At 39.2% G+C, this 72089-nt stretch overlaps 1 protein-coding gene across 2 annotated transcripts; it reads right to left on the reverse strand.

Annotated features, from left to right (window-relative positions):
• Positions 1-9883: 9883 nt before the first annotated feature.
• LMO4 (LIM domain only 4) lies at positions 9884-28259 on the reverse strand. 2 transcript variants are annotated; one of them, XM_031969382.1, is made up of 5 exons: positions 27381-28259; positions 23902-24140; positions 15793-15889; positions 15252-15407; positions 9884-10677 (listed from the first exon to the last, which is right to left on the reverse strand). In XM_031969382.1, exons 2-5 carry the CDS (start codon positions 24135-24137, stop codon positions 10669-10671), a joined length of 498 nt encoding a protein of 165 aa, XP_031825242.1. In that variant the 5' UTR covers positions 24138-24140; positions 27381-28259; the 3' UTR covers positions 9884-10668. The 2 variants fall into 2 exon arrangements, with proteins under 2 accessions (XP_031825242.1, XP_003767372.1); XM_003767324.4 differs by lacking the exon at positions 27381-28259 and adding an exon at positions 24395-24521.
• Between the last annotated feature and the right edge of the window lie 43830 nt (positions 28260-72089).

A 72089-nucleotide genomic window follows, 5' to 3' on the forward strand; every position in this document is an offset into this window, starting at 1 on the left:
AGGGGGAGGTGGCGGGAGGGCAGAATATATCTCCAACAGCTCCACCTTTATTTGGCCCTCAGCAAAGGCTCTGTCTGGCTTTCAAGTCCTCCAAAGCCAGTCAGAATCTCTTTTTTCCCCCTTCTTTTTTAATTTTAAAACATGTTTTACTACCTTGAGAAGGGTGAAAAACAATTGCCTACAGCAAGAGGTGGCTGATGGAATTTTGTGAATTACACCAATCCCCAGGAAGAAAGAGCCATCTAAATTTTTCAGTGTCAGAAATCCATTTAGAATTTCCAGTGCTTTGAAAACCAAGCCTGTTTATCTATCTGATTCACTCTGTAATGAACTGGGGGAAAGTCAGAAGGCCCCATCCCCTTCACCACTTCCCACAGCCCTGCTCAGTCCCAAAGCAATACCTGGCTGGCCCTTCCAGGCATTATGTCAGGCTAACACGGGACTTTTACCTGGCTTCTCCCTTGCTTTCCTATTGCCCCCAGCCTCAGCAGTAAAGATGACTTTTCACTTCTCTTACCCAGAGTCTCCCTGATAAGCCCTGAAGTGCTAATGCACCAAGTCTTCCAAATGGCCAAAGCCTAGTGAAGTTGAAAACCTACTGGTGTTATGGCCTTGCATAAGCTCTGAGTATTTAATTGTGCGGTACGATCCTCTAGGTACTAGATCAGCACAATGAATGGGCGCTACCTATTTAGCGCTATTGAATTTAATGAAATAATCCACAAAACCATTAAATATAAGAAAGTCTCTGCTTGGGTCAGCTCCCATTGAAGCCATGGCACAAGCCTTCCCTTCCCCTCATCCTTTTCCACTGCAGTAATAAGGAAAGTGCTTGGGCAATTTTGTGGGGGAGGCAAAAAAGATAATGTGGGGGGTTCACTTTTATCAAACCAGATATTTCTCTGTAGTTGAGGGTTTTAAAAGTACCCAAATTTATTTGGAACCTAATTTTAAAAAACTGAAAGAAAAAAAATAATCCTTCATTTTTTATGGAAGGAGAACTGGATTTGGAACCAGAGGAGCTGGATGCAAATCTTACCTTCATGACCTTAGCATGTCAAATATGTTCCTTTGGACATAGGTTCCCTCATTTGTAAAATGAAAGGTTTGTTCTAGATGGCCTCGGAGACCCCTTTCAGCTCCGGAGCTAGGATCTTATGATGTATGCTTCTGACGGCATTTACTTAACAGCAATAGCTTACCTGCATTAATATAGGACATTTTAGTTTGCAAAGCATTTCCATAAATATCCCCTCTTTAATTTGATCTTCACAACAGATCCGAGAGGTTAGTGCTGAGAGGCAGCTCAGACAAAATGGCAGAGATGCTAATAGGTTAGCCATGCAATCGGGAATATTTGGGCTCAAAAGTGGCCTCTCCCATTTACTGTGTTCTACCACATAAGCCCCTCCAAATTTCAGTTTCTTCACCTACAAAACAAGGAAAATAAGACCTAACTGATAGGATCATTGTTCAATTCTATTGAAAAAATAAACATAAAGAATTTTTCAAATGTCAAGTGTTCATGGATGTCTCTCATTTTTCACCGCAGTCATTATGATGTCTGTTTTACAGGTAAGGAAACAGAGGCTCAAGGACTTGCTCTGACTTCAGGTATAGTCCCTTTTTCCCCCCCTTACATGTTTCAGGAGCACCACTGCTGCCTGATAAAATACTCCAAATTTCCATATAGGCAATCAGTCATACAGCTAAACCTTTCTTACCAACCAATCTCATGAGCCCAGGATAGAGCCTAAAAATAACATCCTTGGAAGCATGAAGGAGAGGCTGGATGACCACCCATTTCGGCTGCTATAGGAGGGAAGGATTTCTGGATGGGACGGGAGGTTGAAATAAATGACCTATAGGGTCGTGTGCTAGCCCGAGATCCTGGGAGTCTGTGAAGTTGACAGAATTCTCTCCTTGGCTGCAATGTATGCGAATCTTTGCATATCTATTCATCTGTGCCTATATATGTATAATGTTCAGACACTTATAGCATGCAATATGATTATATACATTTATACACCATGGGAAATATATTTAGTCTGAAAAACTGACAAAATGTGTTGGCTTACATTATTTTCATTTTGAACATAGCTGAATAGGAGATTAAAGTATATCCTGTAAAGGGCTGTTGGGCTGTGATATGCTCCGTGAAATAACACACAAAAAGATTATGGGCTTTGAGAGCTGGTACTTCCTCTGCACCCAATGCCATCACAGTCAAGGACTCATGCAGGAAAAAAAAAAAAAAAAAGTTCTTGCTTAATCTCTATAACACAACCAAATGATGCTTTGTTCAAATACTCATTTTAAGCAAGAGTGGAAATTTTTCTTTAACCCCTCACCAATTTATAATAAAGGCAGTTCCTGGCCCTAAGGTGTGTAAAAGTAATTTATCTACAAAGTTTTGATATCTTTCTAGACTGTAGCAATTAATAGGAAAAATAGGAAGTGCAGTCAACTACATTAAAGAAATCAGCTCAATATCATGTTTGGATGTAATTAAAGGTATAATCTGTTCCATTTGACTACCCCAGTGCTTACCCTTCTTAAAACAACAAATATGGATATTAGATCATTCATCTGTCATACATCTGGTTTCTTATTAGTCTATAAAGACTGTACAGACCAGAACAAAAAAAAAATTTTTTTGAGAAAAATAGACACACACTGCACTTCCATCTTTAAAATAGCTGTCAGACAACTCATTGGCCTTTTGTTTTCTACAAACATTATCTGAGGACTCAAGACACAGCTCATTAAGATATTTTAACACATCATTTACTACTCTGGACTGGCCATATTTTTCTATCTTGCCTCTACTGGACTAGGATGATTTCCAAAGGCCTGTTTTTTTGTCCTGTGTGAAAATAAAGTTGTGGATGGAGTTTTTATCTCTTGTACTCACTTAGTCTTCTTGGAAGAGGTAGCTACAGTTTTGAAAAACTCAGAGCAATCTCTCTGTCACTCTGAGAATGAAACCTGCTGGCAGTCTAAATTTAGTTGTACCAACCAAGTTCAATTATGGCAGTATCCCCGCCGGAGTCGTTAAAGGTGAATAGCAATGTTTTAATAAAAGAAAAAGATGAAATAAAAACAAACTAGTTGTAATAGCATAATAGAAGAAAATTATAACAGTCGTTGCTATAGTCTAATAACACGGGAGATAATAATTATCTACCTTGGTTCCTAAGGAATATGAGCTCACCACTTTTTCATCTTCCAGAGGCAACTTCATTCAAAAATTACCATTTTTAAACCACCATTTTCAGTCTCAAAAATGACTCTTTTTGAGCATAACAATACTCAAAGTCATCCTGATGACAAGATTTTGTGGGTGACTTCGACCAAACATTAGGAGGCAGGAAGAAGGAATGATTCATTTTGAATGTTTGTAAGAGGATGGATAAATGCACTGTGTCATCTTTGGGGAGAGGCTACATGATATATTGGAAAGTCATTGGCTCTATTAATCAGAAATTAAATATTTGTAAACCACCTATTATGTGTCAGGCAGTGAGCTAAATGATGAAGATATAAAAAAGGCAAAAGGAAGTCCTTCCCTTGAGGAGTTTACTACCTAATAAGGGGAATGATATGAGAGAGAGAATATAGTCAAAGGACTCGGGTTCAAATTCAACATCTGCCTTTTAGTGTGATTTTAGTTATTCATCTGAATACAAGAGGTTTGGACAATTTGAACACTAAGGTACCTTTCAGCTCTAAATGACTGGAAAGGAACTTAGGAGTTATCAAGTTCAAGGCCTTTATTTTATAGACACATAAATTGAGGCTGTAAGTAAGAGAGTCAAGTGACTTGCCCAGAGTCACACAGTTAGTTGATTTCTGAGGCTGTCATGAATCATGAAACTAGCTTGACTGCTTCTGTTCAATGAGGTGCTGTGCTTAAAGAAAGATGGTTTACAAAAAATAAAGGAAAGTATTGTGAGTCACTATTAACATAGATGTTGAATGGGAGGACTTGGAGAGATAATGGGGAATTAAAAGTGCCCTATCTCTAAAGACAGACAAAAAAAAAAAAAAGAAAGAAAGAAAGAAAAACTCTAGTGGAAAAACTTTCCCCATATAACCCTGATCCCTGATGTTCAATTTAATTTCCAATCCTCATAGATTACTTTCATTTGTGAAGTTGGGTTTTTTTTTTCTTTGCAGGGTGACTAAGATCCTTATCCCCTACCCATCACAATTTATGTCAACATTGAATATCAAAACCTTATCTAGGCTTGGAGGGGAAAACAGGGTGGTGTTTTTTTTGTTTGTTTGTTTGTTTTTGTTTTGTTTTTTGGATTTTCCCATCACTCCAATAACTTGAACGAGGCCGATAAAACTTTTCAAACAGATGTATTTTCCCACATGTTTAAATAATGATGAGCAAAATTAATTCTGGTAATCCTAAAAATAACTTCCATTTATAGAGAAGTTGCTATGTGCTAGGCACTGTGCTAAACACTTTATAATTATTATCTTATTTGACCCTCACTGTAGCCTTGGAAGGTAGGTGCTATTGTTATCCCCATTTTACAGATAAGGAAACTGAAGCAGACAGAGATTAAGCCCCTTGCCTAGAGTCACATGGTTAATAAATATCTAAAGGTACATTTAAATTTGGGTCTTCCAGACTCCAGGTCCTATACTTTATCTACTGAGTCACCTAGATAATAAGGATTATTACATAGTAATTAATAACCATAATGACATATATCTAGAGCTTTTTTTGCAAAATTCTACATAAGATAATAACAATCTTACAAAGAAGATAATTTTGGGCAATGTTATATCACCTTTTGCCTCAGTTTCCTCAATACTAAAATGAGATGGTCAGATTTGATAATCCCAAAATGAAAATCCCTTTAAGGGTTTTCTGTGTATTATAGATATTATTATTCCCATTTTATAGATAAGGAAACTGAGGCTGAGAGACTGGTTTGATCTGCAACATGATTCAAATCCAGGCCTTTCTTTCTGATTCCAAATCCAGAAAGCTAGGAACCTTTTGAAAGCTTACTTTAGTTTGAAAGTCAGGGAAAAGGAAATCAGACAGAAGGTCAGGTGCCTCCGGTTCCCGAGATACCCACCAATTGTCTCAGATTGGGTTAGAATATAGGCTTAATTGCATTTTCCAACTCAACCTCTGAAATCCTCTCCTCTCTCAGGATCTCACTTCAGTTTCTCGGGGTTTCATTAAAATTTCTTTATCCCTCTCTAACTGCCCAGTCCTATAAATATATCCGTGGGTATATGTCCACAGGAAGAATTCAGCTTAGTTCCTTTACTCGGCAGGGCTTGACTTGGTAGCTGGGAGCCTCTATCCCAGGAATACAACCATGTGGTATTACAGAAAGGAGAGACCCAATTAAAAGAAGTCCTTTTGGTGGCTACCAGTCAGCCGTGCCTATTCTAAATGGACCTCTGCCAAACATCTTTTCCCAGTGTCATTAAAAGAACATATAACAGAATCAATGGATTTTTGTCCTATGCTTTATTAGGAGCGATTTAAGAGATACAGTGGCCCTGTTTACACAGCTGTAACATGTCAGGACCTGTAGTACATTATTGGCTTGAGGTCTCCAACTTACAGTCCATTCTCCACAGAATCAATCTGACTTGAAAACATCCCCTCTAGGAAAACGCAATACTTTTCCAACTATCAGAAAAAGGCCCTTCTGATACAACAGAAAACTGGAGCAAGGTAGGTGACTTGTAAGAGCGGCTTGAAACGAGCCCCCCTGACTTATCCCCTTCCCACTTTAGCGATGAGAGGACCTCACAGAAGACTAAACTGGACTTCCGGCCATAGGTGGATGGGCTCTGCTTTGCTCAGCAGCTCTGGACTCTGGCTCCAGAGCCGGCAAGAAGTAGCTTTCTTTTTAACATTCACCCAGAGTCCTGCCAATCTAAAATGGCTGCTCAGTAATACTTTAATTGCAGTTTCATGGAAACAAATTGCTATTTAACTACAATGAACATTTCTGTGACTTGGCTGAACTAACAATATGGGCAGAGTATGAGGAATAAAGTGACAAGAGACTTCCACTGGTAGCCTTGAGGGCCCAGGAGCCTCTGCTGAGACCTCAGTCTAGGCACCTGGAACAACTTCAGAGTAGATGAGGCTTCAAATAACTCAGATCTCTATCACTTCCCCAATCTCACAGGAACATGCTAGAATACAGGAAGAGCTCCTTGGCTAGACACGGGGAGACGTCAGTTGAATAACGGACATCCTAGATGTTTGAGAAGCCATCTCTGAAATAGTTTCCTCAGCTCTATAAAATGAGAGGGTTAGGCTAGGTGATCTCAAAGATCTACTCCAACTTTAAAATCGTGATCTTATGGCTCCTCCTTTTATTAAGTAAATAATCCATAGTTTTTAAAAGGGATAATGGGGAGGATTCAGGCTCTACTGAAAACAGTGATGGAATGAAGAGCAGGTAGGACCTCAGTTTAATTCCAGGCTTAGTTATTTACCATTCAGCAAATCATCCAACATGTCCCAATCTCAGATTCTTCATCTGGAAAACATGCCAGTTGGACTATATGGACTTAAAAATCCTTTCCATCTCTCAAAATATGATCTTATTTAAGACTTTTGTAGCTAAGTGCCAGCCATTTATAAAAATAGCTAATATAAATAGTTGTTGATGGTGGGTCAATTGTATCCAACTCTTTGTGACCCTATTTGGGGTTTTCTTGGCAGAGTGGTTTGCCATTTCCTTCTCCAGATCATTTTATAGCTGAAGAAACTGAGGCAAACAGGGTTAAGTGACTTGCCATGGGTCACACAGATTATCTGAGGCCAGATTTGAACTTGGGAAGTTGAGCCTTCCTGAATCCAGGTTTGGGCACTGCCCCATCTAGAGGAACACATTAAAATTCTGTGATAGCAGCACCTGGAGCCATCTCATGGAAGGATTTCATTTTGTAAATATCATTCCTAGTTATGATTTTTTAAAACCTTATCTGTGATATTTGCATGTCGGGAGACTTCCCAGGCTAAGGCCTCTGTCCACTGATACAAATTGGCATCCACTCTGTAACTCAGTCTTAGAGAATGACCTGGGTTACAGGATGCAAAGTGACTTAACCTTGATCACACAGCTAGGTTGGGCTGGAGAAAGGACCTGAAATTGGGCCTGTCCTACTCTGAGCCTTCCTCCAGCCATTATGACGTGCTGCCTGAAATCAGCACTAATAGGGAGATAGGCTCTAAACACAGTTAATATCCTGAAAACGACCTAATTTCATGGGGCTTCATTCTGGTACGACAGTTTTCTCATTTTATGTTTCACAAGACACTAACAGAACAGGTTCCGATAGTTTGTGATAAATCACCATGGCCTGCAAATACAGTATCTCATGGCAAACAACTTGATTCAGAAAGCCTTAACATCCCAATGCCTTCCGGGATGCGTAAATCTCATAACTAGACAGCTGGATAGGTAAAAACATTAAACCCTTTTTAGAGGGCAATCTCTTTACAAAATGGTTTCATTAATAGGAGTGACAATTTGCATGATTGAGACATTCATATGTATCATAAACATAATTTAAAAAAAAAAATCCAGAGTTCAGTGGGGTGCTGTCACATAGGAAGGACCGCCCTTGATTCTTAACGGCACTTGCTGTTAGGGGCTTGGGAGCCATCTTTCCATGGCACGATGAATATGAAATCAGGCTTTTTTAAAAGAACAGCATATATTCCACAGACTAATAACATAACAAACGCAGTGGACAAAAGGTGAATATGTCCATGTACTTCTTTTTTCTTCTTTCAAGCAATGTTTTAAGTGGGGGAGGGATAGATGAGGGGAAGAAAAAGCTGTCTACCCCATCCCTGTTCATATAAAAATAAACCTAAGTGTTTTCAGTAGCTTTCTATCCACCCAGAGCATCCCCATTAGAGCCCATTTTATTGTTTGAAATGCCTCTGGTTTCAAGGAAGTGTTTTACCTAAAGCAAGACTACTACTTAAATATTCTCTATTGTATATTCATAGCTCCATTAGGCCTTCTCCAATTTAGCACATCAAAGCCAAGGCTTCATCACTTGCTATGTGGATTATACGAACATGAGTGACATTTGTAATCTTAGAGGTCTGCAACTTAAGAAATGCTTTTAAAAGCTTGTTATTAAATAGGTAGCAGGGCTTCAGGAGCCCGCCGTATATAATAGTTCATTTAAAGTCTTTAATGAACTTAGACCTCTAAATCACTAAATGCCCGACTACATTACTTACTCAAAGTTATTAACCATCTTCTTAGTATTTCTAGGTTAGATCGGACAACTGAAAAGCTGTGGGAAATGCAGGGGAAAGGAGGGGTGATGTTCGGGAAGAAGGGAGGACAGAAGGTACTTGTAATTCAACTAACACTATGTTCCTACGGCATCCTCGAGAGTCAAAGGACCTTTAACTAAGAACCTAAAGAATCAATTTTTGAAATCACTCATCAAAGAGACTATTCCTTCACCGACAGGATCTTGATCAGAAACTGCCAAACACTTGAAATTCAAATATCTGTGGTGTTCCTGCTTCTACTGCTTCCTAGAAATAAAAAGCTCACCAGACTGCAATTGGGTAGCAGGAAACTTCTTTGTCCTATTTATAGAATGCTTATAATTTTAGAATGCCCCCGCCCCATGACCACTACCACCATACCTCCACTCTCAATATACAATTCGAAAAGTGGGGCCTTGGTGAGGAGCAAAGCAGGAGACCTTGAAGGAAAACCTGTGGTTCGTTTTAGATACGCAGAGCTCAACTTCTGTGATTATGTAGTCTATTTGTATTACCACAGACAGTATTTGTATCAGGAGCTTTCCGAATCGCAGATAAAAGAAAATAAATACTATTTTTAAAAGCAAAAAGGAAATCAAAAGTCTGAGTATCAACACACATCATTTTATTGGCCTGCGATAAAGTCGTGAGATTTGCTAACCATTAATTCATCCAGCTCTCACAGCAGCTGCGGCAGTGCTGAGTTGCCGGGCTTTCTCCCCATTTCTCTCCAGGCACTAGGCATGTGCCCACTGGGTCATTCAGAATGTTCTTTCCCCAGGGTATCTATAAGGGGTTGAGGGAGCTATGGTGGATACCGGACTGTCTTAAAACTAGTAAATAAACATCTCAAGGATGTGACCAAATGAAACCCAAATCTTCTGCAAACATATGGGAAGGCAGAGAGAGGAAAGGGAGGAAGGGGGGGGGGGCAGAAGAAAGGGATAGAGGGGCAATAATAGGAAAAAGAACAAAATAAACAGATCATACTATAGACCATGTCAGTACTTAAAACTCACTGGGAAATGGCTTTTCCCCCCATTGAAGATGGCCATAAAATGAGCTCTAGGCTCTTGTCATCTAATGGAACCTGCACACAGGTAGCTGCAAGGTTTAGAGATGCTATTTCCTTTATAAACCATAAACTGGGTAAAAGAAAAAAAAAATAAGACATCGGTCATTAGGCTTTTTGCTTTAATATGCTTTTCATCAGTAGCCAGTATTCCCCAAGTGGAAGTGAGCTAAAGAGCCGAAACAGTCAGATGATAAATACTTGATAAATATGTATCATATATATGTATGTATATATGCACACACCACACATACCCCTTCGTTGCTACGTGGGAGAATGTAGTGAGATGTTCATATTATAAAAATTAATATTCTGAAAGGAGGAAAACCACTGTTTGAAACTTTACCCCTGTACCTCTAGAGGCCAGAAATGACACGGTGAAATAGTTTGAAGAAAGCCTCACTGACAAAGAGTAGGGTGATCCAGATGCCGCCTCCCCTCCCAAAAGAAATAAAATGAACTTGCAGTCCAAACAACAGAACAAAAAAAGAGGTGTTTAAAACCAAAAACGGTTTGGTATTTTCCTTTTAAGTTTTTATTATTTAAATACACCATACTAGAGCAAATGTCTCTGAAAATATCACAAATAAAAGATTTGTCTTCATTCAGCAAATTAGAAGGGGGGGCAGAATTTCTACACAGTAGCTGCTAGGAGCCTTACTTTTTTTTTTTTTTTCCAATTTTTCCTTTTTTTTTTTTTTTTTTTGCCATGGGAAGTAGCAACATTAGGACAAAAACACTTACATGCATACATACATTGTATTTTACAGAGATACAATAAAAGTGTTTGTGTGATTGAGTATCACAAAAGCCACATCTCTTTCCTTTATCTCATGTTCAGTTTGGATTGAAACACATTTCCTTACGACACCTAAATATACATAGAGCAAAGAGAATGTTGTTAAGGAAAAACACAGGGTACAAACTCCGGCCAGTGCCCTGCTAATTGTTAATGAGGGTAGAAAGCAGATTTGAACGCTTCTTTTAATTAGCTTCATTAGTCATTTCCCTCCCCCCCAGCCCCCTCCCCCCCAAAGATGTCCTCCGGTGGATCTTTTTTCATATTCTCTACAGTCTCCCATTAGCCCAGGTTCATAGAGTCCTTAATGCTCATATTCAGTCATTTTAATACACCAATAAATGTGGGAAGGGCAATCAGGAATAAAGAAGGTGCAGTGGCATGAAGCTGGCACTGGGGCTAGCTACAAAGGTGACTTGTCTACTGGAGACACATGGGATCCATCTGGGATGAACAAAATTTGAGATGAAGGCACGCATTCTGCATTACTCTGACCTTTTAGCAGACCTGGAAGAAATAAAAAATGGGCATCTTAGCCAAAATGCTAAATGTGAGAGAGAGCAAACTCAAACATGACTGCTTTTGTCTTCTCTACATTCACTAATCCCCTTTTATTAGACTACTTTCCAACTGTGACTTGATTGAAGATTTCTACGCTACTTACTCCAGCACTGGAGAGCGAAGGCATAACATTTTATACTGATTTTACTAGCGGGGAAAATGAGACAATAAATGGACTTTGAGAAAGTTTCAGAGAGTGAAGTCCTTTTTCGGGAATGGCTTAAATTGGATTAAGGGTGGGCTTCCCTTCTTGAAAAATCATGACAGAATATGCCTTGACTTCCACTACAATGGCTTCAGATATTAAGGCTATCGGCAAAGCAAAGGAAGCCCCATCTCTGGTGACCTACGGATATGATTCTTCGCTTCGAATTCCTCATCTGTTATGTTACTTAATGTTACATAAACATGGCAATACATGAAGTCAAACCCATGTGCTTCCACACTTGATGTGTTAATGAATTGTGATAATTAAAAGTGCCTAGCTCAAGAGAAATTTGACTTTCATGGGCAAGTTGAAAATGATCATCCACACAGTCTTCAAATACAATCTGTTTGCAATTACCAAAATGAAATAATATATATTAGGTTTTTATGGTTTTTTAAATGACATTTTGAGCTTCCCAGGAAGTTTTCTTTTCACCCTTTCCCTAAGTTACTAAAAGCCTGAGGTCTATTAGTAACGGCAACCCCCCACTTTCCAGCTAATTAAAGTGGTGGAGGCTGAATTCCCCAGAGTTGAAGCTCAGTGTGAGAAAGGTAATTTGTCTGTCCAGAACAAAGATTAGGGAGCAGCCAGCAAGCATATTTAATAAATGAGCATCCAATGTCCTCCACGATGGACACACACCCGCACACCACCAATTATATAACTACAAGAGAATTGCTGAGTGATATGGAAACTAGAAGACTCTACATTTTCCTCTAAGTGAATGGAAGGATGAAATCAAACTCCCATTTTATTGAAAAAGTAGAGATAAGTTGATGCTCAGTATAATGGTCTGGTAGCTCACTTTTAAGTGGGAGGGGGAATCGGTAACAGGCAGCGATTTACCGAACACCATGGAAGGTATCTGAGTGGGTTTATTCGGCCCTATAGACAGGCTATAAATGTTCTCCTGAGGATAACTAAGCTTCTTTTAAATGACACAGCCTACGGGGTTTCCCCCTCCTTCCCCCCCCCCCTTTTTTTTGGTCCTGATACACTAGTACTCTGATATTTCACTCAAGAGGCATCCAATTAAAAGGCTTGAAATTATTTTTCGTAGAATACACAATCAATGATGCAGAACTACATTGGAACTAAAAAAAAAAAAAAAAAAAACCCAACCCTGTGGATAGATCTCATACATGATAGTGAAACTTTAAAGGAACTACATTAAGTTGGTATTTTCTACAGTAATTCTTTTAAAAAGACAATGTTAAAGTAATCAGCTTATTTCTACATATATTTATGATGTGTATGTATATATAGAATATATATATATATATATGTATATACACACACACATCCATGCCCATACACAACTAGCTATATAGAACATAGTTTAGCTATAGCTAAAGAAGTCCGATTTACAAAAAGGAAGAATTTTTAAGAATTTCTGAAAACTCTTCTCATTTTCTTATACATTTGAAGTGCTTTGTAAACCTTAAAGTCTGATATAAACACTAGTCCGTTAGTAGTAGTAGAATTAACAATGGTGATGATGAGAATGATGTGTATTTGTGATATACTGTACTTGTCCCAAATCATCACCAATGGAACTATACTACCTAGTAAGCTAATTATGCTCACAAAATACTAATGGGGAAAAAAAATGTAAAAGAATTCTATTAACAGGGAAATGGCTTTAATTAATTCTAAAACAGACAGCTTTTCAGAAAATGTCTAATAAACACATACCCTAAAATTATCTTTCCTTAGGCTTTTTAAGTGCTATTATTACCTTTTGGGAACCCTGTCTGGCCTTTTCTGTTTCTCAGGCTTAAACAGATGCATTGCTAGGATTAGTAGGTTCTGTTGTCCAAAAGAAGCATTTTCCCCCTCTGCACCCCCAAATCTCCTTTCCTTTCAAGTGTGGAGAACAGGAAGGATGCTATACAGAAATATATTTGTGTGTGTATGTTTTGTGTGTGTGTGTGTGTGTGTGTGTGTGTGTGTGCATGCGCACATCTATGTATTTGTATGGGTGTATGTATCTACGTGTATGTGTTTCTATATATGTATCTATATCCTATTTTACTAGAAATATGCTATCCTGAAATATATAACAGAAAGCCATATTTCTCTGTCGCCGTCTCTCCTTCTTCCCAAACTCTTCATATACCTCACCGAGTGTGCCCCAAATGTAGATTAAGCCAGGAGAACGACACTGAGGCCTGCTCTTTTTTTCTCATAAGTATTATCTTACTCAGTACTTGGTTGTCAATGGGACTGCCTTACTTTGAATCGCTTCACAGGCCTGGACCAATTTTTCCATTTCTTTTCTACCTTCCATATTCTTCACCATGCATGATGGTGAAGCTATAATAATCATTTTTATGCTTTGCTAAAGTCAGGGAAAGAAATGGGATAAAACTAGTGACAAACTTAAGATCCCATTCAAAGAAGAAACTAAGCTTCTACATTATGGTAGAAGAGGAAGAAAAAAGAAATCAACCTCTTGATTCCTGGAGCACATTTCACCTTTTTCTCTACCCTGTATAAATAGGAATGACTTTACCTCTCTTTTGAAATGACTATCTACAAGTATTCATTTAACAGATTCATTGCTCTCTTAAGTCTGTACTCTGAATTTGTTTCATTAAAATTCACAAACATAAATCTAGGAAATGCTGCTTTTCTATGTACATCCTTGAAGGGATGGTTTTGATATCTTTCTGCCAATATTAAGTAGTTACAGTAACTAGAAATTAGGACTTTTATACTTAGCTAAAATTCCATCGAGTTTCCTTGATTAATTGACAGTGTAATATAAATACTTTTATTTACTTAGTTTGTTAATGTTTGCTTTCCAAGGCAGAGATTAGAGCTTTAATTCAATTTAGTTCATAACTTAGGGAGGTTGGGGAGAATACAAAGTCATTATGCCATAATGGCACCCTTTTTAAAAAATGGTTAGAATTTACATTTTAAAAAATAGCATTTCCTCCCTGAACTACGTAGAAAAAAAGTCTTATGCATTTGCCTTTGTAAGTTACAACAGACAAAGAAATCTACTATTTTCCCCTGGACTTCTGAAGCCTGCTGAATTCCTCTTTTCAGATAAATGTTATTTTTCGTGATCCTTGCAACAGACATTAATGAAGTTCCTATTGTAAATCTATAAAGAATTACCAAGTGAAGTGTGCGCTTTTTGTTTCAATGCAATAACTCAGTCCTATGCGATTGCCTGGGTTAATGATGAAAAAGTCAAATAGACTATCAGAGCTGATGGAAAAATCTATCACCAATCTGAAATTAAAATTCATCTGTGGTCAATAAGATTTAATATCCATGCAAGTGGCGCTGTAAAGAGTAAATGAATCAATGTCATCAATACATAATCAGTATGAAATATGATGTGAATAAAATTATGTGTGAGACTCATGCATTTCACTCTTTTCTCGACCAGTGTGGAATGAACAGTCTCTTAACTGAAGGTTGACAGTAATTGTTACAAATTAAGCACAGCGGTTATCAAAATGCACTCGCTTGCATAGCTGTAAGACTTATTAAGGAGATTAAAATAGATCTCAAACTATCCAGTTCTAAGGGTGCTGGACAACTGTTGATCAGAACATTTTCCTCTGAAATGCCTTCTAACGTGCCATGATTTGTACCCGTCTATAATTTACTCGTCTATAAGTACGGTCCAAAGGCTTTCAAGTTATGGATCAGAAAGAGAGATGCATAATCTTTAATGGTGCTATTAGTGGTGCAGAGAGCTTGGAGAGACTAAGAACTTTGTTTTAAATGTCATAACTTATTCAAATTTATGGGCCTACCAATCAACAGAAATGCTCTCCTCCGGTATTACAGTATGTTTTGTAAAACTGCTATTCTAAAAATAAATCCAAAGCAAATTGGGGAAGGATGGCAGGTGTCTAGATTTCAACCATCAAACACAGGACTCTTTTCTTCATGACAAAGACATGTAGTCCCGTTAACAACCATAAAGGTTCTAATTTCCCTCCCAAGACTTCTGATGGCATTCTATTTCTGCATCTCAGAAGGATCCAAAGAGATCTAGTGATGAGTAAAATCACATGATGGGCTTGGTTTTGCACACCCCGGGGCTGCAAGGCAGCTGGGGCTAAAACCAAATCAGGATAAACAGATTTCACTAATCGGTCTCCCTCCACCTGAGAGTATTTGCATCTGGCCACCCTGCTTCGGAACAGCAGACTTGGACTCCCATCTGCATCTCTTACAAGGGTGTTGCAAAAGAAAAAGCATAACCTACAAAACTCAAGGTTGGAAGAGGCAAGCTGTCCCACCTTGCTCTAAGAAAGCTCATTAGTAATTGTTGGGTATTCACCTTCTGGTCTGACAGTAGTGGATTGCTTTGAAGTGAATTCAAATGACCATTGATGAGAGCTGTAGGTCTATCATGTTCACAAAATAAACTGCCGTTGATGTAGTGAAACCGGTCTCCCGGGACCAGGCGATTCCGGCAGGTAGAGCACGTAAAACACTGGAAAGAAAAGATAAAATCCATTGGAAACAGGTGTAAAAATTAAGTCTTTTGGTGTCGAATCCGGAGCAACCATTCAAGATGGGGGCATCTATCAAGTACAGAAAACACTTACGTTTGAAATTTGTTTTTTTTTTCCCCTAATACGCGATTCCCTGGGATATCGGCCCCAATACATGTGTATGTTGCGTGCCCACACATGTAATAATTACATGGGAACCACCTCCTATGGAAAACACCTTTATGTGGTCTACTCTTCTGAAAGGTTCTTTTGGTAGTCACAGTATATAGACACGAGCAGAATTTATACTAGGTGAGTACCCCCAGTTAGAAAGCAATGAAATAGAATAGTCAGAGGGAGGATGAGAGGGGAGCCAAGTGCTACCTTCAGATGATAAACGTTGCCTTGCGCCCGCATGACAAGCTCACTGGCAGGGATGGACTGTCCACAAGCGCTGCATGCCCCACTGTTCCCAAATAACCTGAAACAAAGGTGATGGTAACCATGAGTGTGTCTGCTCCGTCAAAGAACTCCCCCCCACCCCATCCTTCCCTACTCTCCAGCCCCACCCTGCAGTTCTTTCTGAGGTTCAAGCCTCCCGAGTTCTGCAACTGATTTACATCAAACAGGAAACCCATTTTGGGGGAGGGGACTAACTTCTGCCCACCACACAGGAAGAGGAAGCACCGGATTTAATCAAAAATATTGACTTACACCTCTAGCAAATACAAAAGAATTCTGTACTACACACATTTTTATCAGATTACTGAGTTCATCATAAAAAAAAAAAAAAAAAAAAAGATACAATTCATGACTGGAGTTTAAATGCATTGTGTCCTTGAAATTATATGAAGAACTCTTTTGTACTTTAATCATATCTTGAGATATGAGTCATCAAAAGGGTTAAGAGGATTTGATTGTATATCTAAGAAGACATCATGCTCAGTGTATTGAAACTCCAGTAAACCTCCATCAGGGAAGAGTTTCCATTAGAAACTCTCTGCTATCCAGGTTGATATATAATGTGTATGGGTTAACCTTTTCAATCATGGTGTCAACACTTAAGATTTGCCTCTGCTCATCTCTTTCATCCTAACCTTCTCTCTCTCTTGATAATGAAATGCTTGCTCCAACTTCCCTCTATCTGCTCCTGAGTCCACAATTTAGATTACTTCATCTCTGCTAGCAACAAACTGAATGAAATTTCGATTTGAGCAGAAAGTAATTTACCGGGATCTGGACCCATTTGTCATCATATCTCTCTGGGTGTTTGCTGTATCACTGCAGTTTTCCTATGCAATCAAATGAGACCACAACATCTGCCATGGGGGGGGAGGGGGGGAGGGAGAGGGCGGGAGGGGGAAGAGGGAAAAGACTGGGGGGGGGGGTGGTGAAGAGTACAAGGAAGTCGAGTGTAGTGAAAAAGAGATACATAATTTTCTAAATGTGTTTAAAGGCACAACACAAGATTTTAAATGAAGACTGAACTTCCACTTTCCAAGAGCATCCACAAGCTAGCTTTTTATTTCTTTTGATCTTCCTTCTTAAATATCCATATTAAAAAAAAAAAAAAACCAAATGATTCTCTAGTTGAAGGTGAGGATCGGAAAAGTGGGCAGAGTCACAGAGCCACTTTCTGAATGGGGGTCACCAGGGTTTACAAAATAACATATAGGTGTCATAATAAATATTAATATTTGCACTTCCTCCTTGTCCAAATAAAGTCATAAAATTCTGCTGGTGTCAAAACTCGAAGACGTGTTCCTATAGAATACCCCGTAATCTGAATGATTGCAGCATGCCTCTGTATAAAAAAATAATTGCTTTGAGTTTTCAGAATCTGGTCTTGCAGAAGAGGCTTGTCATGTTCAAACTACTAATTTGCTGTCGCCACTTTATTGAAAATAGCCTGTAAGTTGTTATTAAATGTATCGACTGAACGACAGGGAGAGTAGTAAAACTGCCCCTTAAGATGGCTTTTAATAGGAAGACCGAGAAACAAATTTTGCAGCAGCATCGATTTGAAGAGTTCAATCAAAACTCCATTTCAAAACTAATTAGTCTGAGATCCACGACACATTGACACGTTCTTGCAGAATCAGGAATGGTTACAAAGGGAAGGCTAGAATAATACACTGGCAGGACCTCTAGCCAAAGGACAGCACTGGCAGGAAGCTCTGAGGCCACTGAGATGGTTGGGGTCTTTTACTGGACCACTTTAGGAGTATTGACGAAATCCCACGGTTTTTTTTTTTCCCCCCTCTTTATTTTTTTCTTTCCCTTCCCCACCTACCTTCCCCCACCCTCCCACCCACCCCCAACACTGGATTCTCTTAGGCTCTGGGTGTGACCACCAACAAAGTTTAGAGAACAGGGATGGCAGAAAAGAGTAACAGCATGGGGGGAAAGTATGGGCTATGGCCAGGTTTCTTCAATCCCCAAAAAGGAATGGAAAAGAACACGAGTTTAGACAACAACATAAAGTTGAAATCCTTTCAATGTGGCAGAATGTATGCCGGGGACTAAAGGAGATTGGGAGATGGGGAGTGGGGAAGTGATCGGAAAAACAGAACCGAGGGCCAAATAAGTCTCTGGTGATGAATATGAGCTCTCTAAGTATTTCGGAGAACAAGAGTCTGTAATTACGGCTGCCACCACCCCCAACAGGTTCACTCATACCACACCATCTTAAAAACACACTTTCCCAGCACCGATCTGATTGTGCTGCCTGAGTGTTCATTTATTTAACAATTCACCCTGAGTAAAGTCAGCTGCATGTCTTTGGCAGCTAAGTGTATTTTAATAATCCGTGCAGTCATATGTAATCCAAAAGCTTTTCATACATCTTATTTTCCCCAGCACTGCCTCCATAACCTTTCAGAGAACAATCAACTCCACCCCATCCCCAACCACATGATGTACAAAAGAGTAGAAAATTATAGTTACAAAGTTTGGAAATTACTAAAATCTCCTCGTGGATAATGCATTATTTAGCAACATATTAAGGCGGTTGGAGATCGTTCCAGGCCCTTGTTTTAAGGAGGCCTCGGAGCCTTAAGCTTGAAGTCTCTAAACACACTGTACATTGTCTTCTCCCCCTTCACCCAGGATGAAGGCGACTGTTAGAAACTCGACTTTTTTTTTTCCTGAAAAGTTTTTTTTTTTTTTTTTCTGTGAGGCTAGAGAGTTAATTATCTAACCAGGGGGACTGTCCAGGACAGTGTTTGATTTAAAAGGCTCGAGGCTTTAGGTGCTCAATTAAGTAGCTATCGGTCTCAGACTGGACTTTAATGGGCTCTTTTCTCTTTAACTCAGGCTACGGGGAGATATACCCCAGGTCAGGCTAATTAAAGCCAGGGGACTCTTTAATTGTGATGACAGAATCGGTTTCAGTTTCCTTTCTTTGGGTCCTCAGTCCAAGAAGGTCGTTAATATTTCAGCATTTGGGCAACGCAATCAATCACAAACATCAAGCGGTCCCTTATAAGGAAAAGAAGAAGCTGGAGTAGAAGGGAAAAATCCCCCCCCCCTCCCCATCCTGCACTCTAAAGGTGGTTCGCTCTCATTTGAAGAACTCCCATGTAGCATGGGTCCCATTTGTCAGCTCTGCCCCCAACTCTCTCCCAATGACGTTAAAAGAGACGAAGAGGAGGAAGGAAGGGGGGGGGGGGGAGAAAGATAGTCCTATTTTTAGTTTGGTATCATATCTCAGCAGCATCTTGGAAATCTGATGACCAATAGCTGGGCTCATTTTCAACTATGTTACTACTTTAAGGAGCAAACATGTAATATTAAGAGATTCCTGGAGGTGTTTCCTAAGCCGAGAAGCATCGGGGGCCGCGTTTCCAAAGGGGGTGGCAAGCTACACGTTTCTACCTACAAGTAAATATCAGAAGAGAAAAATGTACATCTCCAGCTACTGATCCAAAAAGCAATTGGTTTTCCTGCAAGTTCCTATATTTAATCTAAATTCTGCACTAGCTATATTAAAACGTAACAAAGAAATGCAACACAGAAATTATGCCTGGAGCCAAGTCCATTAAAGGTACTTCAGAATAACTAGAGACTGAGCACCTTAAAAGCCCCAGAAGCTATTGATACTTAAGAGGGGGGCTGTGCGTAATGGCAACTGCTGCATTAGAAAGAGGGGGAAAAAAATCAGCCAAATTACGCTTGGTTAATTCAGAGTAACAGATCTGCCCCCAAGTGAATTGGAGGCCTTGAATTAATTCTGTTATGACAAATCAAGATAAACGTTCCCCCTAAATTGCATGCGATTTAATTAATTTTTGAGATCCTGGGTTTTTTTTTTTTCTCCTAGCTAATAGTTCACATGCTCCTATGCTGTCATTGTGCTTGAGTGGGCAGACTTCAAAGTGATATTAAATAACCAACTATTAGATTTACCTAGCACGTCCTATTGGAAAAATGCCATTTAATTACCTAGCCTGTTCAATTAAAGGGACAGCATTCTCTGAATATAGCAGCTTGCTGTTGATTACCAGGGAAATGAACTCGCCTGCCTGGCGGCTCCTAGATTTCTACCACCACTGTCCCTCCCCCAAACCCCAGCCCCAACACACAGACACTCACACACCCCTCGGAACCCCCTCCCCCGGCTGCTGCCGCTGCTGCTGCCGTCTCCTCCCTCCCCCAGCCCCCTACCCCGCCCCGCTGCACCGCGCAGACTGCGGCTGCGGAGAGCCACGTGAATGGCAAAGAAGGGAGCACGCAGCAGCGAGAGGCGAGAGCTATTCTCCAGCGGAGCTCCCGCCCTTTTGCTCGCCCCGGGCCCGGGGCGGCCGCTCCCCTCCGCCTAGCCCCGCCGCAGTAGCGGCGGCGAGCGGCCGCTCGGGTAGTAGTAGCGGCAGCCGCATCCGCGCAGCCAGTCCGCCGTCGGGGAACAGCTCGGCGCCGCCGCCGCACCCCCCCCCCTCCGCCCCCCGTTGGCCTAGTTCACCGGCCTCTAATCCTGGTGAAGTCGGGGACACGGCACTACCCCGGACTCACACACTGCCTTCCTCTGGATTTCCTTTCCCTCCCCCACCCTGTAAGCCCCACCCGTCTCTGCCCTAACTTCCTTCTCCGAAGGCAGCAGCAGGACCCACGAGAGGCGGAAACGGGGTGGGGAGTGGGGGGGAAGAGAGGGGAGACCGAAAGGGACCAGGAAGCACCGGAGTCCAGAAGCAACTTCGCAGCACAACACGGTGGGGGGCGTTTCCAAAATCTCCGGAATAGCAAAAGATCGGGGGGAGCGGTGGAAAGGCAGAGAGAGAGAGTAGGTTGGCCTGGGCCCCTTTAAGAACCGCCAGAATAACAACCCCCCCTAAGTCTCCCCCCCCCCCCCAACCTCCAGACTTCCCCTCCCTCTCTTAGAGGCCAATTTTGTTAATTAAATGTTTTGTTTGCAACGAGGCTCTCATTCATTTCGGACACGTCATTCTGAGCAGATCTAAGCCAGAGACCAGATCTCATTAGATAAAGCCCATCAGAACTAAGAGAAAATGGAGGAGCCTCTAATTAAAGCTTTTAATTGTGTGCGGATTCCCGGCTGCTGGCGGCTGGAGCTGGGGCTGAGGCAGCTTTATCTGAAATCTAGAGAGTGAGAGCAGAAGCCCCGTCGTTACTCTCCACCCAAAGGATCCTTAGCCTTAAAAGGGTGGGGGGGAGGGGTCAGCAAGGTAATCCATCTCCCCACACACACACACTTTAGCTCCCTTTCCTTCCCACTCAGGCCCCGGCTGGCTTGCTTGCCTCTCCCAGCTTACCCAATGAAGGTAGAATCTGCAGCTTTTTGCCAGATCTGGGTCGTTTTCAAAAGCCACAACCTCAAGACAGTTTAAAAGCCCCTTAATAAATCGCTCTGTGGTCCCAGCCCCGGCTCGGGAGAGTACCAGAGTCCCTTTCACCTGGCGGCAGCCGCTTTAGCTGATCAATCCGCTTTTCATTTTGTTATTCGCGTCTAATTTTCCCCCAGCGACTCTGATTAAGAGTTGTGCACACGGATTTGGCCTCGGATAAGGGAACTGACAGCGCTCCAACTGGGGGTGTGGGGTGAGGGAAGGAAGGTAAAGGAAGGAGAGGGAGAAAAGTATAGGTCAAGTCACTTCTAGATAAACAAACCCAAAGCCAACCCCACCCCCAGCAGGCCTGCAGAGCTTTGCTGAAACTGCTCAGATCTATTCTGAAATTTGGGTGGGTGGGTAGTGAGCGCTGGAAGAGGTCCCTATACTTCTCGGTTTGGGGGGGGGGGGGGGCAGGCTGAAGACTGGACTCGTTAAGAGTTCAGCTCCACAAATTAAGACTTCGATCTCCTAAGAACATCTAAATATTCATTCGAGAAGTCCAGTTCAAGTTTCAGTGAATGCTTCACTCCTGCACATGCTAAGTCCAATTATCCAGATCCAGGGAAAAGGGGAAAAAGTCAGATGGAAGAGGGCCATCAACTCTGAAACACCCAAAGCTGATCACACTCCATGTTCATAATTGCAGAGAACAGAGAGAAACAAAATGGGCATTCTTTTTTGGCCCTTATGAAATAAGTCTTATGCCTGAGCTTGCCTTGGGGAAACTCAAATGGACTGGGAGCATCTTCTCTTTTTAATTAGTGACAATCAGAAGGGAAAGTTTGTTTAACGGCTTTTGGAAGGTTAGGAAACTGTATCACCATTCAGTGCATCTGAATAGTTGTACCATTCCCTCCCTCCCCACTTCAAACCAAACCTCTTCTTATCCACAGTTCTGCTCTCTGTTTAATTACAACACAGTCAGGCTTAGGGTGTTGCTGGGATTGTGGACCAGAAGAGCAGCACTACACTGTGCTCCCCACCCCCCTTAACCAACACATCCATGTGCCGATTTCCTAACATTTACTGCTGAAAGATCATTTAGTAACTACCATACTACTATTTTCCTTTAAAAATAAAATCATTTTCTTCTTATATTCCTTTTTTTCTTTTGAGTCCGTCGAGAAGATAAGGACATTGACTAGAGGTTGCATTAATAAAATAAATAAAAACTCTTAATTACCTTCATCATTTTAAACTAATGACAATTGAATGAACATTTCCTTATTCCTGGCTCAGTATATACTATTTACATCCCTCACAACCTAATAGAGAACAAGGCCAGTGCTTCAAAAATAAACTTTTAAGGTATTATAAACCAACTGATTCCTCCACAAGGAAAGGAAAAAGCAACAACTTCCCTATTAACTATTAAGGGGGGGGGAAGGGAAGGAGGATAATACTTAAGAATACACTTGGCATTTACATTAAAAAACTCCAAACGTTTTAATAGAATGCAATTCATCCTAAAACTGCATTTCTCTTATGCCCACCATGGTCTTTTTTTTTTAATTACTGGATGTTGAAATAGAACACCTCCTAGAAGCATTCATGTGCATCAGTCTATCAAACCATTTACTCAAATTAAATGTGTGTAATCCTTCAAATGCCTCCTTTCAAATTAATGAGTTTAAGGAGCTTGAGTTCACCTGAAAAGATCCTATAGGCACCTGACCTCCGGAATTCTTTCCATTAATTGTACCGAAACTTGTTAGAAAAGATCATGATGTTACTATACATTAACTAAAGAATGCAAAATTAACATATTTCACAGTTGGTTTTCACAAAACTATTTGAAGAACTAGGGTGGTAGGTGCACACACACAAACACAAACACACAAAGGGTGGTAGGTACACGCACCCCAAAAAACAAAACAAACAGCCAAACAAAAACCCCGATCTCTTCTTCAGGAAATATCAATCTTTTCTACATTGCAAACCACACAAGATTCTAAGTTCCCGGACTCTATATAACAAACAAACAGTATAAAGACAAACATTACCACTAGATTCTTTAGAATCACAGACCTTTTACACTGATAGTTAATCAGTCCGTCTGCAAGGAGTATAAAGAGTGAATCACTCTCTTTCCACTCAAAAAAGTTTAAAGGTGCTTGTGTAAATATTATAATTAATCAGATGCCACCCTGGGTAAGTCACTTCCCCTTAACCAGTTTTATTTTGAAGCCAACTGGGTGTCCGTTGTTTCTCTGTAAATAGTACAGCCCAACCTTTGGGAAAGCAGATTAGACTGGCTTTTGATATTTGTTTATTTTTAGTGGGGACTCCTTTTGGACTGGCAGATACTTGAAAGAGATCGGGGGCCCCCGGCCCTTCCCCCTGGGCCTCCCAGTAATAACCTGAAGCTGGGCATCGAGACATTCTCACAAAGCCTGGGGGTTCACAACTAATTTAAAATAAAAACTAGAACGGGAATAAGAAAGCACACAATCCCAACGTCATTTCCCTCAGCCAACTCCACCGCCTTTTCTTATTTCAGTACTTTCACACCCAGAGAAGGTGGTAGGGATGCAACAGTTGCTTGTGGCGGGTACGGCTTCCCCCCCCCCAAAAAAAAAAAAAAAACAACTTTGAATCCCGGCCTCCCGGTCCCCCCAGATCTCACAGGCTTGCAGCATCTGCTTACCTAATGTAGTCATTTCTGCAAAGGATCATACCGCTCTTGGTGTAACAGGACGTGCCAATGTCCCCAAGCTGAGCCTGGCAGCAGGAGCACTTGAGGCACCGGCTGTGCCAATAGCTGTCCATGGCATAGAGCAGGAAGCGGTCCGCGATCTTGCCCCCGCAGCCGGCGCACCTTTTCCAGGAGAGGGCGCCCGCCGTCACCGGGGGAGGCTGCGAGCTGCTGCCCGGATTCACCATGGTCTGGAAGGAAGGAAAGGAAGACACAGAACAGGGAAAGGAGGGTGAATCGGGCGGCCGATCACGCGCGCGTTCGTGCTTGTGTATGTATGCGTATGTCTATATGTGTGTGACTGTGTGTGTGTGTGTGTGTGCGCCCGCGCAGAGGGTCCGAATTGCCTTTCCCCAAAGGGCTGCTGATTCAAAAGAGGGCAGGCAGGGGAGGTAAGGTCAGCAGGGGTAGGGGCGAGGGAGGAAGGAAGGAGCGCCAACCAGACCCTCTTTCTCAAAGCACTTTTCCCAGGGCTCGGTTCCGAATCCAAGAGGTTCCCTCTGAACTTTGCAGAGCAGCCCACACTGACAACTTCAGCTCGGCGACTGTCAAAAGTCTTCTAGCGAGAGAGGCTCTGCAGTGCGATTCACTCCTTCCCACCCACCCACCCTCAACTCCCCGCCCCCAGCCTCCGCCTCTCTTCCCCTCCCCTTCCCCCCCACCTCGGCACTGCATCTAGCCCCTAGCAAATGAGGGTCATTTACCCCACTGCTTCACCACCGTCACCTCCTCTACTCTAGCCGTGAAGGCAGGAGGACGAGAAGAAGCAAAGTGGGGAAGTTAGCAGGCTGGGAGGCCGAGGCCAGGCTCCCCACCCCCCACGGCCCCCTACCCCCTTGTCATGCCCAACTCTGGGAAGTGCAGCTGGAGCTCAAGTTGGGAACACTTCAGCTTCCTGAAAGGGAGGGAGGGAGAGGGGGGAGCAGAGGGAAATAGAAAGAGGGGGTGGGAGGGGAGAAGGGGATGGAGGATGGGAGTGGGGGGAGAGAGTGAGAGAGAGAGGGAAAGAGTGCAGTGTGTAAAGTTGCGAAACTGGTTTTTCGGATTTTTTAAACAGCACCTTTCACATGCCATTGTGGTGACGGCCATCTCCCATTATTGTTCCAAATCTCATTTCATTCTGAAGATCAATGAGTGTTTTCTCTGGGTTTTTAGGACACCGGCCAGAATAATAGATCATTGAACTTTAGGACGCCTGTTAACTTCCTATACAAACACACTCCACTTTTGTCTCGCTAATCTGCCCTTGATCAGTAATTTAAATGCTAAAGCTTTGTTCCATCAAAAAAAAAAAAAAAAAAGGGGGGGGGGGAGTATAGGAAGAGGAGTAGGAGGAGGGAAGAACTTTGCTGATAATCAGAGTGAGAACGATCAAGGGATACTCCAGCTAAATTGGAGCTAGCCAGGCTGTCACCAAAAACAGCTTTAAAAAAAATTCCCCCACACTTTCTAAATGAATGCCACAAGAGAGGCAGCAACTGGGGGATAATATAGGAATCAATTTATAAAGCTTAGACTAAACCGATTAATTTGTGGCCTCCGATCCCGAGTCCAATAAACTCCTAGTGTTCCTCCAGTCACTTATACTATAAAAAGATCAAGTTATTTACTGCCAATTAAGCAGCATGTTTTTGTCTTTGTCCTTTGTAAGCCGAGTGTGTGTACTCATACCAAGGCTTTGGGCCATCTCCTAAAGGCATTCAGACTGATACCTCCGAAGAAAGACGGCGAACTTTTTTTTTGCCTGACCCTGGCCCAACTTGGTGGCTGGCAAGAGGAGAGGCACTAAGAACCAAGTCCCCCGATTCCTAAAATAGGCCGATTTTTAAACACATTTCCTCCGAAAGCGTCCCTGAACGTGTCTCTAGTGACCACACAATAAACCAGAAAAAGAACTCCACCAATTAAGCTGTAACAAAACCCCGAGACTTTGGAAACAGGACCACTCTAAAACCCATTAGCATTGCATTTATCCGAATGCATCATACCTTTATGTAAATTGATTTATCTGATGCATTTACTCGAGGAATTGCTTTTTGTTACAATTTCAGCCCTAACCCAAATGAATCTGCATTTCCTGCCCAGAGACTTAAAACAGTTTCTCTTTACGTTTTAATCGCTTTGAATTCCTTTAAAGGAGGTGGGGGTGGACAGAGGAGAGAGACAGAGAGACAGAGGAGAGAGAGAGAGAGAGAGAGAGAGAGAGAGAGAGAGAGAGAGAGAGAGAGAGAAATAGAGAAAAGGAGAGATTCCATGCTGCTTATCCCCAATCTTTGGAGAGAAGTATATATGTATATTTGTATGTATGTATGTACACATGTGTGTATATATGTATATTTCAAAGGAAACATTACACTGAGCAAAAGCATCCAGTAACCCCATTAGCTAAAGCTCTTAAGGACAAGCAATACCTTAATGCTGATTAAATCTAAAAGAGATGATGAATCAAGGACTGACCAGAAACTGACTCCCCAGATAACTATGGACGGGCCCTCATCAAGTTTCATTTAGAGTTGGAAAAAAAAAAAAAAAAAAAGCTTTTAAGTTAAATAGGCTTATATTCTAGTAATTACATAGCCGAGCAATTTAGGTCCTGGGATAGAGTCAGTGAAACAGAAAGCAGAACTGGCAGCTAGAGGCAAAATAAGCCCCCCTTTAACAACGTCTCTGGTGTTTTTTAATGGAGACCAAGGGAGGGACAGGCGTAGAGCTGGCAATTTGTAGTACAAAAATGGATGCTTAATTCATGTCTTGATTTTAATTAGGTGATTCACCGGATTTCTCCTGGATTGAAACAAAAGACTTAGAAGCCAAAAGGAATTTTTTTTTTCTTTTAAAAAAATAAGATATCCATACGAAACCCTACCCACTTTGATCTTTTTTGCCACTGTTTCAAAAATAGTGTTTACTGGGGGGTGAAGAGGACTGGGGGAGGAGGGAGACAAGACTATTTTCCCCACCTCAATTCATAACCGAAACAGGCAAAGCCTTTCACTTCTGGGCTGGAAAGGCGCTCCCCCCTCCCCCCCACCAAGCCCTCCTCTTCCAACAAGCCCTTTTGTAAGCAGGGACCGCTACAAAGCTGACGGCCCTGGTGCTCGCCTGCCTGCCGGCCTGCCGGCCTCCCGGTCGGTCCACCCGCCTGCCAGCCCGCCCCCCAGCCTGCCTCTCTATAGTTTCAGACTCTCTCATTATCTAAGCCGACGTATTGTTTACTTGCAATTTGGGACGGTGAAGGGAAAGCAGCCAAAGAAAACAACCACGATACAGGACACCCCCCCTTCCCGGTCCCCGGGCCACCGGCAGCACCAACCCCGCTGCTACCAACCCCCCGCAACACCCCCCCTACACACACACACACACACACACACACACACACACACACACACACACCTCCCAACCCATCTCGTCTCCCCGGCAAGTCCGCTTACCTGCTTTTCCCCTATATTGCAAAAAGACTGGCGGCGATAGCGGCGGCGGCGAGATCTCAGCGGAGCCGCTCGCTCGGTTTCTCCGGGGCTGGTGGACTGATGGAGCTGGATGGATGGATGGATGGATGGATGGATGGATGGATGGAAGGATGGAGGGAGGGAAGGAGCGAGTTCTTCTTGCAGAAGTGGAGTGGAGGAGGGAAGGAGGAGGGGGTGGGACAAGGTAATCTTTTTTCTTTCTTTCTTTTTTTTAATGCGCGGCTCTATTGGTGGGTCGGGTGCCCCCCAGTGAAGTGGCCGCCCGGCCCAGGAGCAGAGGGTTCGGTCTCAGTCCTTCTCTTTCTCTTCCTCCTCCTCCTCCTCCTCCAGCTTCGCTCGAGCAGCTGCAAGGCTGGCTGGTTGGCTGGCTCTCGGGCCCCCGCGAGCTGCTCGGCTTCAGGCGCGGCGGCGGCGGCGGCGGCGGCGACTGCTGCAGTCGCTGCTGCAAGTTTGGCAATGTGGCTTCACTTTGTATATTCGGCACCCCCCCGCCCTCCCGACCCCCCCTCCTCCTCCTCCTCCTTCTCCTCCTCCTTCCTTCCCTCCCTCGCTCGCTCTGGTCTGGCGGAGGCGGAGGCGGCGGCGATTGCTGAGCTCCAGAAAGCGGCGGCAGCAGCGGAAACAACAACAACAGCCCGGGCGGGCGGCTGGGTGGCTGGGCGGGCGGGCAGGCGGAGTCCCTCGCAGGCCACTCACAGCAGCCTTCCGCAGGAATGCAAGCACGAGGAGTGGAGCTAGCGGAGCTGGGGGCGAGCCCGACTGCCGGGTCGGAGCGGGGCTGCTGCTGCTGCTGCTGCTGCTGCCGGCCGTGCTACTGCTACTGCCGCTGCTGCTGCTGCTGCCGCTGCCGCTGCCGCTGCTGCTGATGTTGCTGTTGCTGCCGCTGCTGCTGCTGCTGCTGCCTCTACTGCTGCTGCCGCTGCCCGGCTCGAAGGCGGCGCTGGCCTCTCGCCCGCTCGCGCTCTCCCTCCGAGGCTCTTACACATGTGTTACTGACAGAGCAAAATCCCAACTACTCTCCAGCTCAGCCGCCGACGTCAGCGGCCCTCAGCCACTGCGCGGCCGGATTGTTCAGGCGGAATAATAAAACCTGCCAATCCGGGGGAGGACAAAGGGATGACTGAAACCGGAGGAGGGGGTGGGAGGGGGGAGGCGAAGGGGAGGGAGGGAAGGAGGGAAGGAGAGAGAGAGAGAGAGAGAGAGGTGAAGGAAAAGAAGTGGAGGGAACGGGGAGGAAAGGAAAGGAAAGGGCAGAATCAGGTGGGGAACGACTGCTGCAGCAGCCGACGTCAGGGACCCTCGCCGCTTCTCTCTGCTGCTGCTGCTCCTGGATCCTTGCTGCCTAGAGGACTGAAGCAAGGAGGCTGCAAGTGGTCTCTCACCTGCCCACGCGGCCTGCGTGTCCGGGGCAGGGACACTTACTTGTTCTCTAGGATTTCGGAGGCAGCCGCATACTTTTTCTGGGAAAACTTTGGCATCTTTAAATCAGAAATTCCTCTACCCTAAACGAGTGGTAGTGGGGAGGGGGGGGGGTCCCTCAAGCTCCAATAAAGTAGTTTTCCTCTTGTCCCAGGAGCAAGAGACTGGTGAGTTTCACACACACACACACACACACACACACACACACACACACACAGAGTTGTTAAATAAAATGTTTAGATTCAGAAACTTAAAGGAAAGTTTAGTTCACGGAAAAAAAAAAAAAAACAGCAATCATCTTGCTTTTCCCTATTAAGTTTTCAGAGTGGAGATTTTTTTTTTTAATCTTTCTTACTCCGAAGCACATAGAAAGTTCTCAGGGAATATTCACCGATAATATTGGGCTCCAGGACAACGCAGAAGAAATTTTATGCAGGGGATAGCTAGGTACGCCTTCCTTAGCCTGCCACCCAGCCTGCTGTGAGGAGAAGAGGAGCCCATTTCTCCCTGGCATCGAGAAGCAAAGTTTTGAACAATAAGGCCAGATAAGCAATCGAGCATGCTTCAAAGAATAAGGAAGCTCACTTTTAATAAAAATCATATATCTGGAAGCAAAGTTCTCAGAATGTTAGAACTCAGGAAGACCCAGTCAGAGAACTTGCAAGGGAAACTCTTCCTTCTACCTCCCACTGTCAGCTTCTAAAGTTTCAATTCAGGATTCAACTTTTCACTTCCAAAGAGGTAATAAAAGACCCATTTGCCGGGCCTGTATTAGGTGTAATTGTTAGTAGGACTTTAGGGAGGGATGGTCCTAGGAAAATCGCTGTGGAAAGACAAAGCCCTTTTGCTAACTGTGGTTTAGTAAATGAGTCTTGGCCTTAGTGTCAGACAGCTGGGTCTGACTCTTGAGCCTACAGTTCTTAGATATCGGGCAAAGCCCATCGCCTTTCTGTATACATCTCTATTTCTGATAGGATTAGGTGATGTTAATTTCCCTTTGGACTATAACTTCTTATGATTCTTTTAAGAACATGGAATGAAATCAGCCCTGTGGGATAAATTTATCTGTTCCTCACTTTCTTTCTGATGAGAAGACAAGAAAATTGCCCAAAAAACCCACTTAGAATGGCTCAATATTCACAAATCATGATTTTACTATCAGAAAGTTTTATAGGGTTTCAAAATTCAGGCTTCCAAAGAAATAATAATATCTGAACGGTGACCGTGCACCAAAAATAGCAGAAAATAGTTTAAAATAAACAACTTCAGTAGCCTAGATTTCAAGCTAAAAGGATTTGGGGGGGGGGTGTTAACTCAGGAAACCGAGATCCAGAAAAGTGCCCAACATTATACACAGTGAATGTCAGAGCCATTGGCAGAGGATTTACCCTCAGATCCTTGGAGTCTCCATCTGGCATATTTTGCATTATACCATAGTATAAAGTATACAAAAACTTCTACTATATATCTAAATTAACACTTTTCAATTAACTTAATATATCACAGATGTTGAAATTTGTTGAGTGGTATCACAACATATAACATTCTTGATTACGTTATTTTGGATTAGATCTGTGCTGAGGAAGTACCACCGGTAGTATCTTCCCAGGAACACATATTAGTAAGAGATTAAGAAGTTCTTAGTTAACAAACATTTATTAAGAACTTACTATGTGCCAAGCAATGTACTAAGTGTTCAGGCTAGAAGGAAATACAAATGCCTGGTCCTTCAAAAAATTCACACTCTAATGAGGCAAGACAACACATGAAAATCTATGTACATAAAATAGGGCAATGTGGATAGGCTCATATAACCCGGATGTGTCAGAGGTAGGATATTGAACTCCAGCCTTCCATGGTTCACCCTGCCATGGTTATGATGGGCAGGAATGTGATCTTAAAGGGGTTCAATAATGTAGAAATTTTCAATAGCCCCCTAAAAATCTCCCATTCCCTCTGTGACTAATTAGGAAAGGACTTAGACAAAAGCAGACAGCAGAAAAGAGAATTCTGTACACACTGAAGTAGCAGATCTTAATTTCCTAACTTGATTTTCTCCACGTAAATAATTTACCAGCCTAAAAGTGAGATAACAGCAATTCACAATGGGGTGGGGACAATTAAATTTAGACCTTTAATAAAAACACATTTCACATATATTTCTCTAGCAAAATGACGTTCCACAAGCTGAAAAAAAGCAAATCCTTTCCGAGCTTTCAAAGGCTAACTGCTGAGGACCAGCCTGGCTACAGGAAAGTCCCAGGCAGATGTGGCTTCTTCTGAGAAACTGATAAGAGTGATTCTTCAAGCAAGCTTTTAAAAGGGGGCCTTTCTCCTCTGCTCCTGAATTAGAGGATGTTCAAATCTTCTGATGTGAGGAGTAATATTTTCACCCACATTGTGGAGGGAAGTGTAAGGTTTTTTTTTTTTTTTTTTTTTTTCTTTTCTTTACTTTTCTTTCTTTCTTTCTTTCTTTTTTTTTTTTATCAGAGATTTTGTTTGCTAAGGCTGTGGTTGCATAAATACAAAAGAGATAATGGGAAACGATGTCTCTTCAGAGGCATCTGGAGTAAATCAGAGCACGGTAATCAAAATCCAGGTGTACTTTAACCAGAGCGCCACCTCTGGGTAGTCTTTATTTCTGCAGGTTTCACCTTCACAAGGATCTTAGGAAGTAGAAGGGTTTTATGTTCTAAAAGTCCTTTCTGGGGTGCAGTAGCCACTTGGTTACATCTGTTTTTCTTAGTAAGGTTGCAGAAAAGTTACACACAAACACACACAGGTTTACTCTTTCTCAACAGGGAAAATTTAGCTGTAAAGTTATCTCAAAATTCAGAATGATAGAAAAAAAAATCTACAAAAATAATCCCTATAAATCTAATTCATAAATTAATTATGATCTAAAGATTTTCAATTTATTTTAGCTACTATAGCATTAATTATATTACATAATTTTTAAAATAAATTATTAAATAAGTCTGACATAGTAGATAAAATGCTAAGCTTGCAGTCCTGGGTTCCAATCCCACCTTAGATGTTTATTATCTTAATTCCTTAAATCCTCTGAATATGTTTCCTGATCTGTAAAATGAAAGGGTGGTACTGTATGACCTCTGAGGTCTCTTCACCTAGAGATCAGCTACTCCTGTGAGGAAGTAAATCCAATTTAGCAGCAACATATGAACCAACTTCACCTTCCTGTTATTCTCCCATTTTTTGCCCTTGCTGTGGATGATCTCCTCCCTTGTACTCTGTTGTTATTTTCCTACAGCTCTTCCTTTCTACCTGTGATCTTCTCTTTTCCTCTAGCCATTACTTTCTAGATGAAGGCAATCCTTCCTGAGCATCCCCTTCAGCCAGCCAGAAACTCAAGGCATCTGAGCTGCCTGAGATGGCCATGGCAGGTTCTGAGATTGATGTAGGAAGAAAAAAAGCCACTGGCTGTTTTTAAACAAGAAGTCTTTTACACAATGTGCAACATTGTTGCTAAAAGACTTGTTCTTTGGAAATAACAAATGATGGAGCTGTCCTCCCTGTTTCTACCAAAGTCAGGGGACTGTGGCAAAAGGGCTCTGCATAGGTAAGTGAAGAGCAAAGGCTTATGGGAAAACAGACAGAGCCGTGGAAATTACTTTGCCTGGCTCAGTTTGCCTTTGGATTCAAAGTCTGGGTGGGTGGGATGGAGAGTGGGAGTATTACAGAGACTTTCAAAAACAGCAATTCTAAATCCAACAGTTTCTATGAAAAGACAAAGTGTTCCCCCCCTTTCTAATTGACAACCTCATGTCTGGATTTTGAAAGGCAGCTAGTAAGACAGACAGAAAAAGAACTTCATTTGGAAACAATTGGGAGATCTCAGATATGGTCTTGGCTCTAACATGTACTAGTTATGTAACCCTGGGTATATTTCTCCCTACCTCAGTTTCTTCACTTGTAAAATGGGATTAATACTTATATTCATCCTCTATTAAAATGACACTAAACAGGCAGTGGGGGTGGGAAAGTACTTGAGTCCTAAGACCTGGGTTCAAATTTGGCTTTGGTCCTGAACCACCTGAGGAATCAATCCCTCAATGCTCTGTGATTGCTCTCTGAGGACAGTCAGTCAGCAGGTTCTGATGTACATTTCCTGATGGAAATATTCCCCTATAACAGGGAAATCACAATTGCAGTTTCGAAAAATTACATTACTCATCTCATAAGCAAAGTATTTGATACATCTCAAAGTATTAAATAAATGTGTTGTTAAATCAATCCATTCTTTATTTTGGCCCACTACGTTTTACAAATGGAGAAACTGAAGCCCAGCAAAAGTAAAGAATTTGCACAATGTCATAAAGTTAATAAGTAGCAAGTGGATCGCAGGAGAATTAACTTTTAAAATATACCAGATAGCCACGTTCAAAAGACATGGTGTAGCACAAAAAGAAATGTACTATGCCATTTAAGAAATTATTCTTATTTTCTTTTTTTCATAAAAAGTAAATCAGATAATAAATCAGTAGCCTGGAAAGTGGTTCATAGTTGTGGAGATCAGAATAGTGAATAATACAAGTTAACATTCATATAGCTTTTATTATATGAAAGTATTATTATTACTGATTATGGTAAAAGTGCCATACTTTATAATTATCTTAATCGATCTTCACAACAACCTTGGGAAGTAGATGGTCTTATTATCCTCATTTTATAGGTGAGGAAGGTGAGACAAAGAGATTAGCTAAATGACTTACCCAGAGTCCCTTAAATGTCTCAGGCAGAATTTGAACTCCAGTTTTCCTGACTTCAGACTCATTGCCTTATCCACTGAACTACTTAAATGCTTTGACATCGTGGAGTGAGAATTCAAATATAAGATGTATACCTCTCATTTCTTAATTTTGTTAGGAACTTAAGTTTACAGCACAGGAGGGTTCTGAAGAAAGCGAATGACTTAGTCATTCTCAGTGAATAAAAGAAACATTAGCCAGCATTTTGAAGGACCTCAGATGTCTTCCTAGAATATACTGATAGATAAATGCCTTATCTAGTCAGTTGTTACCACAATGGAAACAGGAATTTAAAATGACAAAAACTCAGTCATGGAAACCCTAAGGAAATGCTGATATAAAATTGGCATTTCACAGTGATGACATCATGGAAAAATAGGCCTAAGTTTCCTTATGCTCACCAGTTCAACCTATTCTTCTATCATAAGTGTTTAACTAGGAAATGATATTTAAATATCTCTTTCTCAGTGGTTAAACTGTTAGACTGTAAAAATAAGCTTATTGTTTACTCAATTCAAAAGGCAGTATTGTATACTATATATATATATATATATATATATATATATATATATATATAGCTTCTTAAACTGTGGGTCACGTTCCCATATAGGGTCACGTAACTGATTGTGAGAGGTTATGAAATTATAATTTATTTTCAATAAATGTTCGATTTGCATACCTATTTTATATATTTATATTCTCAGGGGCATGTAAAAATTTCTCAGATGAAAAAGGGTTATGAGTGGGAAAAGTTGAAGAAGCCCTGATATAGAAGATCGAGACTTAGCTGGGAACTAAGAAGAAATGGGTTCAAGTCTTGTTTCTGACATGGACTAGCTGTGCTACTATGGTTAAGTATTTCATTTCTCAGTGTTTCAAGGAGCTCTCTACCACCAAGTACTCTCCCTAAGGCTGGAGTTCTAGATCAATTGCCAACCTGCATGAAAGGTGTTCCCAAACTGATAAAATCATAAATCTGAACAAAAAGCCCACAAAGAAAGGAAAAAAAAAAAAAACTTCAGGTTGAGTCTTTAAATTGACTAGTAGTCCCTTAAAGTTTGAGGAAAGCTTTTATATTAATAATTTCATGCTTATAGAATTTTTAAAGCAAACATGAAGATTTCCAGGGTTATGTGCATATGCCTGTGTATAAATGTGTTGCTCACAGTACAGAAGATATATTGAAACTACATAGAATGTTATGTTAAAATTTTGGAAAATCACAAATTTGAGGAGGTACTTCTCAGATCTGATTTTTTTTTAGTCTTTAGTTTTACAAATATGATTTTTCGGAAATTGCTCAACCTCTAAGAGCCTCATCCAGTTTTGTCAGCCAAAAATGAACAGTTACTAGAGATCTTCCAAAGGTCCCTTTGCAGCTTTCAATCTATGATGCCAAGATCTGTAAGGCTCCTTCAAATACAGCATAACTCTGCAATTCAATCGGTTGTAAAGTTGTTTGTTAAATGGAACACTAATGATTCATTTTTTTTTTCCTCCAGGTACACAAGCTTGTCATGGCCAAAGCATGAAATAGAGGCTTTCAAGATCCAAAGGACAGAAGCCACAACTTCCTTGCCCAGTGTCCCTTTAATCATAGCATCGATCTAATTGAAGCTTTTCCCTCCCATGTAAATTTGTGCTGAAATGTAATTTTAGGGAGGAAAATACTGATTTTGATTTACTCACAAACCAAGAAAACACTGATGAAAACGTTGATTGCATTTACTCCTCCTGTTATAATGAATGACCACATTGGAAAAGGGGGGAGCCTGGTCGGCAGCTGTCTATAAACTTGAAAAATACACATTTCTATTCCATACAATACCATAAATTTTTAGAATAAAAAGAACAACCAGATATGGATTTTTAAAAAAAAATAATAAAATTGGCTAACTCAATTGACTAAAATGTGTTTCCCTCCATGCAGAGGTATACATTATAATGTCGTCACTCATATTTCTGAACATCAATCAAATTTTATAATAAAATTGTTTTTGATGAATCACTACCAGCCTCTTTTCTAGCTCCAAAACATTGAAGGAGAAAACAAATTTGTCAATTTCTCTATCTGATAAGAAATCACTGAAAACATATTTAAACCCCTTATTCTAAGATGACAATTTCCCCCTCTGCCCTCCCCCTTCCTCACTGAGGGGGAAACAGTATAAGCAAAGCTATTTTCAAATTTGGGGAGCCATCCAAAGAATCAACTTAACTTTCTTTGCAGTTCCTTCTCCCGGTGCCATCTGCTGTGATCTTTGCCAGCCAGCCCACAGAGAAGTCATTCTGCAACAATACTCTGGAAACAATTTGCTTCAAAGAAAGAACAAAAACTTAAACAAGTCTACCTATGTAAGTGTTTGTTCTAATTAGTGAGTGAAGCCATCCAAGCCAAGCAACCAGATGCTTCTTTGGGAGTTTTGCTTTGCCTCTCCACTCAGATGACAAGGAAAGTTGCTTAGAGATGCCTACTTGCAACTTCCATCCAGTAGTAAATCCTCAAACATTATTAGAATATCTGCCTGTTATCGTTCCAGTCAGGGAATGAAGTATTGACTATTACTCATGGCCGGGAACCCTCTATATGACACTTCAGTGAAGTTTTGATTATTTCTAGAAGTCACTCTAATTTACAGAAGGATCTTTCTGATTGATTTCCCTCTCCCTCTTTCTATTTTGTACCTATCAATAAATAGGACAGGTATGGATGGCCTCAAAAAGCTATAGCTACCATCAAGAGGACCTCATCCCTTCAATTGCTTTTTCTTTTTCCTCCTCAGTTGGGTTTCTATTAGAATAATAGCTCAGTTTCCCAAGAGGTTTTAGCATCTCTTGGGAGTCTGCAATAGTCAAGAGAGATGGCAGACTGGACATCCTCATTGCTCTTCTAATTATTTCAATTGTATAGGGCACTGGCAGTTGTGCTGGGCACCGGTGTTTTGACAACCCTTCACACCCAATGAGCAGATGTGTGGGATGAGACAAATGACTGGAAAGATTAAAAGAATTCTGATCATGCAGAAGTGAAAATGCATCAGAGCAATGGAAAAAGTGGCCAAAATGGCAAGCTCAAGCAGACTAGGTGGGTCTCATTTGGAGAAATATCTACTATGAATTTGATGGAAACTTTGCCTAAATTTCAGTTGATGGGGCCTGATGATCAGGAAGCTGCATTTGGGTAGAAACTGTTTGTTCTGTATTTTCAGAACCTAGAGGATTCTGTCTTTCAGAATAGGATACTTAATAGCTACTTGTTCAGCTGAATTGAATTGAACTTTCAGTTCAATGTCATATCGTTCATTAAAGAATAATGGCTATAAGTTACAATAACTTGCTTTTAATTTTCATCCTATTTTCCTTCTACTTCATTTTTTTTTTCATTCTTCCAATCTGATTATTTCTCACCATATGTTCTGCTGAGTCAATAATTTCTTATACTTCTTTTCAAAGTTTGTATCCCTAATAAATTATTAATATGATATTTACTCCAATAAAACTCTGAAAAAAAAGTTAGCATTTTAAGCTCTTTAAACATATGTAATTTGGCAAAAAATTCTTAATAATTTTGAGCATAATTTTATTTCAAACTTTTAATGCATGCATATTTTTGAATTGGAGAGGAACAAAATGAGATTGGTGGTGATGATGGTGTTAATAATATGAGGGCTTGTATTTATATAACACGTTAAGGTTAGTGAAGCACTTTACTTGCTTCGTCCCAAGTAAGACTCATAATAAACTTGTGAGAAGTTCTCTAAGGGAATGACTGTCCCCCTTTTGCAAGTAAGAAAGATGAAGCTCAAAAACATACAATAAACCAGCTAATAAGGGTCAGAGGCAAGAGTCAGGATTTCTTGATTCCAAATGGATCACCATGTTCCACAAGTTTTGAGCTTTGCTGATCATGGAAAAAGTCACTAACTAGGTCTCACAGTGTTCCAGTCAGTGCACTAAAATGGGAAGATACAGATGAATTGCTAATCTGCACAAATGGAAGGAGTTCCCACACTTCCCTCTATATAGAGATGAAACAATATGACTAGAGAAGGAAAAGAAGAAGAAAAAGAAGAGAAGGAGAAGAAGCATGAGGAAGAGGAGGAAGAGGAAGAAGAAGAAGAGAAGGAAGAAGAGGAAGAAGAAGAAGAAACGTTTTAAAATTTTTCTCTTATACCTGAATAGTTTGCACAGCAATCCACTATGTGAGAGAATGGCTGTCTCTTTTGCCAAAATCATTTTGGGGGAAACTTGACTGAATACTTGGCTCAAGGAAAATAATTCCTCCTTCATTTTATCTTAATTTAGTAGCTTCTAGCAGTCATCTAAACAATCTTAAAATTAAAAGATAATGTTAATGGAAGAGAATGTTGTCATAGGATAATGGTTTCCTGCTGCTAGATTAATGCTGTGGCAATAATGCTTGAGCATTTATTGAAAATAAAGGAGTAGACAAAGCCTGGAAATTTATTCGGAAGGCAGGTGTCATGAAGCTGGTGACACTGTTGTGTTACAATTACTTTGTTTCATTTTTGCCAAATAACTGATGGAGATACAATCTGTTTTCCTGATGGATGTTGGGGCAGCAAAGTGACATTTGTTCATATTCTCATCACTGGAGAGTGGCGTTGCGCCTGGTTCAGGAATCGGGTTTACTTTATGATTCTTCCAATCAGAAGGCAGATGCTGAGGGTAGTGGTACTTAAACACACACACACACACACACACACACACACACACACATACACACACACACAACTCAAAGCAAAAATGCCTATGACTGAATTTGTGTCCTCTAAAATAGAGAGGCTCCTGTGATATCCTTAATTCTTTTGTATCAGCATTATTGGGTGTCTGTGTGTTGGCCACATCAGATAGTTCCTGAATCAGCCAAGAGGAATGATGTAAAATAGTGCCCTGTTCTTTTGGACTCTCTGACCTCATTTGCCCTGGACCTGGCTTTTAGCACTTTTACTTGAAATGATCATGAGCCAGTTCACCAGAACCCATTAATCTTTTCCTAATGTAAATAGTAGGAAGTACTATTCAGTACCTCAAAGACTGGTGATTTCATTCATGTCAAGTCCCCTCCATCAATGCAAATGAGATTTCCCCTTAAATCTTAGGGAATGGTGGTTGGGACTGAAAAAAAAGTCAATCCAGTGACCAGTAACCCACATCATGAAAAATCCCTTTGGAAGTGGGACTGGTCCTCAGGCAACAGATCAATAGAACTTTCCTGGAGCATGCTCAAGAGCCTTTCTTACAGTTTATTCTCTTGTTCTCTGATAGCCTTTCTAACCCACTATCACTCCCATACCATGATGTGACGCTGAAGAAGGTATTCTAATCTTCATTACATACCAATTTCCTACTCTTTTCCTCAGTGTGACAGTAATATCACATGTTCCCTATGGTCTTTGTGAATTATGTATCCTTCTAATATTTACTTGCACAGCCATAACTAGGATGGAGACATAAGATGACAAACTTAAAATTTGCCTGATGTACAAAAATCCTTACAATCCTGTCCATTTGCCAGTCTTTTGGGGCATCAGGTTCATCCCTTTGAATCCTTCAAAGTATCAATGCACTAACGGCCTTCTTCTAGGAATACTTTCCTATTTCATGGCTACCAGGGCCACCCTCAATCTGTCCATCTGTTATCCCTCCTGTTGGCTCCATGACAAACCTACCTCCCTTTTGATCACACAGATCATAGATATCTTTTCAATAGCTTCACATATGCAAGTGCTGACATAATTGATTGTTATTCTGGCTAAGCAGAACTCACTAAGGTATGAACAACGTGCATAGCAAAGCTTCTAGGAGAGAGGACCTTCCTTTGCTGCATCTGTTGTGTGAAGGAAACAGATTCTCTGTCCCATGTGCAAATGTAGTGAGTGAGTGAAAGAACATGAATTAATTATTCTGGGCTCCAGCTCATATCAATCTGGCTATTCTTGTTAGCAACACTTTTATTGATAATACCAGAATTTAAAAGGAACTTAAAGGTGAAGGTTTCATATAATCTGAGCTAAAGAATTTTTTTTTCCTTTTTTCATCTGGATGACTTTTACATCCTTCACTTTATACATTTGGATATTCAGTCCTCTACAGGCTGCTTATAATCATTTAAGTTTTTTGCCTGCAAGTAGAATACATTGCCATCAAGTGAGAGATTTTCCTGGCTCTTGGTTTTGTGATCTATAGTGACATATTCTATTGGAGACTTGGACAGAACCATGAATTTTCCATACATTGTTCTTTTGTTATAAAACCAAAAACTAGAACAGGATAATGATCATTCATTATCTACCTACTGCGTGACAAGCACTACACTAAATACTAATATTATTATTCTATTTATTATTATCATTTTCATTATTATTGTTATTTATTATCTCACTTGAGTTCACAACAAACCTGGGAGGTGGGTACTATTATCCCCATTTTATAGATGAGGAAATTGAAGCAGACAGTGATTTGCCAACATACACACAGCTACTAGGTATTTGAAACTGAATTTGAATTTGAACTCATTCTCTTCCTGACTCCAGACCCAGTATATTATTCACTTCAATATCCTAGGCCCTTAGAAGAAGGGCCTCTAATAGTAGACTGGTGGGAGAATTTCTCTATTTCACCTTCTCTCCAACTCAAGAGTTGTCTGTAGCATTAAAAATCAAGTGACTTGCTGATGGTCACAGCCAGGAGAGGTCAGACTTGAATGGAAGCCTTCTTGGTTTCTCTGTCCATTGAATCATACTGCCTCTCGTCTTGTTATTAGAAAAACTTGAAATTACCACAGTTTGGGCAAGAGCAATACTTTGAGAATATTCCTACTTACTCTTGGGGTTTATAGGGTACTTTTTAGATAACTAATTACCTAAAGTACTGATTGTCAGTTAGTCATACAATATTAACTGGCAAATGATTTCCTTCATCATCAAGAAGCTCAACATGCCAAAGTATTCAGAAACCAAGTCAAGATGTTGCCAAATAAAAATATCATCAATTATATGTATTTCCTCCAGAGGCAAAATGGACAACTGATTTGGAACTATCATTTTCATTATTATCGTTATTTATTATCTCACTTGACGTTCACAACAAACCTGGGAGGTGGGTACTATTACCCCCATTTTATAGATGAGGAAATTGAAGCAGACAGTGATTTGCCAACATTCACACAGCTACTAGGTATTTGAAACTGACTTATCAAAACTTATCTTAGACACTTATCAGAAATACAGTAAACATAATTTGAACAAATCTTTATTAAGTTAAGACAGCTAGGTGGTATACTGGATAGTGGGCCTGGAGTCAGGAATTTTTTTTCTGAATTCAAATCTATTCTTGCTTCTATGTGGCTCAGTTTCCTCATCTGTAAAATGATCTGAAGAAGGAAATGGAAAATACTCCATTATTACCAAGAAAACCCCAAATGGGGTCTTGCATGACTGAAATGGTTGCATAACAACAACATAGAAATTAAAATACATACTTTAAAGGAGAAAAAGTATGGAGACAAAAATTGGCAATCTAAAGGCTCTCAATAGATATTAACCCCTACTTTGCTACTTTTCCTTCCTCTCTTGGCTTTGTAGCTGCCCCCAAGTACAGCCAGTTCAACATTTCTTAGTTCCTTAGAACCATGGAACAGCATCTGCCCCTATGTATGGCAGCAATGCTCCTGAGAGGGGAAGGCTGGGACTGAGATTCTTAATCTCTCTGATTTAGTGCAAAAAAATGAGAGTAAATGGGAAAGTCCACAGCAGGGTTCCTAACTCACCCCCTTAGGGCTCAGAAAATGTCTCCATAGAATGAAAGCAGAGTCAGAAGAAACAAGATCCATAAATTAACAGGCAAAAAAATACAAGAAGAGTGTTGTATATTAGAAATCAGGGAAGACAAAGGTTCAAATGCCAGCCCTACTACTTGCTACCTTGGTGACCTTGGACAAACTGCTCTGTGAACCTCAGTTTCCTCTTTTGTAAAATGGAGAACATGGATTAACTGATCTTTGAGATCCCTTCCAGTTCTAAATTTATATAGTCTTATAATTCCTTTATAGGCTACTTACTATGGGGAAGGAAATAAGCATTTATTAACCTACTATGTACCGCGCATAGTGCTAAGAAGTTTACAAACATCATCTCATGTGATCCTCACGACATACCTGGGAGATAAGTGCTATTATGACCCCATTTTACAGATGAAGAAACCGAGACACAATAGAAGTCAAGATCTTTACCCAAGATCACAACCCCAGGAAGTATTTGAGGAAAAATACCTGACTCCAGGGTCAACATTCTATCTTGCCCAAGGTCAACAAATGTCTGGGATGGGAGTTGACTAACTCAAGTGCAGGACTTGCCAGCTACAATAAATAAGAGAGAATAATTTTGGGACTTCTTAAAAATGCATAATTGGGTTTGAAATCATTATCAGTACACAGCTAGGTGACATAATGGATAGGAAGCTGGAGTCAAGTCTTGCCTCATAAAATTAATAGCAGGGCAAGTCACTTACTTTCTGCTTCAGTTTTCTTAATTGTAAAGTGGAAATAAGGTTGTTGTGAGGTACCAGTTGTCCTGATCTATATCTGGCCAGTGGACCCAGATCGTTCTGGAGGGGAAAGTGAGGCAGCTGACCTCCCACAGTCCTCCCTCACTTAAATTCAACTCACTTGCATGTCATGGCATCACCTCCCTGAACATGTCCCCTTCTAGAATGAAGGACAAACAATAACAATAATTATGTATCATGCATTGAGCTAAGTTTTGGGGATGTGACGTCAGGTCAACAAGCATTCATTATGCATTTGCTATATTCCAGGACTGTGCTAAGTGCTAGGGATACACAGAAAAGCAAAGGAAAATGAGAAAGAAAGAGAAATTGGAAGGAGAAACGATTAAGAAAAATGGAGTACCAAGTATTGCCAAATTCTCCTGAATGAATAATTATGGGTAGATAAACATTTATTAAGTGTCTCTTATGTGCCAGGAATTATACATGCCATGTACATCCCCATGCACTTGGCTAAGTTTGGTTGACCCTACTATCTCTGAATAATCTCTATATATGGAGCTAATCCACAGTTCCAAAAAGGTAACTTGTCATCAGGCTGGAAGGAGCAAAAAGGTTATCTATTGGCTGTAATATTTGGTTGTAATGTAGATGTTCACCTTCTACCCTGAACACTTCTGCTTCCATGAAACCAAGGGATATTCTTCTTTAACAAAAATTTTATTCCTATGCTTATTACTTTTACCATGGGCACTTGGAGTCAGTCAAGTCTTGCTTATACTCATAGGATTTAGCCCTGGGTGATCACATTGGGTTTCTCTTTTTTTATACTTTCTATTTCAGAAGCTATGGAAGCCACGTTTTTGTTTGGTAGTGGTGGTGGGGAATCCCAAAAAGTAGAAGACCGGACATTCCCAAAATCCATCAGGTGGATACAAATATCTCTATCCCCATACCATTGATAAGATGGAATGTACAACAGATTCACGGTGAAGAAACTTGCCCTTTGCCATTTTGTTTTTAATTGCTGGCTTTCTGTTTGTCTGGTTGTGAGCAATGGTGATATTTTTATTCACCCTATACAGTTATTAAAAGCCTTTTGATTGTGTTCAGCAGGCTTCAGCCCAACACAAAACCACTTATTAGGGCCCATACGGCCTTTTAAAAGAGTACTCCTTCCCCTACCCCCACCCGCCATGAATAAACTAGTTTCCAATTGGCTAGAATTGCAATTTAGCTTTTATCAGTAATTAAGGACGAGCCATCTAGCAAACTCATTAGTTTACACCAATTACCATTGGTAGACTAAGTAATGATTCCGAGGAGCAAGTTATTTATTTCTAAACTTTTGAAGCATAATTGTTGTGTAAATCGGATAGCAGTGCAAATCTCTTCCATACGTTGGAGTTGGTAATTGAGAAATAAAATGGTTACCAAATGTCGTCTTTGTCCAGTTTTGTTCTGCAGTCGGGTCTCTCCCGGGACTCTTTAAAGTATAAGGAAAAAGTGATGTCAACAGCAACATACGCTGGGCCAAACTGAGCCAGGATTAATTAATAGAGATGAAGGGAAACACTAGCCCTTTCTTAACTCGGTGAGCCTTTCTTAACTCAGTGAGCAGCCTCCAATGTTAGATATTGCATCGGAGATAACAGCCTACAGAACCGAGGATGTGGGGACTAGTCCAAAGACTGACTGGTCTTTATAAAGCAAACCAAACAAAAATAGTAGGGCAGAGGATGATTACTGTATCTCCAGCATTTCCAGCGGGTCGTCTTTAAATTGGTGAACTCTCTGGAGCTTTCTCCTTTGAAGTTTAATATGTGGTTCTTCACATCAATATAACATTTTTAAGTGTGTTAAACAAATTAGTCTCTGGTTACAAAAGTTTCCAGACATTTGCAAGTTGCTGTTTAACTAAATTTAATACGTGCCAGCAAAGTTGATCATGTAGTCGTTCATTTAGAAGAATGCACATTTGGAATGATTAATAAATAAGCAAGCCTCCTATTGCTTCAACCTCTGTGTTTATTTGAAGGCAATCTACTTTAAGAAGACATTAATATTCTTAGAATTATTATTAGAATAATTGCTTTTACTCTTCTCACAACGCATATTTTTTCTCATTTCCCTTCAGCACAGACAGCTTTTCACTCAGATATAAACTTCCTATTATTATTCCCCACCTCCCCCTCCCAAAATGAAGAATAGGAATTATACACTTTTCACTAAGGAATAATTAATTTGTCTCAAGTATTAGAACAGAGAATTGTAGAGTGACTTTGAATGGTAGTCTCTGAGGAGTAGCATTGTTTGTTCTCCCCGGTCTTTAATGAGCTTTAGTAAATGGCCAGGAAAAATTACCTTCTTTCTGTAATATGAGAGAAGCAAAGAATGAAGGAAGCTATAGAATGCCTAAGAGAAAATGGAACAGCCACACAAGTACACGCATGTACACATGCACACGCATGCACAAACATCCACCGGCACTCCTGTAGAGTAATGGGATACTGTTCCTTAGATTTATTGGAAGAAGGGAGATCAGGTTACTTAGTACATTAAGTCGGTAACATATTGCTCTTTCTATTTACTCTGAAACACTGATGGGTCCATGTTAACATAGATATGGTCACTCTCTCCAAAAACATGGATTGGAGCCCATTCTTTATAATTCTCATCCAGGTCCTCCAGTACAGTCATATTTATCTCATGTGTGTGGATATGCATGGTGTGTGTGTGTCTCTGTGTGTGTCTGTGTGTGTTGGGAGTGAGAAGGCATAATAAATCATTATGGAGCCTCCTGGATCAGCTCCATAATCACTCCAAAAAGTGGGAGAGATGGTCCCACTTAGCCATCTATCTAGGAAAAGCCAAATGGATAAAAAATGTCTGTTGTCTAGCTTCAGTCATACAGTCAGATGGACAGCCCCTATGGCTGGCCCATTTGTACACTAATATTGAAACGATATGGATGATTTGTATTTATTATTGATTTTATTGTTGAACCAGAAAGGTAAGTTGTCTATCCTCAAGGGCTTGAAAAGAGCTATATTTCTATTTCTATAAAAACTCTATCATTTTCACTTTCCTTACTCATATTGTTAAAACAGAATTGGAACTGAGAAGTGAGGCAAAAGGTTTTGAGTAGCAGAAATAAACTAAACACTCTTTTTACCCCCTGAGAGGTTGATTGGACTCCATGCAAAAGAATCCCTAAGCTTGAAAATCGCCTTCCAGTGGAGCTTCATCCCAGTGACTTGTAACAAGTAATTCTCGTGTTACTTTAGGCTTTTGGGTCTGTGAGGTAAACTTCTTTCCTTCATTTGTTTCCTAGTTACAGAGCAAAAACTGAAAATCTGTCATCTCAAGGTATTGTGGATGGTTTCTCATAGATCTCCCACATTTTTGAAAATAAGTACAAGAGAGGGAACAGGTTTACAGAATTAAAGAGTTGGAAAGGATTGTTGTAATCCTACAGAGTCCACACTAAACTTCAGTCCTCACCCACCCAAGACATTCTTGATGAATGGATATCAAGCTTCTATATAAACATTTCCATTTAGGAGGGATCCATTCCTAACTAACAAATGCCATTCCATTTGGGGACAATTCTAAATCTACCTTTATAGAACCACCACTAAGTGCTCCTAGATCTCTTTCCTAGGGTCAAATGGAACAACTCTCCTCTTTCATTTTTTCTCTTCTCTATTCTAAATAGTCCCCAATTTCTTCATATGGTATGATACCCAAAGCCCTCACTATCCTGATCATCTTCCTGTGAACCAATTTCAGTTTGTCTGGACCCATTCATGCCTCAAATGAACAATTGAACATGGCCCTCTAAAAGTGGTCTGACTAAAGCTGTACCTAGCCAAATCTCCACCTGAGCTGCAAGGTGTTCACACATGGGTGTTCCTCCCTTAAGTCATAGGTGACCTTGAAGCTTTCTTTGATTGGTTTCCCTCCTTTGGATTAAGCCTTTTACAAATATCTAAAGATGTTTGATCCTCAAGACAACCTTGGGATGTAAATGATATTATACTTTCCATTTTACAGTTGAGAAAACTGAGGCAGATGAGAAATTAAGCGACTTGTCCAAAGTCACAGTTAGTAAGGTAAGTATTTGAGGCCATATAGACATGCTATTTATATATATATGTCTATACATACATACACATATGTAATATAGTCTATATAGCATGGGTATAAACTACTTGTATGTATAGTAGACTAATATATGGTATACATATGGTATATATGGTATATTAATATATAGATATATAGAGATAATTTTTTTTTCCTCACTAGTGCCCGTAGGTTCAATTATCATCTCTATGGAGAAGATTCTCAGATTTACTCCAACCCTAACCTCTCACCTGCTTATTAGATAGCACAAATTGGATGTTTTATAGACATCTCAAACATAACGTGTCTAAAACAGACCTCATTGTCTTTCCTCCCAGAAGTTCCCTTCTTCCCAGCTGCCCTATTACTTTTGAGGGTACCACTCTTCTCTCTGTTGTTAGCATCTTCTTTAACTCCTCCAGGACATCACCCCACACATCGAAGCTCTTGGATTCACAGCATCTTTCATCTCAGTCCCCTTCTCTTTACCCATATAGCCACTATCTTAGTTCAGGTTCTCATCATCTCCCATCTGGACAAGTGTAATAGCCTGCTGGTTGGTCTCCTTGCCTCAAGTCTTTCTGTAATCAGGTCCATCCTGCCACACAGACCTTAGACCATATCACTGGGCTATTCAATAAACTCCAGTGACTGTCCACCACACCTAAAATACTCCTCCTTTCACTTCCACCTCCTGGGTTATCTGGTTCACTTCAAAACTGAGCAGGTCCCATCTTCTGCAAGAAGCCTTTTCCATGGCTCCCCTCCCCTCTCTACACACATTCAGTGCTTTTGAAATTATTTCCCATTTACCCTTCTTATTTCCTACATGTATCCATGTATTATCTCTCTCATTTGAGGACAGAGACCATGTTTTATGACTTTCTTCATATCCCTAGAACATAGCACAGTGTCTGACATAGCAAGGCCTTAAAAATGTTTACTGACTGATATATATTAATATCGCTTTTGATCTTCACAGCAACCTTGGAAGGTATGTATTATTATTATCTCCATTTTACAAATGAGAAAACTGAGGCTGAGAAAAATTAAATAATTGTGCCCAAGGTCACACAACTGGTAAGCATATGATGCAGCAATGATACTCAAGTCTTGTTAACTCCAAATAGGGCACTCTAGTCACTGAACCACCTTGTTATAGAATAATAGTGGATACCTCCATACCACCCACTCTTACAATGCAGAAAAGTGATGGTTTATTGAGAAACTCTTATGTTACAGACCCAAAAGTTGTTCTTGAGCAGAAAAACAAGAAGTTCTTCTAAACTAATTTGTGAAGCTAAGGATGCTTCCTTTTCAAAAATCGTGCCTCAATCTCTTGATCACTGTTGAAGTTTGGAGGGAGCTTTTGGGTCCTTTTTATAGGGAGCCACACAGAACAGCAGCCAGTCTGGAATTTATGGGTTTGGAGCCAGGGGTCACTGAGAAGTTAGGTGACTTAGCCATGGTCATTCAGCCAGCATGCATCAGAGGTAGAATGTGAACCCAGGCATTCTCTGACCCTTTTGATACCATTATGTGTCTCTAACACTAGAATAACACCAAGCTACTTAAAACAGGGATTAGGTGATCTGCTTAAGCCATGAATATGTATTTTTCCACTCAAACCAATTTTAAAAAATATAGCTATGGATTTTAGGACTTCTAAGAGTCAAGTTTTTTGGGAAAAGTCCAGAAGTTGGCTTTATTCCCGTTAAATTGTAAGCTTCGTGAGGACAGGAACTGTCTTTTGCATCTTTTTGTATTCCTAGTATTTAGCACAGTGCCCAGAACACAGTAGGTGCTTAATTAATGCTTATTATCTGATGAATTGATTGATTATCCTGACATCAGGAAAAATGACCTGTCTATAAAGCTGTAATTATAGTTTGCATCTCTTCTAGTAGCAACTAGTGGTTGATGTATGTTTCTTTTTTTCCTTTAACTTCAAAGTTTCTCCAGACTTCATTCTCAATTAGAACAAATGTCAGTAAAACGCTTGAAGAAAATTTGTTTAGAGATTGTGTGAGTGTGTGTGTGTGTGTGTGTGTGTGTGTGTGTTGGTTCGGTTGGAGACTGCACATTACACATGCACCAGGCACATTTTTTCCACTAAATTGTTAACGATGACGACGACGAATGGACGGCCATGCATCGTTCCAAGGAGATGAGGAAATCTGAATGTATATCTGGCGCTTTGCACGTTGAAATAAACACAGCTGCTTTGATACATTGGAGAACATTTGTGTTTATTTGAATGTGTGATGGGGAGGTCATCAAAATGAACACACTCATTGTGTTTATTTGAATCTCACATCGCTCTGCATGGATGGGTACATGGAACACAGGAACATACAGTCAAACAATCTCCTCTCCCAGGCAAAACAAACTCCAAAAGGCAATTTGGGAGGATGGCTCCATAACGGAACGCCTTCTCTCCCCCACCAAACCAACCCGTACCCCTCCGTCGAGCGTCCCCATTTCCAAAGAGGGTACCGCCATCTCTCATTCATCAAGTTCACAATCTAAAAGCTAGAAGATTAGAGATTCAGAGTTGGACAGATCCTTTAAGGTCATCGAGCCCATTCTAAAGTTGACCAGAAAGCTGGTCGATGTGTCCAAGCTCGAACATAGGATCACAAGCTAATTGACTTAAAGCTGGAAGCTACATTAGAGGTAACTTAGCATAACACCTTTATTTTTATAAGAGAGGAAAATAAGATTCAGAGAGCTTGATAAAGCTCAGACATTTTCAACTCATCTGGTTCTGAACCCTCCACCGTAGCCAAAATGTTACCAAATCTTGTTGATTCTATCTCTACAACGTCACATGATTGAATGGACATTCCCTCAGACAAACTGAGACCTCATGTTCAAAGAGCCAAGGTCAGTTACAGCATCCTAGGCCATCATCAGTCATCTTGACTCTTGTCTTGTCAGTGGACTTGATGATTCTGGAAGACAGAGTGAGCCTGATGACTTTGCGCTGACTCATTTTAACCCAATTCACTCACAAGTCAAGATATCACTTTCATAATGTCATTGGTGCTCTTTGAGAAAGAAGGACCAACTATAACCTTCTAGGTACTCACATCACCATTGTGTCATCATCTCTCCCCTGGATACCTGCAATAATCTCTTACTGTTTCTACCTGTTTCCAATCTGTCCCCTCTATTACCAATCCATTATACTTTTGTGGAAAAAATGTGTACATATGTAATGTGCACATAATGTCTCCAATCGCACAAACACGGGCTTTTCTCAATCCCTGAACTCTTAAATTGCCTTTGTATTTATTTATCTATTTAGATCTACATACACAAAGTCTAAAATATGAGTCTGACCGCATTATTGATAGTTAAAAAATCTTTAGTGAATCTCCAGGCAAAGATGATATTTAAAACTAGCACATTTTTAGACTTGTGCCTCATTGTTCTATTTCTCATTCTATGTATGGGATAGCTAGGTGACCCAGTGGGTGAAGTGCTGGGTCTGGAGTCAGGAAGAGGCCAGTTCAAATCCAGCCTTGGGTACTATAGCTGTGTCACATTGGGAAAGTCACGCTTGCCTCAGTTTCCTCATTTGTAAAACAAAATAATAATAGCATTATTGTATCAAATGAGATAATTGAGTCCAGGTCAAATCCAGCCTCAGGTACTATAGCTGTGTGACATTGGGAAAGTCACACTTGCCTCAGTTTCCTCATTTGTAAAACAAAATAATAATAGCATTATTGTGAGTATCAAATGAGATAATTGAGTCCAGGTCAAATCCAGCCTCAGAAAGCTGTGTCACACTGGGAAAGTCACACTTGCCTTAGTTTCCTCATTTGTGACACAAAATAATAATTGCATTATTGTAAGTATCAAATGAGATAATTGTAAAGTACTTAGTCTGGCACATAGTAAGTACTACATAAATGCTAGCCATCATTTTTATTATTATTCATTTCTAGTCAAAATGGCCAGCTTGGTTCCCTGAAATTTGGCATTTCACCTCTGACCTTTGCATTTGTGATCTTTGATTTTTAGTACACTCTTATTCCTTGCCTGCTGCCTCTCAGAATATCTCACTTTTTTTAAAAATTAAACTTAGGTTCTATCTCCTGCAGCAGGTTTTTCTTGATTCTCTGAATTTCTAAGTGTTCTCTTTCTCCTCAAATTGTCTTTGAATTTGCTTATCTGTTTAGATCTTCAGTCTCTCAGTGATGGTAATAATAAATAATAATAATAATATTAATAATAATAATAGCTGCCATTTGAACCACATATTAAATTTTAAAAAGCTCTTTGCAAATATCATTTGATCTTCACAAAAACCCTGGGGGAAAGATACTATTGATAACAATAGCATTTTACAGATAAAGTAATTGAGGCAGAGAGATGTTAAATGATGTGCCCTGAATTACATAGTAAGCTAGAGCGCAGGTGAGGTCACATTGAAACTCGTGTTTTCCTGATTCCAGGGCCAGTATTCTATCCACTATAACACTTAGCTACCTCTAAACTGGTAAAATAGTAGAATATAAGCTCCTTGAAAACAGGCTGAAGTTGTTTTTTTTTTTTTTTTTTTGAGAGATTTCATTTTGTCTTTGTTAACCCCAGCACGTAGTACAAGAACTTGCACATGGTAGTTATTCAATAAATATATCTGCTGAAATTCCATTGTCAAGAAAGCCAAGAGATTCATTATTTCAAATTTCCTCTGTATTTTTTATATCTACCAGCCCGAGTGAAGTAAAATAGTTTCTTTCATTATTCTATCATATAACATATAAAAAGATTTATTACATCAAAGTAGCAAAACTTCAGGCAAGGCACAAAGGAATTATATGCTATTATATTATAGTTATAGCAAATAATATATAATAGAGGTATCATATTATATACCAGTATAGCATTAATGGCATAAACATCATCAAGAGCTTGTTATTCCTTTATATCTAAAGATGCTGCTTTCTGGGACACATCTTCCCCATCAGCAAAAATCACATTTGGGTTTTTGTAGGTTACTCTGGCTCAAATGTTGGATCTTTCATGATCCAACAACATGATGAACAAGATGACTGACTAGTTGACCATTAAGCAGAGCAGGGGAATGTTAGATTCATTCTACTTGAGGCGAGCTCTATGTCCAAACATAGCCAATATTCGATTTTAGTTTATTACAAGATCAATACAAGTCAATAGTGTGAGGTGGCAGCCAAAAATGCTAAATAATTTAGGGACCAAATTAAGAAAGTCAAATAAGCAGGCAGTGATCCTTCTAGACCCTTCCCTGGTCAGAACACTTCTGGGATATTATGATCAGCTCTGGATGCTCCAGTTTAGAGGGTACATCAATAAGATGGAGAGTGTCTAAAGCAAGAGAACTAGAATGGTGAAGAAACTTGATTTCATGTACATGGGGATTGGCTGAAAAACCTGAGGCTGTTTAGACTGGAGAAAAGAGTCAGAGAAGACTGAAAATGATCTCCAAGTATTGGGAGGGTTGTCATTTAGAAGAGCTACTAGATATGTTCTGATTAACCAAAAAGGGCACCAGGGGAAGGGAAATTGAATGTGCATTTATTAAGCACCAATTATATGCCAGACACTGTGCTAAAATACTTTATAAATATTGTCTCATTTGATCTCCATAACAAGCCTATGCAGTAGATATAATTTTGATCCTCATTTTTAAAACTGGCAGACAAATGTTATGGGACTTGCCCAGAGTTACATCCAGATTCAAATGAGATTTGAGGCCAGATTTGAAGCCAGGTCTTCCAGACTATAGATAAAATACTGTATTCACTCTCTAATTGCCTCAAATAGGCGTAATGGTTGAAAGCTTTGCAAATGATTCTTTGCATCCCATTTGGGATTTTCTTGACAAAGTTACCAGAGGGGTTTGCCACTCTCTTTTCCAGCCCATTTGACAGATGAGGAAACTGAGGCAAACACGATGAAATGATCTGCCCAGGTCATATACCAGTACATGGCTTGGATTTGAAATCATCATGGCATTTAGCTGCAAAGTTGCAAAGGGACAAACTTTGCTTTGATTGTAGGAAAAATTTGTTAGCAATTAGCTATCTCAAATATAATTTATGGTCACCAGAAATAGTGGGTTCTTCCTCATCAGTGATCTTCAAGTAGAGTCTAGATGAACAGGTATTGGCTAAGTTGAAATTGGGACTCTTTTGAGAGCATGGGTTAGATGAAAAGGCTACTTGAAGTCTCTTTCAAATCTGAAATTCTGTGAGTCTGTGTTCTGATGACTTAATCCTTGCCCCAACTACAAGGAAAAAAGAATATTCTAATTCAATGTAAGCTTACAGGAAGGTATAATAAAGGTATATGTGTATCCCCTTTCTTTGCTGTCTATTTATTTTGAAACTAAAACTTCTTTTTAAAAAATTCTACTTATGTTTTTTCTCAAATCCTTCATCACTCCTGGGTGATAGTGTGGGGACCCTGCAATGAAAATCATCCTTACTGAAAAAGAAGAGTTCAGACCCTGAACGGAATCTCAAGCATCAACATCCTCAATATTGCATTAAAAAAGTTTGTTTACTATAATTTTCCTTGGAACACAGAAGAAAAATGCCCGGAAAGTAAATAAATAAACAGTTGAGAGGAGAGGTGAACTCAGAAGAGCAAAATGGGTTCCCCTGGAAATGATAATAATAAATGAGACGATGGGACCAAAAAAATTTTTTTTCAACCCACCAACAACTACCAGCCTAAACTATGTGCTTCTGTTTAGCTTATGAGAACTGACAAGATTACAGCCTATGGTGGTTTGGCTGGAGAGGAGGAATTTTATCATACTAGATTAATTGAAGCCTGAGGGAGCGGGATAACAGGAGCAAGGACTAAATCCAGGGTTTTCCCAGTGCCCCAGCTCAAGATGATTTGGCCACCAGACCAAATCTTTGAAAAAATTTCAAAATAAAATGCATATAAAAAATCTTTAAAGATCATCATTGTTATCCTAAAGAATCAAGCTCAGAATTGCTCCCGGGCTCAGTTGGCTCCCCATTAGAGCTGTTACAAAATTCAGAGCTGCTTTACCTTTGAAATTAGATCAGATCAGACTTATTCTGACCAGAAAGAACATATATTCCATGTACCACTGTAGCTATCTTTTCAATTTCCATTTATTGCCTGTCTGGCCATTTATTCATCTAACTGGATGCATTTGTCTACCTGAAAGATCATTATCATATTTCAGTTTGTTACCCCATTAGCTTTAACACTTTAAAAACTGTTCAGAAATGACAGATGGAAGAATGGTGGAGAGGTGCTGTTTGAAATAAGCCCTTCTCTGCCTTGGATATGTGGACAATAACCAGCAACAGCTCAGCCCTTCACCCTTCTTTGGGAGCTGCCAACGTACAAAGAGATCACATAGACAAAAGGATTTTTCCCCCTCCCAACTCTGGAGTGATATCTTGTTACACTAATGGTTTTTGACAGCTATCATTAAAACCTTTCATTTAGAGTTTTCTGAACTGAGAATGATGAAATCTGCCATGTTAAACCTCCATGTCACCAATCTGCAACATGCCAAACTACCCCGAAACTGAACAGTCTCTTGCTTCTCTAATTAAAAAGCGGGTCAAGCAGGGAGAAATTAAGGCAATTCCCAGACTCAGAGATGTGAGACTACTCAGTACCACCTCAGGGATTCAAATCCAGGCCCCCTAGCTAGCGACTAAGAGCTTTTAACGAGCTCATAGGATGAAACGGATCATCATTTTAGATCTGGGAATGACCTTAAAGGTTATCTAATTCAATCCCCCTCATTTTACAGATGAGGAGTCTACTTTAGGAAGCTGAAACTTAAGGTCAGACCAACTACAGTATAGTCCAGTGGCTCACACTCTAGAAGAATGTCTCTTGCTATAGGTTGTCAAAATGACAAATCTGGATTACTGCAGGTTGTGTAGGGAGATTTTAGGTACTTCAAATCGATTCAATTCAACAAGCTATCTATGTTCAAAGCCTGATATCAGGTGCTGGGGATATAAAAACATTTCCTAAATCTAACACGGAGGTAAAGTTAAAAGGGAAGATTGGGGAAGACTCATGTAGCTGAAGGCATCTGAGTTGGGTAATGAAAAAAGATGAGAATTCTCAGAGGAGGAAGTAAGGAGTATTTTCCAGGCCTAGGGTCAGTTAGTGAAAATGCTTGTAGGCAGGAGATGGGATATTCCATTTTAGAATTCAATAGCTGTCCAGCTGGACTGAAATGTGGAGTATGTGAATAGGAATAATGTGATCTGTGCCAAATAATTCCACACTCTCAGACCCCATGTGTTAGAGATGTTAAGGGGGTTATTCCCCCCACACCTTCCTCAATTTTGCAGGCAGGTTTCACAGGGAAAGGCTACTCCAACTTCAAAGTACTCTGTGAATAGTGTATTTACCTTTAATAATCCTCCAGACACAGTTGGTTCAAAGAAAAATTATTTATTAAAATCACATAGTAAGAAGATTTATAATAAAGCATCCTTTGCCCCACCCCCACTTTCCACATGCCATAGTCTCTTGCAAATATACTTAGTAATGGAACAGTGGGAAAATATTGAGATTATGTATGAGGAGGCTATGTGGACAACTTAGACCTCTTACATTTCAAGGTCCCTCATGTTCTCTCAAGATGTCCCTATTCTGTTTCTCTCTGGATAAGATGTCTTGTATTGCTAGACTAAGCTCTCTCTACAAGACATATTGCTTCACTAGTTGTTTTCTGACTTAGTTGAAACCCTCAGCTTGGATGCCAGTGAACTATTTTGGAAGAACCAGAGCTCTTCTCACCCTAGAACTCATGGGAAATCTCTCCAGTTCTGTTCCCTTGAGAATTTGGTTCTAAGATCCACCATCTCCCAAACAATAGAAATACCTTTCTAGATACCAAATTCTCTCTCTTTCAAACTCAGGATAGAAAATTGGAGTTTAAGAAACAATCTATTTGAAGTACTTTCTCCGGATATGAAGTGCTTGACTGAGGTCACATAGGAAATAAGTGGCAAGTCAGAACTCAAAAATAAATCCTCTGCCTTCCAATCCAGCACTCTTTTCTCTGTCATACACTGGTCTTCAGCCTACTGTTTGCCTTAATTTAGCCTACTGAAACAGGAGTACATTATTGAACGTTCCTAATACATTGTTTCATCAAAGATATAACAAGAACTCATATATCCAGTGTTCCTATTTCTTTCAACTTTGCCTTTAGGAAAAATGCGCATGAGTACAAAAATCTAAATGATCTCTCTATTTGCTCTTTATCAGCCTCATGAAAGAAAAAAATTGTGCAGGACTCAGACATTTCTATGGGGATATACTTGATATCTCCCCAAACAGTTATGTCAAGGTTTTCTTCAATGTCAACATCTCCAGTTTAGGAGGTCCTTGAGGGCAACCATCTGTCTTTGGGTTTCTCTATAATTTTTACTCATTGGTCTTAAATCTACCCTTTAAGGCCAAACAAAACACGTCTAATCCCTCACCTAGATGACAGTCCTTCTATTTGTGCAAATTATGATCATGTTTCTCTATTGTCTGCTCTTCTCCAAACTAAATACCTCCAGTACCTCTCACAAGTTCTTAGGTGGCAGGAGTTTGAGTTCCCTCACCACCCATCTTGTCCATTCTCTTCTAGATATGGATTGACTTTTCTGTTATTATCTTTATTCAAATATGGTACCCATTCCTGGTCACAGTACTCCAGATGTGGTCTATTCAGCACAAAATGGAGTAAGATTATCACTTCCCTCAATCTTTAGAGGACCTATGTTTTAAGATAGGCTAATGTCACTCTTTTGGCCACAAATGACTTATTTTGAGCTCATAGTTCAATAGGATTCCTAAGCCTTTTTCACATATCACTTTTTTTGCCTTTCAATCTTCTACTTGTACAATTGATTTTTTAAACCAAGAGTGGGATTGTATATTTAATTCCATGAAATGTCATCTTGTTAGCTTTGGATCACCATTCCAGATTTCCTGGAACTACATTCATATCATAAAATATTGAACAGAACATGATCAAGAAGTCATTGTGATACATTGTAAAGAGCCTTGAAATTGGAAGGAGATGACTTAGACTTAAATTGTGACTCTATTTCTTCTTACCTCTGGGACACTGAAGAGAGTTATATCTCTTCTTAGGACATCAAATTTTTCACATAGACTAAATTACAGATTCTAAACCTGGGTTCCAGGAACCTGTTTTGTAAAGTTTTGTTAGCTACATTTCAATATAATTGCTTTTCTTTGTAATTTGAGATATTTTATTTTATGATAGATATTTATATTTTATTTAATTTATTTAAACCATTATTCTGAAAAGAGTTGTTCCATGGCCAAAAGGATTAAATATATTTTAATATTATTGTTTCCTTTATAATATTACATCTTTTACTTCATATATTTCAAAACATTATTAGGATAAAGATCGCCTCCAACTCCAACACTGTATGAGTCTATGACCACGGCCCTTGGATATTCTGTTAAAAACATATTCCAGGTTGGCATTAACTCATAAATTAATACTTATTCTATCTAGTCAGTCAACCATTTTCAAGCCCACCTCAATGTATTACTATCTAACCGATTATCTTTGAATGTTGTTTATGAGAATATTATAAGAGACTTTGTTAAATGCCCTTCCAAAATCTAGAGATTTTGTCCATAATTTTCCCTTGAGCAATTAATCAAATACCTCTGTCAAAAACAAACCACAAAAAAGAAATAAAGTTAGTTTGGCATGACTTATTCTTAATGAACCCATGCCATATCTTAATGATCACCTCCTCCTTTTCTCAAGTACTCAAAAAACATTCCTTTAACAATCCATTCTGGAATTTTACCAGAATTGGATAGCAAACTCACTTGCTTAAAGTTTAAATTCAATTCAACAAGCATTTATTAAGTCGCTCCTAAACACCCAGTATAGTTAGATACTGTCCTGGGTACTAAAGATAGAAATAGAGAATGGACATCCAACTCTATTGATGAAGGGAGCTCCAAATGAGGCATTTGCTCTACAATTGCAGGTCAGGACCTTCTATTCAATTTAATCATTTTCAGGAGTTGCCCAGAGGGCCTTGAAGAGTAGAATATCAGAGAAAAGGGAGCTTGTGATGGATGGTCTCTACTTTCTCATTTTAATGACTTCTTCAGATAGAGGAGGAATGATCTATACCCACATACACCACTGGAAGTTGAGGTTTCCTTGCTCTTGAGACAAGTAAATACTGTATGGTTTTGAATGAGAGAAGGGATAGAAAAGAGAAAAAATGAAACACTAAGAAAAGAGAGTAGATATAGATCAAGAGACAGAGAATAGAGCTAGAGCACAGTGAGGGAGTTGGTGAAGCAATTTAAATTGCAACTAGAATAGCAATGTTTTGTCTTGTTTGTCTTAATAAGTTATAGGAAAGAGAAGACAAGATAGGGGTGAATGGCCAAAGAAGTATAGATTGCTCTAATAGATTGCAACCTGGACTCTTACTACTTTTCCCTCTCCTTTCTGCTGAGTGTGCCTGGGCTACCTATATTTAGGCATGTTTCATTATTCTAATAAGTTGTGTTTTATAGAATTAGTTATTACTGAAAAATACTTCTGTGGTTGACCCAGACATGCATATTTCCTTGTATCCATTGATTCTTGGAACAAGGATAAGGGGATGACACTGGAAGCAACAATATTAAGACCTTTCCTAGACCAGGGTTGTAATCCCCACCCCAGCTCTGCCCAGAAGGAGAGTATCTTTCCCTCTAACTAGGAGGATAATCACAGTCTATTCACATTTCATAACTAAACTTCTAGCCGCAGAATTAATACAAACCTGAGTCTTTCCATCTGCCCCTTTCGGTGTTGTTTTACTGTGTCACTTGGGTGCCTGCCTCATTAAGAGCCCCAGGGCTTTGAGGTTCATTAGCCCTAGTTACCATTACATCAGTATCAACTTTCTTACTCTTTTTGAAAATCAGAATTCTAGATCAATGGAACAGATTAGGCTTACAATATACAGAGGCAAACAAATTCTGTAATCTAATGTTTGATAAACCCAAGATCCTAGCTAATGGGCAAAAAACTCACTATTTGACAAAAACTTCTGGGAAAACTGAAAGATAGTCTGGCATAATCAAGTCATAGACCCAAATCTTCCACTATGGAACAAGATAATTGTGTGTGATTTAAACATAAAGAGTGATATCATAAGCAAATTAATAAATTATGGAAGAAATCACCTCTCAGATCTATGGATGGGGAAGAGTTCATGTCCAAATAAGAGATAGAGAGGTTCATGAGAAGAAAAATGGTTAAGTTTGATTACATCAAATTTTAAAAGATTTTGCACTAATCTAAATTAAACTAAAACTAAGGGGAAAAAAACAAGAAACTGGAGGGAAATATCTTTGCAGTATTTCTCTGATAAAGGTCTCTTTATGAGCCAAATTTCTAAGAATAAAAGGCATTCCCCAACTGATAAGAATATATCAAGGAATATAAATACGAATACAAACTTTCAGAAGAAGAAATCAAAGCTCCCAATAATCATGAAAGAAGTTATCTAAATCACTATGAGGTATGGAAATTAAAACTCTGAGGTATCATCTCATACCTATCAGATTGTATAAGATGGAAAATAACAAATGCTATAGGAGGTGTGAGTAAAGAGGTATACTAATGCACTATTGGTGAAGCTATGAACTATTCCAACCAAATCTGGAGAGCAATGTGGAATTATATTCCAAAAGCTATTAAACTGTGAATTTTCTTTGACTCAGCAAGACTACTAGATTCATACCCCCAAAGGAAGAAGAAAAATTACCCATATGTGTACAAAAATATTTATAGCATTATTTTTTTGTGGTGGCAAAGGATTGGAAACTGAGAGGATGACTATCAATTGGGGAATGTTGGAACAAGTTATGTTATATGACTGTATATATGGTGGTGCTATAAGAAATGATGAAGGAGATAATTTCAGAAAAATCTGGAAATGATATAAAGTGAAGTAAGCAGAACTAGAAAAACAATTTACACAGTGACAGAAATAGTGTAAAGATAATCAACCATAAAAATTTCACAATTCAGATTAACACAACGACCCTCCATAATTTCAAAGGACTCATGATGAAACTTGTCATTCAACTCCAGATAGAGAACGGAAGCATCTCTCTCTTTTTCTTTCTTTTTCTTTTTGCAGAACAAAGCTAATGTAGAAAATTTTTTTTCACATGACTTCATCTTTGTAATAAATTTTATATTTCTTGTCTCCTCAATGGATGGGGAAAGGGTTTAGGGAGGGAGAGAATTTGGAACTGAAAATATATCAAAATTGAATTTAAAAAAACATAAAAGGCACAATTTTGCAGAGATAACCATTTAGCAAGCTTTCAAGTATCTTGGGGTGGAGCCTATCTAAGCTTCTTAAATTGAATTCATTTAGATTATTAAGATGTTTCTCTTACCATGTCCTCAGTTGACTCAAGTTTCATCTCTGTGCTCACCATTTTTGTTCTATCTTTTCACTCCCAAGACCATTTTTTTTTTTTGGAGAAAAAAATTCACAAGTAAAATAATAGTTCATTTGTTCCACTTTCTTCTTTAAAATTTTATTTTTATATTATCTTTATTTCAGAATACTTCCTCTACACCATTACACCTCTATGCCATTCCTTGGAATAAAAAAAGGAGAAAAATAATAAAAAGCAGTTAAGAAAAACTAACCAACACATCAACCAAATCTGACAGGTAAACTATGATTCATACCACTAGACTTCCACCTTAACAAATAATGAAGGAACTACAATTTCTTATTCCTTTTTTGAGAAAATCTTGATCATTATAATTATATTATAGGGTGTTGTTATGATATTTTTTATGATTTGTTCCACTTTGTCTTTTTCTCTGTTATCATTTTGCTATTTATGCCAGACAGAGATCTTAATCCTTAATTGATCTTTTTGCTTCCAAACTAGGTTTAAAAACAAATAAATAAACAATTATCAAAATATTCTCATGTCTAACCTGTGTTTTATGAACATTCTACTTGTTCCTTCTCTCTCTCTTTCAGATGCCAAGAAAACATAGAAGTGATGGTAAGGAAGTGCTTATATCAAGGGTGTCAAACACAAATACAAGGGCCCACTACACTTTATATATGGACACCTGCTGGAGTGTATTGGCTTAGAAAACCACACATTAACATCTATATCTTTTTGTAATTTAATTTATTTTGTTAAATATTTCCCAATTTTAAAAGTCTTTGTCAGTACTGTTATGGGCATAGACATATATTTTTGACACTTCTGACTCAGATAATGTTAAGAAGAGTTAACAAATGCATGTCCCACAATACGACTGAGTGCACCTACACTAGATGAAAATATAATTAAGGAATATTTAACGACTAAATAAAAATGCAATAAAATATAGAAAACATTACCCTTTAAATCTAAGTTAATATTTAGCTTACAAAGATCCTTATGTATAAATGAGGGATGCATTTTTATTTGAGCCTGACACCACTGATAGAAAGGACTAGTTTGGAAGGTCATGAGAAGCTATGAGCTCCAAGAGGAATCTCAGAGAACAGAGCTTTGTGTATCTCTCTTACATATACATTGAAGTTGATGAAGAGATTCTATGGGATTAGCTGTATCCCTGGAGAACAGCAACCAGAAATAGTCTACATCTTCTGTGAATATTGAGCTGGTAGCTATAGACTGGCACGGTACCATTGTGGACTCACACACAGTAGAAGTAAGCAGATATAGCTCAAGCTTGGAGTACTACAAGGCAAATATTATATTCTAAATAGTCATTCCAGCCTCTGTCTTCTAAGGGCAATATAAACTATAGCTTCCTATGCCAATAAGCCTACTGGATTTTCTCTCTCTTTCCCATCATCAAAATTCATTTCAATTCAATTAAATTGAATAAAATGTGTGTTAACTAGTACATCGCTAGTGAACTAATTTAACCATTCTGGAGAACAATTTGGAATTACATACAAAGAGCTATAAAATTATGTATACCTTTTGATCTAGTAATACTACTACACTTTAAATTTGTTTCTCTCTCTCTTTTTTAATCAAGCTTTTTATTTTCAAAATATAGGCATGGATAATTTGACAACACTGACCCTTGCATAGCCTTGTGTTTCAGATTTTCTCCTTCTCCTCACCCCTTCCCATAAATGGCAGGCAATCCAGCATATGTTAAACACGTTAAAATATATGTCAAATCCAATATGTATAAACATACTTATACAATTCTCTTGCTGCCCAAGAAAAATCAGATCAAAAAAAAAAAAGAAAGTAAATGAGTAAGTAAACAAAATGCAAGCGAACAACATCAAAATGATGTGAGAAGGTTATGTTGTGATCCACATTCAGTTGCTACAGTCCTCTCTCTGGGTATAGATGGCTTTCTGCATCACAAGATCATTAGAAGTGGCATCAATCATCTCAATGTTGGTAAAAGTGACGTTCATCAGAATTGATCATCATATAATATTGATGTTGCTGTGTACAATGATCTCCTGGTTCTTCTCATTTCACTCAGCATCAGTTCATGGAAGTCTTTGAGTTTGTTTCTCGAAGAGAGCTTAAAAAAATAGAAAGGGACACATGTACCAAAAATGTATATAATAGCTCTTTTTGTGGTGGCAAAGACTTGGAAATTGAGGGGATACCAATCAATTGAGGGCAAAGGTTGAACAAATTTTGGCATATGAATGTTATGGAATACAATTGTTCTATAAAAAAATGATAAGCAGGCAAATTTCAGGAAAACCTGGAAAGACTTGGACTAACTGATGTTGAATGAAGTGAGCAAAAGCAGAAGAAACACAATAAAAGTAACATTGTGCAATGATCACCTTTGAAAACCTTAGCTCTCCTCAGCAATACAATGGTCTAAGACAACTTTAAAAGACTCATCATGGAAAATGCTATCCACATATAGAGAAAGAACTATGGAGTATGAATGCAGATTGAAACAGACTATTTTCATTTTTTAATTTCTTGTAGTTTTTCCCTCTTGTTCTGATTCTTCTTTCACAGCATGACTAATGTGAAAATATGTTTAATATGATTGTACATGTATAACCTATACCTATATCAGCTTGATTGCTATCTTGGACAGGGGGAGGGGAAGAAGAAAGGGGGAGAAGAATGGAACTCAAAATCTCATAATATATGAATGTTGAAAACTGTCTTTATGTGTAATTAGAAAAAACATATTCATATTCAAGGTGAATTGTGCTGGCCACTGAAGATATAATGACAAAAATGAAATAGCCCCTCCGCTAAAATAATTTATATTTAACTATAGAGAAAATGAAGAATAGTTTCAACAGAAATGTGGAAATTTGGAGACTAGGTGATTTGGGGGTAGGATGGGTTCCTTTTTTGCACATGCTAAGATAGTTGGACATGCTAAATTTCCAATAGTAGAATTAATACAAATTTGGAAATTCTATATCCAGCAAGTTTGATTATTTGGGACCCAAACCCAAAAATATATTAGAAGCAGCTATATAGACTTCAAAGTCATTGACAACATATTGCCATTCTCACCCCTTCAGATAGACAAGCACACAATTAATTATCCTGATGATACAATTAAGGTTAGTGTCATAGTGTGTCTCTAGCACTAATGACTTAGCTTTTTATTCACGTTTCAAGTAACATATATGAATTTCAAAAGGAAGATCTAATGCTGATACCTTAATCCAAAGTAGTAATTCTGAGAGAATATATTGAATTGGAAAATGTGAAAATAGATCTGGATTTAGATATCACCTCAGACATTTATTAGTTTTATGACAACACTCAACTCACTAATCTCTCTGAACCTCAGTCTGACCATCTATAAAATGAGAATAATAAAGACACCTACCTCTCAGGACTGCTATGATGGTCAAATGAGATATTATTTTTAAACTTTTGCATTCATTAAAGTACCATCAAGATGTCAGCTATTCTATGCGGGTATTTCAGAAAAGGTAATAGAATACTATTGGGGAACATTATAGGACAATAGAATTTCAAAGTTGGAAAGGCATTGTTGAGAAGAATGTAGCCATCTTGTATAATTTGGACCCATAAGAGTATCACTCTATAACACATCTAGAGTGATCATCTCCAGCTTTTGCTTGAAGAGGAAAAGGAGGACAAATTCACGATCTCCACTAGGGAAGATATTGCACTCCAGGATACTTGTAAGGGAACTTTCCCTCATACCAATCCAAAACGCTCCTCTTTGCAATTTCTCTTTATTATTCATAGTTTTGCCCTTTGAAACCTAAGAGAATATATCTATATGAATGAAAACACTGTGTTTAGTCCTTGACATATCAATAGAAAAGCAAAAAATCCCTGTTCTCTGGTATCTGAGAGACAACACATTTAGAACATTTCATCTCCAAGTCAAATGAAAAGGTCCTATGATTCTTAGGGTACATTAAGAGAAGGGAACTTCCTTATTGTCATTTCCACTGATAAAACTCTATATTTTCCAAATATTAAACCACTTGACAGTGGCAAGGACTTTGATGGTGAGAACTTTTTTTCCTGATCTTTAGTAGCTGAAGGCCTATGTCTTTAAGTTGTTAACATATATACCTTGTGATTAATGGATTGTGGGACATTTAAGAAGTAAATATTATGGCCCGTCCTGTGATATTGTTTCTAGAGGGAACCTGAGAACTTTCTTGGGCCTTCTTTTTCAGGGTCGTTTAAGAGATTTTAGAAAATATAACAGTTTATCTCTTTATTTTAGTTTGGTTTTTGTTTTGTTTTGTTTTGTTTTGTTTTGTTGGTAATTGAAAATTCTAATAACTCAATTAACTAAAAACAAAATGAGGGCAACAATTTTAGAATTTTTGGTGGATAAAATATTAATATCAGCATAACATTTTTCTCATAATGCTGAGGGGAAAATCATTTTAAGTGGTATTTGGATTCTCTTGGTCCTTCTCATAAATCATTACTTATATAAATCAGCTAGCATTCAAAAGGAACTCCATGTTGCCCTATACTTGTCCATGCTACTGCATGCTGCATAAAAGAAAATAGCAGTTAGGCTACCAATCAAATGTTGTTCTGCTTTGAGATCCTGAGTTAAATTCTTCCTGGAATAAGGAATCTATCTACATATACTGTTGCAAGATGCATGCATTTTACTCTGGCTGCACATCTCTGGGAAAGTACGACGGAAAGCATTTTATTCATTTCAAGGAAACTCAGTGTAAAATCAAAAGGCAGTTCCAATAGGAATCTGATGACTCAACTGCTAAAATCATCCCTGGGACAATGCTCTTAATTTCATTTTTTAAAGGCAGCAACATCTTTATCTGTATTTTACAAAATGATTCAGAGCTGCATTCCAGAATCTCCCCAGGGAACATCCAACTTACTGTCAGCCATACATGTGTAGCTGCATTTTGGATTGTGCCGTTCAGAGTAGATTGTATCATCATTACTAAGAAGTAGGTTTATGTGAATCGGCTTCAGACAGATGGAATACAATGTTTTGGGTTTTTTTTTTCCCTATAGGCCATTTACAGCAACCTGATTGCTGAACTTGGAGCCCATCTGGGGCCGAGTTGTCTGGTTCTGACCAGACACTCAAGGGTATTATGAAGGTGAAATCATTTCTTCCAGGGTGCTTTCCCCTGCAGCCAGACAGAGAACAGGAGAATGAGATCAGTAAGTAAGTCAATAGCTATCAAGAACAGAAAAATCCACTGATTTCCACAGATTTAATCATTCGGATCACAGAATCCTAAATTTAGTCTAACCTAGTCTAATCCTCTCATTTTGCAAATGAGAAAATCAAGACTGAGACAGGTAAAGGGATTTGCCCAGAGTGTCAAAAATGGTAGTAATCAGTAGCATCAGAATCAGGAATTTGAAAGTAGGTCCTCAGAACCTTAACACATAGCTTTTCTTTGTGAAAAACTAACAGATGAATAGTAACAATAACACTGTTAGCAATCATAAATCGCATTTCTATAACCATTTCACGTATGCAAAGCACGTAGGGAATATTATCTTGGTCAAGCTTTACATTAACTCTATGTATGATATGTGTGCTGTGATTATTCCCATTTTTATACATAAGAAAAGTAAGTCTCTAAGAAGTCACATAAGTGACTCAAGATCGCACAGTAAGTGAAGCAGGATTCTTCCAACCCTCTATCCAATATAATATGTAGCCTCTAATATAATAAGGTGGATAAAAAATTGCTGATTTTGAAGGATTTGGATTTAAGTCTTGGAATGATAAACAGTGTGACTTTGGGCAGACATCCCACCCAACTTTTTGTCTCAATTTCTTCATCTGTTAAATTAAAAAATTTGATTAAATGGCTTTCCATTTCTACATCTAAGATCTTCATTCAGCCTACGCTGGCTTTAGATCCTTCATATAACCTTCCCAACAAGAGGTCTTTCTTTGCCTCAATCCTTTGGTTTAAGATTTCTGATGAAGGGAAATTTACTACCCCATGAAACAGCTCATTCCACTTTAGGTAGCTCCAAATGCAAAAAAAAAAAAAATTCCATTTCTTTTCATTGAGTCACAATCTGTGTTTTGAACATGTTTTCCCATTGCTCCTGTTTCCTTTGATCAAGTAGAATGGTATAATCTCTCTTCTATGGGCCAGCCCTTCAAATACTTGGAGACACCTATCAAATTCTCTTTCTCTCCCTACACTTCCTCCCCAACTATCTTTTATCTAGTCTAAAAATCCTCCATCAGTATTCTTATGCCACAGCTTCTAGTTCCTTCACTGTGTTGGTCACCCTCCTCTTGACAAAAGCCTACTAATATTTTAAAAATGTAGTGCCCCAAATTCAACACAAAATTCTAGATTCAGCTTAATTAAGGCAGAGTAGCACAGGACTACCACCTCTCTTAATCTTTTTATTTCTCCTCACTTAAAGCAGTCTAAGATTTCGTAAGCATTTTTGAGTACCATGTCATGTTCTTGACTTATAGTAAGTCAACCATCTGACTTTTTTTTAACAAGAATTTTTGTTAAGGCATTATGCTGTACTTTTGCTATTGATTCTTTAAAACCAAATTTTGGAGATGTAAATGGGTTGAGATCTGTGCCACATTGTTGAGATCATAGATAAATCAAGTTAAACTAACTGCATTCTGCTCATCATTCCATCCTATTGATATCCTCTCATTCCCAAACTTGGGATAGCCTAGTACCTGTAGTATTGTTTAAACTAAGATTCAAGAGCTAGACCATGTAGTTACTCCTTTGGCAATGCAATGTATTTGCAATCGTATTAATGGGGGAGAGGGGGAAAAGTCCTTCTCATAGTGATCTAGACCAAAGCTTCCTAAACTGTAGGTCAAAACTCATAACTGAATATAAAGGTTGTGAAAATATAATTTATTACAAATAAATATTTGATCTGCATACCTATTTTATATACTTATATATCTGGGGTGCTTAAAAATTTCTTGGATGAAAAGGAGTTGCAAATGGAAAAAGTTAAAGAAGCCCTGATTTAGACCAGAGGTATAAAACATATGGCCTGTAGCCCTAAAATTCCCTAGTAGGAACCAAACCAGATTAAAATGCAATTGTGAAATATCTAGCAAAATCAATAGTAATATAATAATATTAAAATACAGTTTTCTAAGTAAAAATGCAGCCCACAAGGATTCTTATGTAAGGTTAATGTTTCCATTTCTATTTGAGTTTCCTATCACTGATGTAGACCTCATCCATGTCTGACTATTCTGTTTAGGGTTTGGGGCTGTATCATCCCATTATATAATGGATAGGTGAAAAAAAACTGACTCTTAACACTATGTAATTCTTAATAGCCTTTGTCCCCTTTTCTGCTTTTCTGTCACCATCTCTACAGAAATGGAAAGGGCTGTGTGAGATAGAGGACCTTTGTTTCAGGCTTGCCATGGCTGTGTGGTTATATAGGCTTTCAAAATTATACTACTGCTTATGCTATTAACGTGCATGTTAAATAATGCCAAAATCCTAGAAACTAGTCAACGGGGAAATCTTTCTCGTTGGCAATAAAAAGTTCCCATGAGGAGCCCCTGATTCTTTTTAAAAAATCTCATTTGATTGATTTTTTTTTGTTTTTATATCACCTCCCTGCTTCCTCAAGCCATATTACATTATTTTCAGCATTCTGAGTAAACTCAGGTATGAATTAAAGATGAAAGCCCTGTGAGCTATTTCCCAAGTTATTGTACCCATGACTTCATATATATTCATATTTTAGATGCATATACATATACATAATTTTATTGGTATCTTTTGTTTTTAAATCACCTGAATTTTTGAGTATATTCTTTTTCTATTTCCCTACCCTGAGATCCATTCTTTGTAATAAAGAATAAAAAAGAAAGAGGAAAAAAAATCAGCACTAGCAAACAACACATAACCATGTCTGATTGTACATATCATACTCCACTCCTAGAGTTCCAATCTTGGCAAATACTAGAATAAGGAACATTTCTACTCTCTATGATCAAGCTTGGTCCCTATAATTGCAAAATATTTAGTGGAGTTTTGTTGTTGTTCTTTCCATTTATGCTGTTGTTCCTATTATTCTGTGTATTGTACTACAAATTCTGCTTATTTTGTTCTTCATCAGGTCATATTTTCCCATGATTCTCTGTAGTCGTCATATTCATCATTTTTCAGAGCACAGTAATATTCCATCACACTCATATACTACAACTTGTTTAACCATTCCTTTCCCTAATTAATGGAACTCCAAATTCTTGATGTAAAAAGATTTAAATTAATAAGGGTTTATTAGCATCAATTTACCTCACACATTGTTCCACGGGTTAAAGCTCCTTTGGGGAATTAAAAACAGACAAAGACCAGTTCAGGAAAGTGTTCTCCAAGGCATTACATGAAACCATTAAAAAGGGCAATAATATGTTTAAATAACAACTTGGTTGTGAAGGTACAAAATTTGAGGTCCAAATAATGAATTGATTTGTGGGTTTCTGTCATGCCCAATGCATTGGGTTCTCAGCCTTTTGACAAGTGCTCTGTTCCATTTGCCATGTTTTATAGAATCATAGTCTGAGTACATCCAGAGTTAGACTATTTTGCTATACAGTCACAACAGACCCCAAACTATTCAGTCTTTGCTTGAAGATTTCCAGTAAAAGGGAAACCTATGACTTGGGGGAGTCCTTTTAATTTGGGGACAGTTTAGATGGTTAGGAAGATTTTCTTACATTGGAAATAGATATGCTTCTTTTTAACTCCCATTCTCTGCCCTTCAAAATCAAGACAACTCAACCAGAAAATAATCAATAATTATTTATTGAATTACTATTATTTGCTGAGCACTAGGGAATCAAAAAGAAAAATGAAAGTACCTATCTGCAAAAAACTTCTATCAACGAGACAATATTTATATCTATATCTATCTATCCACCTATCCAATAAATCCAAACATTTATCAAGTACCTATTATGTCAGGCATTGTGCTAAATTCTGGTGATACAATTAATAAAAAGGACAATCTCTACCCTCATGAAGATTACAATCTAATGGGAGAAGAGAAGTGGGGGGGAGCTTGTGTTGCAGTTTGGGGGGTGGGTATCTTGTGACCTTGAAACCTGATAGAATTGGAATGAGCTGAGAGCCCATTTTTCTTATCCCTCTAAAGGAAGGCATTGGGAGGAAACTGGAACACAACCCTCCAGCCTTCCAATCAGAAAGGAGAGAAGGAGGAGGGAGGCAGTGTCTATCAAGGCTTGAAATAGCAGCAGCATGGTTGTGAATTTAGGAGTATGGGAACTTATCTCAGGAAGAGCCCCTCATTTCATGGAGTTGAAATCAGGCAGGGCAGCAGATACAAAGTAGGGTGAATACATATACATACATACATATATGTATGTATATAGGGCAACTAGGTGGCCAATAAAGTATCCAGTCTGGAGTAAGAAAGACTCATCTTGAATTCAAATTCAGCCTCAGGAACATATTAGCTGTGAGATCCTAGGCAAGTCACTTAATCTTGCTTGCCTTAGTTTCCTCTTCTATAAAAAGAGCTAGAGAAGGAAACAGCAAACCACTCTACTATCTTTGTCAAGGAAACCCCAAATGGGGGTCACAAAAAGTCAGACAACAACAAAAATGCATATGTGTATACATACATATATATAAATATGTACACATAAATATATATGTATATAATCCATATGAGTGTCTATGTTACTCTCAAGTATGGTCTGCTTTCCACATGAGTGTCATTAAATTATTTTAAAACTACTAATATTCCCCATCCCCCAAAGTCTTCATTCAAAGTTCAACACCTCCAGTTTTCCCAGCTAATCCTCATGTGGAATGATCTTGGACCCCTTCACTATCCTGGTGGCCTTCTGAACATTTTCAATTTATCAATGCTTTGTTGAACATAGATTCCATATAGGAAAGAACCTAGAAGTTCTTGCTAATTCCATCTAATCCAAGCCTTTCATTTTACAGAGGAGGAATCCAAGGTCCAGAGAGGTTAGGTTGATTTGCTTAAGACTACACAGTAAGTGTCAGAATCAGGATTCCAACTGGAGGATGGAATAAAAAACTCCTCTCAAAGCCTCAGAATAGAAAGTCTTCATTTCCTCTCTGCTACATCAGATTGTAAACTCCTTGAGGGTAGGAGTTGTCTTTTTTATTTATATTCTTGTGTTTAACATACTGTCAGGTACCTAGTAAATATGTATTATGCTGTACTCTATATAGGGAAGTAGGATCCTCAAAGCAGTTCGCACATTATCTCATTGGGTTTTTTTTTTAATTCCCTCATTTTACACTTGGGAAACTGAGTTACAGGGAGTTTGTCATGATTCAGATTACATGAGCAGTAAGTAGGATTTGGACTCAGATTCTCTGACTGCAGACCTAAGAGACCAGATGCTGATCTTGAACTGGGAGAGTTTCCGTACCGACACTTGCCTGCATTGATGAAATATGAATAAAATATGAAACACACACACACACACACACACACACACACACACACACACACTGTATTTGTGTGGGTGTCTGTCTCTATCTCTGTCTCTGTTTCTTTGTCTCTGCTTCTCTCTCTTCCCCCCCCCCCGAATACTATCTTTGTGTTGGTTTTTGTACCTCTCTGTGTCTCTGTGTCTGTCTCTCTGTCTCTGTCTTTCTCTTTCTTTTTCACACACACACACACACACACACACTTTATTTTTCCCTCCAAAATTTCTAGCAAATTTCTCCTTGCAAAAATGGTCTTGCCTGAATGTCACAGAGACTGAAGTTCTCTCTTTATTCACCACAAATTCCAATACATGAACAAGAAAGGAAAACTCCTTCTTGAAGTACTTGAAGTATAATTTAAAATAGGCTCAAAGCTGGGAGGGAGAGAGCTAGATTTGAAATCTTGAGAATTCCCACCTAATTTAAGACCTGGAAACAATCATCTCTAATAGTGAAGAGGCAATGAGACCCTCAGTTTGTCTGACGTGACTTCCAGCTGGGATGTCATCATATATCATTGGCGGCAATCATGTCTTCCCCTTTTCTTTCACCTTGCCCTGCCCCACACACCTCCTCATCATATGGAAACTGCTCCCTTAAGGAAAGGAGTTGAGAAGGCCCCACCTGCTGACCCACAGGGTCTTAGCCAGGCCGTCTCTCAGCTTTGAACCTCTGAGACCTTCCTGAGTTAGGTTTCAGCTGGTGACTCAGCCAGGTGCCAAAGACTTTCCTTATGGAGGGAATGGGTGTGTCTGGGGAGAACCAGTCCCATTCTTAGCTTCCCCTTTCCGTGTCTGAGTGGGTAAGCAGCAAAATATTCATTTCAAAGGAGTAAATACAGATCCTTCCCAGTAATACCAGTGATGGAAGTCAGAATAGTTAGAGAGAGCACGGTTTCAAAGATAAACCGACATTGTCATATTCTGCAAATTAAAATGGTATCACGCCATTGGCCATATGTAATGCTGCCACGTTCCCACTTTGGAGATTCTCTGCACCAAGGCAAATGATATTCATTAGAAGGCCAGAAAATTGGGAGTTTGGGTTTTTTGTTTATTTGTTTTTATTGCACATGATCCCCCCTTAAAGGATTTGGACTCTAAGTCATACAGATGAAGTCAACGCAATACAACTGAAAAGGCATCCCTGCCTCTGATGGTTACTGCCCAGATGACTATGGCTTGGCTTTATTATATCTAAAAGGAGAAATTTAGACAAGAATACTTCCAAAGTCCCTTCCATCTCTAAATCAATGATTTTATATCTTTTTTTCTTTTTTTAATTAAAGCTTTTTATTTTCAAAATATATGCATAGATAATTTTCAACATTCACCCTTGCAAAACCTTGTGTTCTAAATTTTTTTCCTCCCTTCTCTCCATCCCCTCCCCTAGATGGCAAGTAATCCAATGTGTGTTAAACATGTGCTGTACTTCTAGACATATTTCCACTATTGTCAGGCTACACAAGAAAAATAAGATCAAAAGGGGAAACAAAATGAGAAAGAAAACAAAAAGCAAGCAAACAACAAAAATGATGAAAAGGCTATATTGTGATTCACACTCAGTTTCCATAATTCTCTCTCTGGGTGTAAATAGCTCTCTTCATCACAAGATCATTGGAAATGAACTGAATCATATGACTCTATGTCTTGAGATCAATCCCACCTTTGATGCTACCTCTAAATCATTTTGTTTCCCCACATCTCAGTTTCTTCAACTAGAAAATGGGAGGATTGGATGAGATGCCACCATTTTTGAGATCCCTTTTGGGGATCTCGATCTTATAATGA

Source organism: Sarcophilus harrisii, chromosome 4 (assembly GCF_902635505.1).
Source record: "Sarcophilus harrisii chromosome 4, mSarHar1.11, whole genome shotgun sequence".
Classification (NCBI taxonomy): domain Eukaryota; kingdom Metazoa; phylum Chordata; class Mammalia; order Dasyuromorphia; family Dasyuridae; genus Sarcophilus; species Sarcophilus harrisii.

Excerpts from the sequence above, each read along its gene's own strand:
- LMO4 (XM_031969382.1), bottom strand. The coding sequence starts at position 24,137 with ATGGTGAATCCGGGCAGCAGCTCGCAGCCTCCCCCGGTGACGGCGGGC. Across the intron at positions 15,890-23,901 it reads TGCAGAAATGACTACATTAG|GTTATTTGGGAACAGTGGGG; the intron begins GTAAGCAGATGC and ends CCTTTGTTTCAG. Across the intron at positions 15,408-15,792 it reads GCAACGTTTATCATCTGAAG|TGTTTTACGTGCTCTACCTG; the intron begins GTAGCACTTGGC and ends TTTTCTTTCCAG.